The sequence below is a fragment of the Gordionus sp. m RMFG-2023 genome, chromosome 2 (assembly GCF_954871325.1).
Source record: "Gordionus sp. m RMFG-2023 chromosome 2, tfGorSpeb1-WG-v2, whole genome shotgun sequence".
In the NCBI taxonomy this organism is placed as follows: domain Eukaryota; kingdom Metazoa; phylum Nematomorpha; class Gordioida; order Chordodea; family Parachordodidae; genus Gordionus; species Gordionus sp. m RMFG-2023.
Genome location: NC_088776.1, coordinates 54,343,408 through 54,415,496, shown reverse-complemented (window position 1 = coordinate 54,415,496; position 72,089 = coordinate 54,343,408). Strand labels below are relative to the sequence as shown.

The window sequence follows — 72,089 nt, the reverse complement described above, 5'->3', positions numbered from 1 at the left end:
TATGTTTTATATATTTATATTACAAAGAAACGTGCCCAGATGCTTGTCCCGAAAATTATACCTTCTTCCAGCCTACGCTTATATGCATAAAAATGACGGATTGGAAAGATTATAGTGATAGTGTACGTTTATGCATGCAAGATGGTGCCAAAATTTATGAGATTTCTCACCTCTACGAATTCGTAAATTAAGCCTTATATTTATAAACCTATCATTTGGGTCTTTCTCCTATTCAGAGTTTTTTTTTAAAAAAAAATCCCCAAAAAATTTTTTAGCAATTTTTGATTTCGTCTTGAAAAATTTATAAAAATTGGTAAAAGATTTTGAAAATTTATATGTAATATTTGATCAACTTTATAATTAAAAATCTTCAAAAATTTTAAGTTTTTTTTCATTCTCTGCTCCAATAACTGTCCCAACTTGATTGTTCCATATCTATTTTTTTTTACCGATAAAATTTTTGGATCGTAAAAAAAAAGCTAATGAAAGCTTCTTACGCCTAATTTATAGAAAGTTCGATTTGTTCAAGTGCTGCGAAATTATTCGTTGCTTAATTTACAAAAAGCAAGCCAATATTAGGCATAATTTTTAAATACGGAGAGAAATGCACGACAGATGTTTACGTTAAATATCTAAGAGTATTATAGCTGAGACGAATCAGCTGGAATTTCGCTAACGATTAATTTTGCGTAGCTTGAGAAAATCGCGCTTACGTAACTGCAGCGTTAGACCACTTCTAGGCAAGTCGTTTGTTTTAAAACGGTTTTATAGGCGCATCTGCCACATTTGTACTTTTATTTATATATTTCCACACATATTATTAATATGTGTATTGATATTTATTAGAAAATTAAACTGTGACCAAATATAGGACAAAAAAACGACTTAATTCGACAAATCATTATCCGTCATTTTTAGAAATAAAAAGAAAATTTGTCAGTTTGCCGAAACGGCTTCAAAAAAAACGATTTGTTTGCAAGTGGCCTTAGGATGGAGTTCTAGATATACTTAAATACTTATTTTTATTAACTCCAATCATTATCGTTCTAGATCGAATTTGTTATTTTATAAAATTTAAATATATATATCCAGGAATATATATCAGGGACCTGCAGAGGTACCATCTGCACGGCCTGGCACATGAGGAAAAATATTTTTGACCCCGGACCGGATTTTATTTTAAAATTTTTTCGGCCAGACCCCGTCCGGGTTTTATATTTTCAAGCCCGGCCTGGATTTTTTTAACTAAAATTTTCCATCCTGATTAATTTAAAAGAAAAAATTCGGTCATGGTTTATAAAAATTTTTTAAGCCTTTGCTTAAAAAAGCATTAAAATGTACCTATTCGACATTTTACGAAATTTCAAGAGAATATGATATTCATATATTATAATTTTTCAAATTATCTCATCTCCCATTTGCTGTAGAAGGAATAAGTTTGAATCATCACACTTTTAATTTGACGGATAGCTACTGATTCCTTTATTTACCTTTCCTCTTGTAATTCAATAGTCTTTTATATAAGTACCAGTCATTTTACGCTCTCTCCCTGATTTTGGGGAGAGAAAAGAAAAATAAATTTTTCCCTTAAGAAGTGTATTGTAATTTTAAATATTGATCTTTGTTTCTTTTGATTTGATTGAGTATCACCTAAAATAATGATTAGTTGAATAATTAATTGGAAAAATATTTTTTTAAAGATCGAAATAATGGAAATATGAAATATGATAAGTGAATGAATGCGATATATTGTTCTAAGATACACAATTTTTAAATATATATTTTTTTTATTTTTATATTTTAAAGAAAACATTTGGCGATTTAAAATATTTGGATTTAAAATAACCGGCCCGGCCTTAATATTAAAAAAATATATTTTTTGGCCCTGCCAGTTTGCAGATATATTAAAAAAAATTATATAATATAGTATAAAATCAAGAAGTTTAGACGTTACATAAAGGATAAAATCATGAAACAACTATTTTTGAAAATATCTTTCATATTTTTTTAAGGAATACATGCAGACCCTTCTAGGCAGCGATAAAGGGTGGATAGGATTGGACGATATAAATAGAGAAGGTTATTTTCTTTCATCTTCCACAAATAAAGTATTGTCGGATCCCAATTATAAAGCCGATTTCTTGTAATCTACTAAATATTTAAAATTTTAAAATATCCATGAAATTGGTTCATTCAGCCAAAATTTTACATAAATTTTTTTATTAAAACGTTTATCGCAATTAGATTTTATAGCGAAATCTTTATCTCAAAATGCACATTGGCGAAAATAATTTCGCGAATCCATATATCGAATATATTATTCTCGAATTTTATTGTGAAGACAATATCGCGAAATTTATTACTCCATAAAACAAATGGCGTGAATGCAATATCGCGAAGGATATTATTTTCGATAATTGCTAATAGTGACTATTTAATTTTGAAATATTTATTTTTTAGCCTGATTAATTAAATGAGTTTTAAAGAACATAGATTTTAATATTTTTTAACCATACAACGATTATCGAGCTTAGAAATGGTTTATAAGCTATAATTCGTACAAATACATTGGCTCTAAAGTTTTCGCGGTTCGGGTTTTTCTCGGAAATAAGTTTGCAATAGTGTCTTTGCTGTAAAAATTTCGTAAAAAGAATTGGCATAATTAGTTTCGCTATTATTACCTCCATTCTAAAATTTCTTCGCGATGAGCGACATTCGCGCTTAAAAAAACTTGCGAAAAATTGTTTCGCGATAAAAAAAAAATTCTATAAATTGACATGCATGAAATATCACATTGTATAAAATATAAAATTAATAAATACAAATTTTTTATGTTTTTTATTATATTAATACTAAATTAGCTTAATAATATCGTAACAATATTATATTAGTATGATCATTATATAACATGAATTGTGAATCTTCCTTTCGGACGGTCTTAGTTTTTATATAATTATTGTTTTGATGTTTAGTGCGTAGCATAGTGCCTTATCGCGTTTTAGTGACATTTAATTGTTATTTAGCACGTTTTCATTAAAATTCGTTGTTTAGCAAATGGTATAACGGGGAGTTTCACTAGTTGTTTATCAAAATGTTAAAAACCTAAATATTTAAAAAAATAGAAAATGGAAAGATGGAGAACCTTCTGGAACTCATGATCACGACTGTGTAACTATGGATAAGATTGGCATTGCGGCAGAACTATGCACTAACAGGAACCTGAGAATTTGCTCAAAACCAATGCAAAATCCAGAATGTTGTAAGAGAAAAATGTTTTCAAGAACATTTTATTAAGAAATTTGACCGATTATTTAGTTGTTCATATAATTTAATTGAAATTATTTTTATATAACTTTCTTTCTTTCTTTCTTTCTTTCTTTATTTCTTGAGGTTAATCAAAAAATATTTAAAATTTTATATCTAAAAAAATCTAATATTTATTTTTTTCTTCTTCATACAACAAATCTCATTTTTAGCCTATTGTGATATAAAGTGCCCGGATAAGGGTATGCGAACTAGCTCCAACAGGGAATATTGCGTTATCTCTCTTATGGGCACCACGGTGGCTGGTCAGGAGGCCAACAAAGAATGTGCAAGAAGGGGATACGAAATATGGTCTCCCAAAACAGCTGATGAACTTGTATACTATATGTTATACGTTATATTATTAACTAATTATAATTCTTCTATCATAGCGTCTTATTTTGGAGATTATAGCCTTATCTATTATGAAGATTTTCAAAAAAATAACAAATTGAATATATAATTTTTTTATTATTCCCATAAAAAAAATAAGATGTCCTAAAATAAATGGTAAGAGAAAATATATAAATGGTAGAAAATTTCCATCATTTTAAGAGTGAAATTTTATATATAAACTTTACCACCGTCTTTTGCTCAAACCTCCTGATTTGTACGTTGACTATTAATGAATCAAGAACTCTAAAATAATCCGATTTTTGATTTCAATTTTATATTTCTTCTTTGGGTTGGGAACCCCCATAGATGACAATAATATATTTATAATATTCGTAAAAGTATCTGATCTTCTTTGGGTTGGGAACCCCCATAGATGACAATAATATATTTATAATATTCGTAAAAGTATCTGATCTTCTTTGGGTTGGGAACCCCCATAGATGACAATAATATATTTATAATATTCGTAAAAGTATCTGATCTTCTTTGGGTTGGGAACCCCCATAGATGACAATAATATATTTATAATATTCGTAAAAGTATCTGATCTTCTTTGGGTTGGGAACCCCCATAGATGACAATATTTATATTATTCTCAAAAGTATCTGAATGCGGATGCAAAAATTACATTTATACAAAGTTGCACCTCTGACATTCTTTTTATTAATAAAACTGATAAAAGATTTTTTGGACGGATAACATCGAAAATTCTAAGCACAATATAGAATGGCGAATAGGATACAGGTTCAAAGACGGAAAATTCTATTACGACAACGGACTCCCGGGGAGAATTGACTTTTTGTGAGTTATACTCAAACATTTTCTTTCTTACTTACACCTCGTTTTTCCTTGTTGAACCATTTTCTTGGCTCTTCATTTAAAAGTCCGAGCATGTAACACCCGGTTGATTTTCTCAAAAAAAGATACAACCAATATTCCTATTGAATTCAAATAAGTGGACAGAATTATTATTGTGAATAGTTCAAAATATAAATAAACTCCCCCCACCTTGAAACAAAGAAAGAAACGAACGAAAGAAAGAAAGAAAGAAAGAAAGAAAGAAAGAAAGAAAGAAAGAAAGAAAGTACAATAGAAAGATACTGACAAAACAATCAAAGTGATCACTATTTATATAATTTTAAAAAGAAATAAGTGAGTTCTAAAATATCTATCGTCAAGTAAATTCGTTTGAGCAAATGCATGTGTATCTCAACTAAAAAAAACAACTTTTTACAAAAACATACTGAAATACAAATTTTTATTTTTTCCAACCCCAAATTTAACTTTCTCCTTGTTTTCTTAATTTTCAGGGAAAATCGAAATTTCAAGATTGATAAAGCAGACAAAGAGTGCCTTTTCATCAAAAAAGAGAATGATATAAGGTTCATCTTGCGAAAATCTTGCGACACTGTGGCGAATTACATTTGTACAAAAAAAAGTAATGGGAGGAATTCATGATTGCTTTAAAGCCTGTCATGATTTTATTTGTAAATATTTTATTTTAAATTTTATTCAAAACTTTTCTTATTTTTTAGATTAGAATGGAATTTACTTATTATAAAAATAGGGTTACATACATGGAAACTAAGAAAATTTAAATTTTTAGGAAACCAAAAATTTGACGTTTTTTGAATATTCAAATCCAACCATAAATATATTATTTACATAAAATAGATAGTGTTAATCTCCTTTATTCCTAAAGAGAAAAGGTAAAGCAAAATGTTTTGATAGTGGAACAGTTTTACCAAACCGGTGGTTTTGAAATAAATAGAGCCAATTTTCTTCACTTCACGAGGGAAAATAAATTTAAAAAAACTAGTTTTGAACCCGATATAAAGTTTTGGGCAGTTGGATACCTTTGGGAGTAACTTTAAATAAATTGTTCAAATTTTCGTTTCTCCAAATAGGAAAAAATTTTAAATAATTTATAAGATTTTCAATTTTCTTCCCTCGTGAAAAAATAAAATTTGTCCAAACTTTTTTTAATTACTCATCTACCGTAATTTTCAATTTCATGACAAGATTTAACAGCTGAGCAATTTTAAAAATCTATCTTTTAAAGATCAATTTTTCTTTATTAAAATCAATATTGTTCTATCATTATAATGAATAAAATTAAGATAAGTAAAAAATAATTGATCTCTTAATCGAATTTTAAGAATCGATCAGCTGAATCGTGTCGGATCTCACTAGGAATTCCACCTAAATTTTTGATCATTCAAAGATAGAAGTTTTTACATATCTTCATCATTTTCTCAAAATCTATAAGAACATGAGCAGTCTACCTATATTATTAATCTATGTATCAATCAAAAAGGTTTCTAAACCAAGTTATTAGAAGGAAGAATCAAATTTATTGGTTTATAATATTTTTTTAAATCAATTTATTTTGTCTTTAAGTTTATTAAAACAAAAAAAAAGCTTAAATAATTAAAACTCAGTTTTTTTTAAATTTCAGACCTATTAATAAGTGTATAATTTGGCGTATAAGTCGTAGCGAGATATGGAATCTATGGTTAATTCGGAATTTCTTAATTTGAAATTTTTAAGGACAACCGGGGATATTATGAGCCTGGTACTCTTGTTCAATTCATATAATTTCATTTTAATATTCATGAAAAATACTATTCGAATAAATATAATTCTAACCCATTTTTTTTCCTTGTAAAATTTTGTAGTTTCTAGTTAAATTGTTATTCTTAAATTTACCACCATATAAGGTTTTGAGAATTAAATTTCCAAAATTGTTTATTTTTAATGTTTTTTAAGGGTTTCAAATAAAATCGAACTTCAAAAACCATTTTATAGATAATAAGGGATATGGGGCCATTTTTAAAAGGTTCATACGAAATTTTTACTACCTATTTCGAAATTTATAATAATAACTAAAATTATTATTTACAAAAACTAATCTTTAATAAAAAAAAATATATAATTTTTTATAAAATTATATCTTTTTTGGTTCTCACAACAACCCCATACTCAACTTTCTCCTGGTATATCTGATCTTTTCTTGAATTTTTATTTTCCGAAAAATTACTATTGTAATAAAAAAATTTTTATATAAGGTAAAAGTAAATAGGGGAACAAAAGAGAAGATACTATTTATTTATAATTATCAAGGTAATTTTGATTTTACTATCGGTTCGTCTTTTTAGGGACACTTGATCCCAGGACTCCTCTCAATTTTTAAAATTGTAATATATGATCTTATCGAATTTTTCCACATTTATTGTAAATTTTAGAGAACTTTGCTATAAACTTTCTATTTTACAATTAATTTATTATTATAGATTTGTCGTATAAAATTTAACGAATACACATATCAAGTTCACTGCAAAATTGTTCATAATGTGGGTACTCTTTTTGAATTCTGAAATATATTTTCGACAAAATTATAATTTTTTAAAAAAAATCAAAAAGTCGCTCAAAGTAAAGAAATTAAAATAGGGAGATATCAATACACCCTACGGATTCCATGTCCCATTACAATAAATTTTTTTTTTTGTTTTTTATTTTCACCTCTATAAATTTATTAAATAAGGGTTACTTATATACGGTTATATTGTTATTTACTTAGATCTATTTGTAGATGAAGATTGTAAGAATAATGACGATTGCTGGATAGGGGGTAACATGATTTGCAAGAATAAAAGATGTCAATGCATAGATAATAACACTCCTGCTGTTTCGGCTTGCAAGCTTAAAAATCAGAGATATTGTCTTACAAGTTAGAAACAATTTGACAATGCGTTATAATTTAAGCATTTAATAATTTAATATATATAATCGTATATAGAGTGAACGTCATAAAATATGCAAAGATAACGTTAACGATATAACAATTTGTTAAACAACACGTTTTAAAAAATATCCAAGCATATTCTACCACAAGGGGGGGTGGGGTATAATTATTTCTCAATAAATACCTCTGATGTCTGAAATGATTTTTTTTTGTATTTACGGCTAATTTATATCGTTATCTAATTTTTATAGAAATACATAAAATATTAAAAATGTTCTACATCATTACTCTCAAAAATGACTGTTTAATGGAATGCCTTGTTAAACTTCTATTTATAAGTTTCACAATTGACTTACCCCCTCCTCCTCCCCATTACCACTGAGGATAAAAAAGCTAAAACGTTTAAGGATATGGGGAAGTGCCACTAAGCTTTTGTGAAATGGTAGTTTGCATCCAAGAGAGGATGAAAATTTGATATTTAAAATAATTTAAAATAGATTTGAGAATATTTTTTTTAAAATCAACTTCAAGGTCGATAATATTTCAGGGGGCATAAAAATTAACGATGACCATAAGGCATGTAAAATTTTAAGAATTAATATAAAAAATATTTATGTAAATTTTAAAATATTTTTCATTCTATTGAAAATTTAAAAGAATTTTACACCTTTCCTTTTTCATTTTCACTCCTTTTGTTTGATTTATAAATATCATATTCCTATAAATTTTCTTATAAGCTCGTTATGGCAAGCAAACCTGCCAGCCTGACCAGTGCGGGAAGGGCTTGAATTGTTCCTTATACAATGAGAACCACAATGGTACTTGCGTATGCTTACCGAATTTTATTCAAGATCCGGATAGGGATAAAGATTTCATTTGTTACGAACGTAAAAATATATATTTTTGAAAATAGTTTCGAAAACTTCTAAAATATATTTGATTTTTTTTAAATTTTGTTTTGTTTTAAAAAGCCATTAAGCTGGGGAAACCGTGCGATGATTCCAAAGAATGTAGAGTATCCGATCCTCTTAGCCGTTGCGTCGAAATAAGCTTTAAAGGCATTTGCAAGTGCGTTGAAGAATCCTATTTTTTGAACGATAAATGTGTAAACAGTACGATAATATCGATATATATTTATTTATTTTTTACACCCGATTGGCAATAAATTTTGCTATTTTATGTTTAAGATGCATACTAAATTGTTAGATGTGCTCGAACCCTTTCCAGAATAATTAAAATCATTATTTTTTTTATTATCGCATACCTTATATAGGTAGCGCATATGGTAGCCCTTGTACTACAACCGAACACTGCCAAAAGCCTAGCCTGAAATGTGTCTCAGGAAAATGTGAATGTAATGACGGTTATTACCATAAAGAAAACATTTGCTTGAAAGGTAAATTAAATGAACCCCACCCCGTACCCATTTTTTGTTATTCTATTTATCTATTATTATATATAATACGTATATATGCTACTAATTAGATTAGCGATGCATTTTTTAAAGTGTGCAACATAGGAATCAGCTGTAAGAGACCCTTTTGCTACACTTCGACTAATTGTCTTATCGATCATTATATTAATGGTCATTTAATCAACGTGCAAACCATAAAATGGTGCTACAACTAATATATGTGTACCCTTTTAAATACATTTAATGCATTAATTAGAAACGAGTTGCATGTTATTCAAAAAAAAGTAGCGCTTCAAAATTTTGATAGTGTTCAACATGCTAGGGGCAAATTTAGTTTCATTCCACGAAACATGCAACTCTTTTTTTTATGAAATAAATTTCAATATAAATTCACATTTCTTGAATATTCAATATTAATTTTTTTTATAGTTTATTGGATCGAACCCTTACAATGTGGCTGGGTAATTTTTTAGATACAACTCTACAAAAATGTCTTCTTACCCTTAATTACCAAAATCCTACTCAAGCCACCTTTTCTTTCCTTGAAGATAATCAACTCTCTCAAAATAAATTAGGCGGACATGAGGGGTTGGAAACTTTGCCTAATAAAAACTTATGAAATCCCTTAACTAATGAACAACTAAGAGTTATTCTAAGTCATATGATTCGGCTGCTTTATAGTTCACCCTCATAGTTGGGTTAAATTGTGCCCATTCACTATTAAATAAACTACTCGGCCTATTCCTAAGCTCGAATCTCTAATGTTTTAAACCTCGTATAATTTTATCGGATGATGGCCTTAGACCTAATGGTCTCACAACTATCTCATGAGTTATGGGTAAGTCTCTCATCTGAGATTATACCAATGTTACCACTTTCCCCACAAAGGCTGAAACAAAAAAGATAAACAATTAAACATTGAAGACTTTTACTCCAACTGCCATTATGACCAGTAGACATGTTACCTTTAACCCCTTCCTTTTTTAAAAAATTTTGGCCCATAAAATGCTAATGAATCCTTTTTCTTAAGACAAAAAATACAAATTAAAGAATATTTAAATATAATTAATTTAGGGACTCAATTATGTTTTTCATAATCATGCTCCACCCCCCTCCCCCCCCCCCCCCACTAAAATAAATTTGGATTCTCTATCGTTTTTTTATATATTATATATGTCAAATAAGTATATTAGAATAAATAGTCTAATATAAATTCAATATTAATTGGATAATCAATCTTGATTCTAAAAAATTTAACAAAAAATGTAATATATAAAATAATAATGAAGAACCTCAGGGGTTATGTTAGACGGTGCCAAAAGAATAATGTCTTAAAAATCTGCTTGTATCTATCACCAATATCATATATGGTTATATATCAATAAAATAATGAAGTGAAAATGTCGCTGGCCAGATCGGAAAATGCGTATATCACTTAACTCCTAGATTCGAATTTAATGGTTCAGTAAGAATTGAGTTATTATTTTCTGAAACTAACTAGATGGTTGTACACTACGGGGTATAAACATATAGTAGCCCGGAAACGAGCGCATATGATTTCATCTGTTAATATATATATTAAAAATGGGTCTTCTGTCGTTTTTTTAAAGTAAATTACTATATGTTAATGGCACCGTTTAGCGTGACTATATTTTGGGGCGTATCTGAATTAAAAACTCGGCTAAAATTTTATATAAAAATAAAAAAATTTGCGTTACCATTACTTAAAAAAAACACGCGTTACCCTTTTCTTTTCTTTTTTTAAATCCTTTCTTTTCTAAAAATAAATATCGCATCAGGCAAGGCGTTCAATGAAACATGCGACAGCAATGATGAATGTTCCGCAACGCACGTATTATACCATTGTTCAAGCAAACCCACCTTTATTCCTACCCAAATCTTCCGCTCGCGTAATATAAAGAATTACATTAAATACCGCTCGTCTTCCATTCAGCGTAAGTGGAGAATATCGCGTGCGACTTGGACTTCGAAGAAATGTCAATGCATTCCAACGGCCACTTACAAATTCGGCACGTGTGTCTTAGGTAAAATGTGATTGGTTGAGCTATTTTAATCTGAAAAAAGCATATGAATAACATTTTTGAAATAGGTTTATTGAAGAACAGATGTGTTCATGAGCTTAAGTATTTTTTTTATATTTATTAAATCAAATCCCATATGTGATAATAAGTGAAATGGAATTTCATATCAACTTGCTTTTTTCCATTTATGCTATGCAAGCCTCTAAGAATCACACTTGCGAAACAGATGCTGACTGCCAAACGAGTTTCACGCTTCATTCCGTATGTACTACACATAATATTTGCATGTGCGCTAAAGGTTTTATTCTCAGGGACAACAGCGAAGGCTGCTATAGAGGTTGTGATATGCTATTAAATATTTAATCTTTTTAAAATATAAAATAAAGCCAATTACTTTTACCAGGAATTAGTGCTCCCATTAGTATTGCAGGGCCCTAGTCGATATAATTTTGGTTCAAAACCATCATATATCCTAAAATAATTCGTATAAGAATTTTTCTGAAAATACATTAGCTGCCTCAATATCCTTAATATTAATGTTTTATTAATTTTATAATAATATATAATGTAATTAAAAATATCAAGTAAACTATGCATAAAATATAATATAAAAATTTTGATCGGAGATTTAGCCACTTTCCTAAATGAACAGTTTAATAATGCTAAAGATATTCAGATAGGTAACATACCCGGCCTACTTATTTAATATCAATAAATAATTATTTAACCGAAAAAATATTTTGCTTATAACATTTGCAGTAAAAGAAATCGTTGTATAGGTTTGCAGTATTATATAAAGAATTAGCAATAAAAGTTTTAAGGTTAGGTATAAAAGTTTTTCTATAATAAATTGGCTCTAAAATAGGGTTGATATATTTGTCTTCCCTAAAGAATTAACCCAAAAAAAAAATTCGCATAGCGAAATTTTGCTCTAAAATAAAAATAGTTATATCCCATTATTTTCGTTATTGCCTATATTGCGAGTATATTATCGCCAAAGACTTGCAGTGGTATCATTTTCATGGCCCGGCCTGTAATTTTTGAAAAAAAATTTGGCCATGATTTTAAATTTTCAGGCCCGGCTTGGATTATTTTAAAAATATTATATTTGTTTTAATTTTTGTAACTAATAATGGCGATTTAAAATATTTGGTTTTAAAATATAGCCCTGCCCAAGGTATTTTTTTTAAAAAAAAAATTTAAACTCTGCCCGGGTATCTTTAAAAAAATTAAAAACGGCCCTGCCGGGCTTAGGGCGGAGTCTGCAGGTCTCTGATCATCACTAAGTGTATTAAGGCAAGACATTACTTTGTTACAATGAAAACATTTCCCAAATATATGCAGAAAATATATTAAACTGAGCCACAGAAGGATCACCCCGAGTGTATTTAGGTAAATGCATTGCCCCAAAAATATTAGTCCAAATTTATAATCGCAAATTTTACATTGCAAATATATTACAGCAAAAATATCACCTGAAAAAACTTACCAAATTAAGATTGATATGAAGGTTTTGAATAATGTTAAAAATACAATTTCTTAAGAAACTAGATATGCTTATTAAGTTTAGTTTATATCTATTATTTCTAATTTTATCGAAATTAGGCCAGGGCTATGACCTGACAGCTGCCGGTCTGTAATCATTTCATAGATGACAATTCGGTCAATTGATCTGTCATCAAATTTGATCAATCGACAGGTCAATTGAACCAAAGGAGTTGGAATGGCTAAAATTTCAAGGGAATATATGACTCTGACTCACTCACTTAAAAATCAAATTGTTTAATTTAGTAACGTACACGTTAGCCAATGTGTTTTTCCAGCAATGTGATTTTTTCAACTTTAAATCATATTTTAAACGTGTTTTTTTTATAATTTAAAAATCTGATTTTACCGGAAATATGTTACATCATGTTTGGAATACCTATCTAATGAATTGTAGGCTATTTTGCTGTTAACCTTCGAGTCAATAATTTATATAAAAAATATATGGAAAATTTAATCATATTAAGTTCAAGAGTTCATGACAAAGTTTTTCTGAAATTCATAGGCTAGGTATTTTAAACGTGATGGAATACATTTCTGGTAAAATCAAATTTTTAAATTTAAAAAAACGCTCTCAAAAAATAATTTAGAGTTAAAAAATAACACATTGACGCTAACATATATAATTTAATCGTGCAATGAATCCTATATTTTTAATTGGCGGCAGAGAATACATAAAACAAATACCAGAGTTTGAAATGCTCTTCAAAATATTAAATAATTACGATCTCTTTTAAAAAAGAAGATTTTTTGAGAAAAGTCAAACAAGTTTTCTAATCTTGTTATCCTCTAAGTTTATTTTTCTCAAATTATTTGGCACTCTTTAATTGCAATGACAATCTTGTATAATACCCTCACCCCCCCCCCCTCCTTTTTATAATAAAAGTGTTTAGTTAGTCATAAAATTATTCAGGTTTCCTTATAGCTAGCCCACCACTAGAATAAAATAATTAATTATGGCTGCTTTTCGCTGTAGTATATTCGGTATAACGTATTCGCGATAATGTTTGTTTTTTTAGAAATGAATTTACGGAAATGCGTCAGCGCAATAATTTCATGGTAATATATCCACGATAATACATAACCAAAAATATCTTTCGCTACTTAACAGTTGTAATGCACTCATTGCAACGATGTAACGATGTAGGAAAAAATTTTCCCGGCACACCCAATCTTTGACAATTAATTAATTTGGTGTTTTTTTTTAAAAAAAATAAAAAAAAGGAATTGCATTTAATGGTAAATGTATTTCTGACTCCGAATGTGATTATGAGGGTGGTGCTTGCTACAATAAAAAATGCGTTTGCGGCCCTTCATTTTTCTCGAAAGATGGAATATGCCATAAAAGTAACTAAATTTTTAACTTATTAAATATAGATATAAGTAAAAAATATGAAAGAAAAAATATAGAAGGTGTCGAAATTAATTAAGACGATTTAATTTATAATATTATGAAGAGGAAGTATAAAAAAATGTTCCTAATTCTTTGTAGTGAACAAAAAAGAAGACCTCTGCTTCATAAATTAGTTCCTTGATTGGTGGCACAATAAACTTTTTTTTACTCAGATCTTATTCTCGCAAGCTTTATATTAATTAATTAATTGTATGTAAGGAATCTCATTCCGTGACCCGTGTATAAAGGACGCGGATTGTCAATACATGGCCAGCGATACTAAATGCGTCGAAGAAAAATGCAAATGTATTACGGGATACTATGATGAAAGATACAGAGAATGTCGTCCAGGTTAGAAAAAAAAATGTTACAAAATGTTACATTTTAATTTATAATTTTATCATTCGAGAATATTTTAATATCCGTTCCGTAAATTTATTTATAATTATACTATATATTATTTCATGTTTTTTATCCGAAGTTAGGAATTTTGGAGCGTATTGCGATCATAAGGAACAATGCGGCGGAAATATTGGAACCGGGGTTACATGCCTATATGCTACTTGTGATTGTGATTTAGGGATGTACAGAGATAATGATAAATGTGTAATGGGTAATTTTTATTCGTATTTTATTATGTGAATTTATAAATTTTACAAACCTACCAAAGCTTATAATTTACGTTTGCTTTCTCTCACAATTGATGATAGATTGATGGATATAATATTTTGTTCCAATAAGTTTTTATAAAAAAAATTACGCTTGATTGAATATCTAATCTACCATAACGCAAATATTTTGGTTAGGGATGGGGGGTGGGGGGAATATATTACTGACCCTATCAGATTATTCAAAATTTTTAAATAAAAACGCCGTTATATATACATAATTAATATTTAGTATTAGCGGCATTTTTTTAATTTGAGAAATCTGATCATGACGAAAATGTATTACAATGATCATGAAATTTTCATTCATTTTTTTATTTTATATATACTAATAAATGTCAAATGCGATAATTGACTATGATATTATTATTAATAATCAGTCCGCGGTTTGGATACGTGAATTAACGAAAATTGACTGTAAATATACAACATAGGGTGTTATTCATATAGAAAAATATTTTAGGCATAAATTTCAAATTTAGATGTAGAATATTTATTACTCTATGAATTTTGGACAATTTGAAAGACATTTAGCACATATTGACGGACAATACGCGTAATATACGGTTATGCAAATTCACGAATATACTAACACATATAATACTATTTTTTAAAAATAGATTTCTAGGTAAAGGAGTTTCTTCGTTTAAAATTTGAAATGACCTCCATTCTACGCACGATTTTAAAATTGGAGATATAGATATCATATTTATTTATTTTCAAATTAAAAGGTAAAAAATTGGGTACTCCCTGTACAGATAAAAATCGATGCAACAGAATGGTTTACACATCTGGTTGCATAGGTTCAATATGCAGGTGCGAACATAACGAGATAAACGATACTTTATATACTTGCCTGCCGGGTAAAACAGTTTTTTATTTTTCTTTTTAACCGCCAAGGGAAAATTGTAAAAATTCGTAGTTTACTTATTTTTATAGCATAATATAAAATGTACTCTTTTAAGTGGTTTTAAAAAAAATTTGAGAATTAAATTTATTTTTGTTTAGGGGGTTTGGAACCGATAATATTTTTAATTTTTTTCTAACGCTTCCGTTTAGTGTTAAAATATCGATTTAACCCAATATTTCACATATTATATTTGACAATAAGTAGCTATTAATTAAAAATAGAGGGAGATAATTGGTTAAAATGTATATTTACTGGTTAATTGTTAGAAAGATGGTTAATTCAAATTTTAGCCAATAATATTACCTAAGCCTTAAGATTTGACATAAAGATAGCAGAATGATTGGCTCTCTTATGACATAATCTCAGTTAATATTTTTAGTTAAAATCTTTTAGCCGTTAGAGTATTTCCTGATAGGAGAGACTCGGGCTAGTTGAAATGTGAAGCATGGGAAACTACTTGATCCCATTATTAAACTAAAAATGCTTAGATATTAAAATTTGGTCATAAATAATTTAGTGAAAAATATTTTGAAATAATTGACTATTAAAAATTTATAGGAGAAATAAAATTTTGATGTTAAAATTCTTTCAAGACAAATTAATTTCTTTAAATTAATGGATTATTTACATTAAATTATATGAGATTTTATAAAAAAAATGCAAAGAACAAATACTTTACATACATGTCCCAAATATATATTTCGATTATGTTTTAAATTTTTATAAAAAATTGGCCAAATTTTATTGTATAATTATAATTTAAAACATTTAAAATCAAAATTAAATAAATATCAGTCAAATAGTTAGGAAACACCACAAGATGGCTTGCCTAACCCACGATTTGGGATTTTTGGGCAAAATCACTAGTTTTACAAAAAAGTGTGAAACTCAAATAAAATTATAAATTTATTAGTAAACTGTGATCTTATTCACTTTCTTATATCTATCGATCAGTATACTTTTCGAAATATAAAAAAGTACGGAAGGTATAGATGATTTTAAGTAATGTATTTTGTCTAACCCCAATCTTCCCTTCTATATTTTTCCGTTTTATTATATTTCCGAAATTCTTAAAAATCTATAAATAGGGACACGAATCAATTATGTAAATAGGTCCTTCTTTTTTAGAAATGAAATTTAGGAATTTTGAATGAAGTAAATATCAATTTTTTTTTACATGCATATATTCGTGAAGCCGATGACTCTTACGATTGTGCCATTAATATAAAATTTGAGATAGAACCGCCATTAGATTTCGTGGATGAATTGGTGAGGATAAAATATGTCGAAACACTGGTAACCTATTTATAAGAAAATTTTATAATCAAATTTATTTTTAGTTTATTAAAAAATTTCTCCTGGTTTTTGGTGATATGTTTGTGAGAGTAAATATGGCCCATGGAAGGTTATTGTTTTTTATTTTTTATTTTTTATTTTTTATTTTGAATTTAATTTTAATTTTAAATAATCACAATAGTGTGCGAAGATTTTTAGAAACGGCTAATTGAATATTTTAGCCCAAAAAAAATATTGCCTAAGTTTCAAAATTTTGCGAATAGATATCAAAATTGTTGTGTCATCTATGGCCAAATTCTTGCTTGCGTAATATGTTTTCTTGGATAAAATATAAAAATGGTACATTAAAAAAATAAGCATATCTCAAGATTTTTTATCTAAGGTATAAATTATCTATGGGATCTCCAGTGATCATTATTGGCATTTTGCTTATAGTTTTAAAAAGAGAGTGGCTTCTTCGCCGGAGTTTCTAATATGGTAGTTAGTAACGAATGAGAGTACATTCGATTTTGCAAACACATATATACAGGTATGATCCCTACCAAAGATTAGCCTTCCAACCAAAACATAATAGTGCTCTCAAATTGAGCATTTACGTTTTGCCGTAATTTTTTAATAAAAAAATAATAACGCGTCCCTTGTTTAGATCGAGGTTGTCTTTTTATTAATATCGTCTATTCAAAATTTTAAATAAGTTCTGAAAAAGCATTTGTCTTTGAAAATTATATTATCGTCTGCGTTATTATTTCTTTAATTTCTAAATTTCCCTTTTCAAGATAGTAAGTTATTTTTATTAAATTTTTTATAATATTACAAAGTGAAGAATAAAAAACGTAACGAAAAAGCAAACCTATTTGCGTTTTATTAATTGGTTGTTAACGCCAAACGGTAATTTTAGCAATTTGCACGAGGCCAATTGAAATGCTTTATTTGTGATTGCAACGCAGCGTTTTAAATGCTCAATTTATTTTCACTACAAGAGATACACCGTCTGGTCTTATATTGTAAATATTTATTTCAACTGGTTCTAAGGTGGAAGGAATGTTTACATAATAAAACTCAGAAATCACTTTATCAATAGTAAATAGGTTCAAATTTTTAAAAAAACTTATTTTTTTGAAAATACTTTGGAAATACTAGGCAAGGTAGGACGTTAACTAATATCATCTAATAAGAGTTTGGGAAGAATATAAATGTATATTTTTTTTTCGTTTTGAAAAAAAAAACGCTTCATCATTACAAGATCGAAAATATAAAAAAAAATTTTATAAATCCTGAAATGTCACTCAAATAAATAATATAATTTTTTAAATTATTCAAACATAAGATTTTTAAACGAAAATTCACCTAACCCGTTTTGGAACGGGATTTTAAAAGTTTCTTTCAAAGCTACGTTCAAGTTCGGGTTCTGAAAATAATTCAAAATCCCGGGGTCGCTAATCCTGTTACGTAATAACAATTTTAAAATCACTATCCCTTGCATTAACGGTTAGCGTGAATTAACGGCTAAGTATACAAAATATGATATAAATACAATAATTTTACCTTTACTTTTTATACTTCGCCGCATGTGAATGCAGGGTAAGTTGTATACTCCAACAAGTGAAACCGGATTTAATTCGTGATATTCACGGTTTTCATTCATATATATATTTTTAGGGATTCGCATTACCAAATTTCGATGATAATATACTTGAATAATTCGTTTGGCATTAGAGTGGTTGATTTGATAACCATCCAAACTACAAATAATTCCAATAATGTTTTGGCAAATGGTGATGTAATTTTGATCAAGGCTGAAACATTCCAACCTTCCCCTGTCAAAGGTATATATATATAAATTTAATTACAATATATAAAATCTTTCAAATTAATTATATTAACAGGGGAGTGCTTCCATTTTGCTACAGGAATGGTACCGAAAACGGGGTCGAACACTATTTTAATCATCGCTTTATCTATCCTTATACTCCTCATCTTTTTGTCCTTGTTAATAATTTTTGCCATAACATATCAGGAATACGGTTTTTTTTTAAAAATATATATTTCATAAATATGTAATATATATTTTCAGGCTATATTATATATGATTTACGTTATTTAAGATCCAAATGTTGATTACCCATGGAAGCATAACAGTGGATTACCGGGCCCTTTCATTCCTACACAAGAAAATATGATAATGTGTCTGGAAAAGGCCAAAAGACTACCAATATCAATCACAACCGGGAAAGTAGACATGAACTATTTGACGAGGATATACATGAACTATTTTTACAGAGATTATTACGACTACGATTATTACTACAACTACGACCTTGACTATAAATATGTTCCAAATATGGACCCTGGAATAGAAACACTAGTGATCGAAGTGTATGCTCAAGATGAGATCAAGTATTATCCCATAAAGCCTGGAGATATTCTAGAAGAAGTTGGAGAATTACTGTTTAGAAAGAATAGTCACGATATATATCAGGATTATGATGAAGGGAATTATACCAATTACGTGCCTGTTGAATATGATAAGTTGTCGGATTATGAATATCAATGAAGAATTTTATTTATTTATAAATTGCGTAAAAACTAATTAAAACGAATAAATCTCACATTGTGTAGGAAATTATAATATTAAGAATTAATATGCTAGAAAATAAAAATATTGGTTATGTAAAAAGAAAAATGATATTAAAAAAGGAAATAAATATAATAGAGTGGGATATGGTAATAACCCGTTCAGAAACATGTGGCAAAATCTCGATCCCCGACAAAGTAAATTATTATTATAAGCTCCGATGATTGAAGCCTCTTAAGTAAAAAAGGGATAGGTTATATATAAAATTAAAACGCATGTATCCACTGGCCATTTCTATTTTTTTTATCTTTCCTTCTATAATTTGAACTTGTTAAGGTGGATTCTGAATATTTTTAAATCCTATGATTTCTTATAGATATTAGTTCTTTGTCTTTCTATTTATTTAATAAATTTCTATTAATCATCTTAATAAATGATATAGGAACCTTCTATTTTGAGGCGATATTTTCTAACATTTGATAAGAAACTGAAATTAAACTTTTAAGGCACTACTTAAACAGCATAAGCTAACATATAATTCAATTGGTGTATATCTTGGTTTAGGGCTTCAATGTGTTCTGTAGAACTTTAAAAAAGTTATTGTAAAATATAAAAAAAATTCAAAATCTTAAATTTGTCGAATCGCGTCATCTTAACTCGTGATATGTTTGTTGGGAACCTTTGAAAATCGATTGAAAGAGTGTCAATCTCAAATTATATTACGTTAAAACAAGCGTAAGAATTAACCTGCCAGAAGGAAATAGATACAGACGATGTTATGTGAATACGAAATATCTTATGTGATTTAAAAGGCATGCGGGGAAGGGGGACTAGCTTAATAGGAGTGAATTTTTATAAATGGAGGAAATCCGGGAGAGTGAAAATTAAAGTATTACAGCCTATGAACAAATTTAATTTAAGCCAAATATGCAGACCTAGTGTTGTTAATTTACAAAACATAGTCAATTGGGTAAAATATTGACCCCATACGACTCGAGTTCTAAACTAAGTTGTGGCTTAATCTACTTGCGACTACAGATTTTAGTCGGAGTTGAAAACTCTATTTACAACACTATAGACCTATGTTATCTATTTGACTTAAATAAGAAAGTTTTACGTTTTTAAAAGTTAAATAAAATATTTTTTAAAAAACTCATAAAAAAAACTTGTTAACACAAATAATTTCTTAAATATCAAATTATCAAAATATCTGCCATCGATACAATTGCTTCTGTTAATTTTAAATAACGCAGTCAACTTATAGCAATTTACTAAACAACAACCAAATTTACTAAGCAAGGATCAATTCCTTTAAAAAGGCAATAAGACCCATATGTATATGAGAGGGAATCATAAATTTGTACTCTATATACAATCCCCTCCCCTCCTCCAAAGGAGGGAACCACTGGCTTCCTTAAAAAACTAGATTGGAACCCAGAAGCTAGGCGCATTTTATTAAATATTTTCTTCAAAATTCCTTTATTTGCTTTATTTACTTAAACTGTGAATAAGTTTAAGACTAAATTAAATTGACAGCTAAACCAAAGTTAGAATATAGAAGTAAAAATATATTCTTCGTTCTCAAAGATATAATAAGACAGAAAAGAATCTTCTTAGTCATAAATTTTTTTTTAAATTTTCTTTACATAAATTAATCGCTTGTGTGTAAAATAAGGTTTAAATCGGTTTTCAAAAGTTAAATTCGAACCGATATTATTATTTTTTAAGAACTGAATCTGAACCCTTAATTCTATACGAACTTTTGAACCGAACCCTTGCCAAGGTTTGTATCATTAGAAATAATTATTTTCAAATAATTTTTCTTCTTCCTTTCGTGTTATTTAAATTGTGTCTTCTCTATTACTTCAAACTTGGAGGGATTCTTAAAAATAAATATCAATTTTAATCTAAAGTGAATTTTCTTCAACACATGTTGGCAGATTGAGCCTAATTAGCCTATTATAGACATTAACTACGCTGCTCGGAAAAAGTAGAGAAGTATTAGTAATAAACAACTTTCATCAAATTATACATTTAATCTAATGAAAATAAAAAGGTTAGTATTAAAATATATTTCTAGAACTTATTTAAATTTATCCATTATTTTTTTACAAAAAAAATATTTTAAAAAAAAATTTAAAAATACAATTATGAATAATAGTACTAATAATAATAATATCCTTATAAATCTTTGCTATAATCGTATCATATTCATAACCAAGGTATACAAAAATCTGTATATAAAAAAATTGTACCGATGATGATAATAATAATAGGAATTGACAGTATTCCTCAACAATGTGACATGAAGACACGTGTAAATATCTCAATTCGCTATGAGCTCGATTAACTTGTCAATTTTACTGCATTATTATCACATGACTTTTATCATATATATTGGTTTTCAGGAAACTCGTGCCGGTTTTATCTTCTTTATTTTTTTGATATTATATTAACATTTTGAATGACTAAGGGCGAATTATAATAATCTCGTTATGTTCAGGCGGTGCATTATTTTACCTTGCGTTATTTATAAAATCAAGCCAATAAATAAGTATAATTTATAAATATGGAGCGTTAATATGATACCGCTATGATAAAATTGGAAAAACATGATATGCGATACGATTATAAAATTAATAGCGAATTGGATAAAAAGGTATATGATTTTTTAAAAATATGTATTATATAAATAATTATCTCTATTTTAGCATTATCTATTAAATGATAGTTGTGAAAAATTAGCTGTATAGCGTTAAATAATGCAAGCTTGAACATAACGGGTTTAATAAATTCGCCTTAAAGATGGGAATTTTATTCAATTTCTTTATAAAATTGTGATTTGATTTCTTATACTTAAGTTATTTTCGAAGGAGGTAAGAGAATTAAAATTATGGAGAAATATATTATTATAAATAAACTCTGAGGAAAAAAATCCCCTGGGAAAATAAAATAGAAGATACCTTAAATAATCTAACTGACAGAAAATATACTCGAAAATATAACATTTGTCTTACCATTAGTACACTTCTACTCTCTCAATGTAAGAAAATTTTCTTCTTTAACAAGAATAAAAACATACCAAAGTAGTTTTGATAAATGGCTTGATTTGAGCCGATTTTTAAGACTGGCTAACTCAATATTTAAGCCAGAAAAATATTGCCTGAGCTTTGAGATTTTGCTAACAGATATTCAAAGCCATTTATAAAATTTTCAGGCTTGCATAATATTTTTCTGTATAAAATATTGAGTTGATGTTTTGGCTCAAATAGAGCCGTTTAACACTACCGAGTACTACCTCTGAAAAAAAATGGGACCCTTATTAATATTCATAGCCAAATACGGATGAAATCTTTGAAATATGATAAATTTATAATTCACGTCTAAATTAAATTTTTTCCCATTTTTATTATACATCTCATAGTTTTTTTCACTAGTATTTTTTGTGCTTAATCTACCTTTTTTTTAAAATATAATTTGAATTTATATATCAAATGCTTTAGATTTATATTTTATTTATAGTTCTTTTTCGAGTTATTTCATTGTGATTCATAACGCCGATTCATTTAATATTTTACCATTAATTTATTTTAATTTGTGTACTAGAAATTGTCAATATTTTATAATCACTAGTCCTTATACATTTCTGATATCTAAGATATCCTTAAATAGTTCCTAGAATAATTCTTTAAAAAGATTGATTACCCCTAAAGCGGATTCCAGCGTAGTTGGCCTGCATGACTTGAAAAGAATTGTTATATTTTAATCCGATCTATCCTATCTATAATATACTCAACCCAAAATGGTTTTGTAAAAAAATCATTAAATAATTAAAATTTTAATATGTTTTAAATCTGTTTTTCATGTATGAAGAAATATGCCCAGATGTTTGTCCCGCAGCTTATACCTTCTTCCCGCCTACCCTAACATGCTTAAAAATTTCGGATGAAAAAATGTCCTATAATGATAGCAAAACTTTGTGCACAAATCTTGATGACCAAATTTATGAGATTTCCCACCTTTATGAATTTGTAAATTATGAATTATAATCACATAATAGGGGAGACATTGGTATATCGAGTAAGATTTTGAAAAACCTTAATGAAAGTGGTGAATATTAACTAAAAATATTGGCTAATATTTCTAAATGTAGCTCACTAAATTTCCCATCTAACATATAACATATTAATTTATTAAATTATAGCTTTTTATATAATTTTTCAACGCAAATTTGGGTAAGTTGGAAAAAAAAAGATTACATTTAAATTTAATAATAAAATATCCTTTTATTAATAAAGACTATAGGAAAACACTAAAAATTTTGTTAATAAAAAAATATTTCTTAAAAGGTTATATTAATAATATGATGGGTACACATATCTCTAATTGGAGTGCCTAACTTTCTCATCAGGGGCATCTAAAAGGATAAAAGGTGCTAAAATTTTTTAAGGTGTCTATATATTTTATTTATTTATATTTATATCAAATTTATAAGAGGCTTAGCCCCTCAAACCCTTCTTTGGCTAGCCTTACCACCGCCTGTCCTTGTCGGGTTTATATATCTTAATTCTAATATACATGTATTCTTTAATCAAAATAATATTTAACACATATGTAAAGTCTAACTCAAATGCTTTACCGACCAATAACAAATTCTTAAGTAACTACCATTCTAAAACTTTTATTTTTTAAATTTTCTTATCAAAAATATTTAAAAAAATATTTTTGCCAAGTTGGTCCTATGATTTATATTTCTTTTTAAAATTAAAATGGAACTAATTCATAATTGAACATTAAATTAATTGGAAAATAAGCCCAATTTTTGTAGATTCAAAAATCAGCGCAAAAATGAATGTATTTATTAAAATTTTTAACATAATATATTTTAATTTTCACTATATTTTGTTTATGCTAGGCGAAAAGAATAAGATTTAATAAAATATGCCCTAAAATATTAATGTATACTTTATGGGTGCTAATTTATAAAAATAGGATGCTAATGTATTTTTTAAAATTAATATTAATTTTAAAAAAAGGGTTGTTTTAACACCCCAAAACACCTAACCACGTGATGCCTTGTCGCTTACCATAAAAGATTATATAAAATAATACTAAAGTTAATCTTATATAAATATGATAAAATAGGGATTAAACATTGATTTGATATATTATTTAAAGATAAATAGGTGAAAAAAAGGCTAAAATAAATTTAATTATTTTTAGGGTGTAAGAACACATTTTCTTTGCAATCAAATTGTAATGCGTAAGGAAAATAATTTATTTCTATGAGTGTATTATTATTTATAGGAGCTTGACTTATATTCCCCTTGACTCGATGTACCCCAGTCTCCCCTAAATATTGAAAGCAAAATTAGGAAAACATTATTTCTGAAAATAACTTTTATATTTTAAGGAATATTTACAGAAACTTCTAGGCAATGATAATAAAGGGTGGATAGGATTGGACGATATAGAAAATGAAGGTTCTTTTGTTTCCTCTTCGACTAAAAAAGTTTTGTCAGATGTCGAATATACCGCCGATTTCTTGTAATCTATTAAATATTTTAATTAAGAATAAAATTGGTTTTGTTTTAAAACGAATGAATACTTATTTAATAAAACCAAATTGCTTATTTTAACATCATAATTGGAATAGGACCAATGTAAAATGCAGAGTCGGTGTGCCAATTGGCTAAACTTATATTCTTAACATCTAAATACCAATTGATTAAAACCTTCATATTTTAAAAACAGAAAATGGAAGATCCCCAGTACTAATAACGCCGATAACGACTGTGTAATTATGGATAAAGATGGCTTAACGGTTGAACCCTGCAGCAACACAAACCTGAAAATTTGCTCAAAACCATTGGATAAACAAGGCTGCTGTAAAAAGAATGTTTTTTTTATATGGATTTCTGACCAAAATATTTAGTATTCCTATACTTACATGAAACTAATTTACTCTAAAAGTAGATGTTCCGATACTCCAATGAGCCTCTGATAAGCAAAATACCCCCCCCCCCGAGAAAATAGCCCTATGAAAAAGTAGCCGCATCATTAGTTTTTCTTCTGAGACCAGATGACTTGGTGTCATATCTTGGTCTTTAGGTAAATCCATGATTTGAGATTTTACATGTGCCTATTTCTTTTCTTAATTATGATATTATACCGAGCATTATCTCTTCCCTTTTTTTAGCCCAAATCCATTATACTCACACTCTGTTTTAGGGGAGATTAGCACTCGTGAGTTTCAGGTATACCATTTTTAAGGTAAAATCACATATCTGCATAGATCAAGCAGTTTTTTAAACAGAACATTGGTGCAATTGTCCAGAATCAAATCTTGGCATGCTTTTATAGCAATAAGGTTATAAAGTTAGATTATTTGTGATTAGGGGCAATATCGAAGCCTGATAAATATTGATATCGTAGTTTGGCATAGTCGCTTCATGGGCTTAAATGATTTAATAATAAAAAAAATAGGATAGCACGGGTTCTGCAAAAAAAGTATTTTTTTGACCTTTCTTAAATAAAAAAAAAATTGAAGAAAATAAATATTTATTTTAATAAAAATATTCCCCTTTTCAAAATGTCATTTCGAATGAGTGTTAATTTTAGTAATTTTATGGTCTGACCCGGACTGCTAAAATTTTGTTATTTTAAATAATTTTCCTGCTTTTTTTAAAGTTTTAAAGGGAAATTATTAAAAACTGACCACCCCATCACCTTCACTAGATTGTTGTCCTAGAGAAAGCAAATATTATTTTTAATAAAAATAATTAATCTTGAAAATTATGACCAAATACAGCTTCATAAATTGTCTCGTGAGAAACGCTCAACTCAACCACCATATATTTTTTGAATTTCTGAAATCTAACAAGATCACCTACTTTTAACAGTTAAGTGTGTAACAAATATGTTATACGAAAATCTACGATAAATTTAATAATTTCGACCTTGTCAATCCCGATTTATATAATAAATTTATACAAGTTTAATAAATTCGGGAAAGCTAGAAGTAATAGTTATGGCCAAATAAATGAATAATTTTTCCAATCTTAATAAAAAATCAACATGGTTAGAAGCTAAATGATATATTTTACATTATAATAATTCCTATTAAATAAACTTACAATTCTCCGAGACGCAAAAGTCTTTTGATTCTTTAATTATAGGTCATCTAAATTTATTTATTTATTTTCTTCTTTTTTTTAAATTTTATTTTATTTTCTTTTCTTTTCTTTCCTTCTTTTCAAGAGAAAAAAATTGTTTCTTTGTCATAAAATATTTTGACTATAACTAAATCTAAATCTGTTTTCAAATAAATCTTTCCTAATTTTTTTTTTCCGATATGATGAATCCATTTGTCTTGTCTCTTAAGATGCGATAATTAAAAACACATTTTTTATTATTTTTTTTCAATAGAGGATCACTATCAGAAGAAGGTACAAAATTTATAAATTTAAACGGTTTTAAATGTATTTACATCCTTAAAATTTAATAAAACATTTGCCTCGTGCCACTACCCCACCCCCTTCATCTCTGGGGAGCACTGACAATTATATCTATTATGTTTAAAATGTTAAAATCTTTTTTAAAAAAACATTACTCAACATATGGCACTTTCAGCCTATTGTAATATAGACTGCCCGGATAATGGTATGCGAACTCTTGGCAACAGGGAATATTGCGTTATCTCTCTGCCAGGTATTACGGTCGCTGGTAAAGAGGCCAACGATGAATGCCTTAAAAGGGGATACCGACTTTGGTCTCCCAAAGCAGCTGACGATCTTGTATGAAAATACTTATACTATATACTATACGTTTTATCATATATTAAATTACATTGCTTTACGCCTATTATGGAGGATACAGCATATTATGATGACTTTTTTTTAAACAAGTTTCCTTCCTATGGTAAATGAGATAATCGAATTTAAAGTTTGATATCAACAGAATACAATTATGAAACATAATAGATCTATAATTGGCAAAACTCAATTAAATGAATCTTTTATTTTATTAATTTTACAAATATTCATTGGTTAATATTTTTATTAGGATCTTTTTAAGGATGTTAATGTAGGTAGAAGATTTTTATTTAGACATTATAAATTTATTCCGATGCAATGTTAAAATAATATTCAAGTAAGCTATCTGAAAAATTACAAAATAAATTTTTTTTATTAACAAATCAATATAATAAAATTAAGAAGATAACTAGAACTCTAATAAGGAAAAAATAAATAGAAATTATTTTGTATCCTAATAGTTGGGGAGAGGGGGGGATCATCAAAACCATTATAGGTTTCGAAATTCATGAGAATATGTAGGCCTTTCTATTTTAACTCACTTCTCGAAAGACATGTTGAAATTTAAAAAAACCTGATATTACCGGAAATAATAATTTGTGTAGATTAATAACCTTATAAACAGATTTTTTTCAAATTTAAAAATCGCTCTTAGTAGATTATTTTAAAACTGGGAGATTATGAATCCTAACCAAATGTCATACAACACACAATATTTTAGTACTATTATAATATTCATAAAAGTATTTAACAAGATTAGTATCCTTTTTATAAACTAAATTTTTACAACACCCCCCCCCCCCTTTATTCTTAAATTGATAACAGATTTTTTGGGCCAAACACATCGAAGAAACGAAACACGGAATAGTATGGCGAATAGGGTTCAGGTTAAAAGGTGGAAAATACTATTACGAAGACAAGCGACAGGGAAGATTCGACTTTTCGTAAGTACATATACATTTTTTTTTATTCCACTTTGCTTTTTCCTTGTGGAGCCATTTCCTTGGCTATTCATTTTAAAAGTTTGAGTCTAATTACACCCGATTTTTAAACAAGAAGCGAATAATATTACAAATGAATCTTGGCCTAATTATTATTATTTTGAATAATTCAAAAGGAGTTAAATCTCGATAACAGGTTTTAAAAAAAATTGGCATAAGGATATTTACAATAGAACTGATCCTTAAATAATTTTAGAAAATCAAGCCAAAACGATACAGTTAATTCGGTCAGTGTCTTCTATCCCATCAGAGTCAATAGCACTGAGACTCCTCATGGGGGTGGGGGGTGGGGGGGGGGTAGCCTATGAAGTAGGTAACTTCCCCTCTTTATGCACCGTGATGAAGGGCACTGGACACATTTGAAACCTGAATACAAACAATAATTTCTGTAAATATAAACTTTTAAAATAAATAATTTTACTTGTTTTAGGCAGGATAGTCGTTTTACCCTTGAGGATAACAAGGAATGCCTTTTCCTCAAAAGAGACAAAAATATAAACTACATCTTGCAAAAATCTTGCGACACGATAGCAAATTACATTTGTGCAAAAAAAAGTAATGGGAGGAATTCATGATTTTATTTGTAAATATTTAATTAAATTTTCATCTAACTTAAATTCCTACCTTTTTTAAAAAAAAGTTAAAAATGGTATCTATAATTTGTTCAAAAAAACAAAAGGTTTTTATCCATAAATAATGAAGTGTTTAATTGATATTTTTGTTTATTTTTTTAAAAATCATATTTCAAGGACCTATTAATAAGTATATGGATATGGAATTCTTAGGCATCGGAATCTCGATTTTAAATAATTTAATCAGGGTGATTTTTAAAAATCCCTTTAACCAGAAATGCATTCCATCATGTGTAGAGTACCTAACCTATTAATTTCCCACAATTTTAGCCATACACTTTTTTTATAAAACACCTCTATTTGCTGCTTTCCGCAGATGAGGTGAGATTTGCTATTGGATTACCACTCAACTGCAAAATTATATTACCTTACCAATAAAAATGTGTTGTGAAACCAGCGTAGATAGCATGGGTGGGCAATTCATTACTACTTTTGACGAGACCATTTCCCGTGGCATACCAAATGTAACTACATCATTTTGTGTGAACTTAAATCCATATATGCATTCTCTCTAGATGTGAAACAATCCGCATATTTAGAACCGACAGGAAACGTTTGGATTGAATGTTCTTAATTCCTTAGTAAGGGGTCAACTTCTTATTTTGGAACAACACAACGTCGATGCTCTCGCTCTGCAGAAATTCAAAAAATCATCAAATACAGCTCCATCGATTCTTCTTACACATTCATACTCATTGCCTGCTCTATTCTTATAACTTTTGGCAAAAAAGCCCAATGTTTTTTAAAGATTAATAAGACGGATTTGCGAAAAGACTGATCATCCTTTTGTTATGACAAAAAGGCTTGCTACCGTGATTATTCGTTCTAACTACCAAAATTTTATTTCTCTTCCATCGAATAATCTTCCATGCCTCCTTATACTTTCTTTCCTCCTTACAAGTTTCTCTTTACTATCTTCATTTTTAGACACCTTTCCTTTTAATCTTTATCTATTTTTTCCTTACTTTATTAATTTTGTCTTAGAAAAAAAAATAGTTTTATCCTTTACTTTTTTCTATAATATATTTATATTAGTTATATATTTACTTAAATAAAGAAACAATTGAACAGGGGAAAAAAATATTTCTACAAAAAATCCATATAAAAAAAACAATATATATTAATAATGGTTATAAAATGTTTGAACAGTGTGGGCTACACTATAAAACCTGAAATACATTTCCGGTCTAAATCAGCTGTATCCCATTATTACATATATACACTCTTTATATTTTAACATCTGTAAATTTGATAATTATTATTAGTTTTTTTAAAAAAAATAAAAAAGGATATACAAATAAACGGTTATAATGCTATTTATTCCCTCTAGGCCTTTTTATATATGCTGATTGTACGAATAATTCCGATTGTTGGAAAGGAGGCAACATGGTTTGCAAAAATAAAAAATGCCAATGCGAGAAGAATAGCACTCCTGCGGTATGGGCTTGCAAATCTAAGAATCAGAGTTATTGCCTCCCAAGTTAAAATAATTAATGACAACGTTTTTACAATTCAATTATTCGACTAATAATTTTATCATAAATAATTATGATATTACTATCATAATGACTTGATAAAATGGCGGGTTATTGGATTATTGTTGATAAACGGCTCGATTTTGAAAACGGCTAACTCAATAGTTTATCCAGGAAAACATTACTCACGCCTAAAGATTAAAAGTTTAGACAACTATTACCGAAATCTCAAGGCATATACGATATTTTTCTGACCAAAATATTGAGTTACTCGTTTTTAAAACTCTGCTCGAATCGTTAAAAAAATTAAATTGGATAGCCTTGTACAGCTATATTCATTATATTTATAAAAGTTTTAGGAGAATATTTATTGCTAAAGGTATTGTGATTTCGTAAGAATATTTTTATTGGGATTTCTATATTTTTATAAAATTATTAATTCACCCCATATTAAAAAAAAATCCTTGCTTTTAAAATTTTTTGAATTATAAGCCCCGATAAACTTATTCATTTTTTTTGTTAAAAATTTCACTCTTTTTTAATTGATTAACAATCGTATTCCTATAAATGTTTTTATAGCTCGTTATGGCGATCAGCCGTGTCAGCCTAACCAATGCGGAAGGGGCTTGAATTGTTCAGTTCTCAGAGAGAACCACAATGGTACTTGCAAATGCTTACCGAATTTTATCAAAGATCCTGATAAGGATAAAGATTTCATTTGTTACGAACGTAAAAAAAAAAAATCTTTTTTTTGGAGGATATTTATGAAAAAAAAATTTTATCGTATTAAATCTTCCTTTTTTTCTTCTTTTTTTCTGGAAAAAGCCATTAAGTTGGGGAAACCGTGTGAGTGTACCAAGGAATGCAAAATACACGATCCTCTTAGTTATTGCGCTGAAATAAGCCTCAAATATTTTTGCAAGTGCATTAAGGAATCATATTATTTGAACGGAAAATGCCATAAAAGTAAACGATATTTGTCTAATTTTTTTTAAAAAATAAATATTATTCCCCCCCCCCTTTCAAATAGACAAGATATCTTGTTTGTTATTAACATTTCCTAAGAATAAAGCATTTATTTTGTCTATTATACTTGTATATCTTATAAAGGAAGTGAGCTATATGGAATTTGTTCTTCAATTGATCATTGCCAAAATCCTAACCTGAAATGTCTCTCTGGAAAATGTGTATGTAATGACGGTTATTACCTTAAAGAAAAGGTTTGCCTAAAAAGTAAGTTAAGTGAACCTTCGTTATTTTTGATTTATTTATCCGTATAATAATTATGTGGTGAATAATTATGTTGTTGTTAAAGGGCTCGATTTTTGTCAATTTTAAATTCAGATTTTAGCTAAAATAATATTAAGCAGGTTTAAGATATTATTAATTGAATGTCCAAACCTTTCTGTCATCTACGAGTTAAATCTCCAAGCTTGCAATATTTTTAGGCTAAAATATTGGGTTAGCCGTTTTTCAAAATCGAGCCACTAAAGGTGAATTTTACAACAAAATCAAACGAGAAAAAGATGGATTTCTGTTCAAATCTTTAGAAATGAAATTGTTTATAGGGCGATTTTTGATTAATCTTAAAATCTTATTATGCCAAAATCGGATTCTAGCATGTATAGAGTCCCTACCTTGTGAATATCAGGACAATTTTACCTTGAAGTTTTAAACATCTTTATTTAAATACGAATCGGTTATATACAGTTATAACCCTGTACAGTCTGTCAGCTCGGGTTTATTAAAAAAAGCCCTCAAAAATTACGCCTTAAATAAATTCTGGAAAACTTTTTGGCAGATTCCTAGTTTTGTATAGTTTCCCGTGCCGATTAAATGCTAGTTTCTGTTTCTTTCTTTCTTTAGTCATAAAAAAATTTTATATAGGCAAGGCGTATAACGAACCATGCGACAGTAACGAAGAATGTTTCGCTACACACCCACTATACCATTGTTCCAGCAGATCTACCTATATTCCAACCCAAATCGTGGGCTTGCAAAAAATAAAGAAATTCGTTAACTACCACTCGTCTTCCTTTCGGCATTCGCGCCAGGGCGTGTCTTCGAAAAAATGCCAATGCATTCCAACGGCCACTTACAAATTTGAAAAGTGTATCTCAGGTAAAATATTATTAGCTGAGCTATATATATATTTATTTTTTGTAAATAGCATTATCACTTGGATTCATTTTGAGAGCGCTATCGATGGATGTTCATCCGTTTATGCCTTTTTATATTTGATATTTATAAAATATGTGAAATCCTACTCTTTAAACAAAACAAACAATAAAGTATAGAATAAAATTGAATATTCTTAATTTTATTTTCTTTTATACTATGCAAGCCTCAATAAATACGTCTTGTGATTCGGATTCAGATTGTCATGCCCCCTTTTCGCCATTTTCGGAATGTACGACAGATAGTATTTGCATGTGCAAAAAAGGGTATGTTCTCAGGAGCCCAGGCTGCCACACAGGTTTTGATTAAATATTTTATAATTATTTAGCCCCATTAATTGAATTTAATTTTAAAAAAAAATCCCTTTATTATCTTTTAACAGAATTTAGTTCCTTCATTGGTGATAGTGTTATTCGCTTTATAATCAATTACAAATTTTTTTTTATAAAATAAAATAGGAGAAGCTAATTTTTATCAACGACGTTAGTAAACTTAAACCATATGCTTAGAGATATATTGGGGTTGAAAGGGGAAGGGGGTTACTAGGGACGTTCTCCCTTTCGGAAATTTGCCTATTTAAACAATAATTCAAAAAAAAAAATATGAAAAAGTTATATAATTTTTTTAGAATAACACGACTATAAATACAATTTTGTCGGAAAAAGTTAAATAAAAAAATTAATGAAAACTCAAAATAATGTTTTTATTCTCCTTAGAATATAATCTGATCGCATAAAATTTATGGTCCCCTTAAAAAATTTTTTGGCTAAGAATATGTTAAACCCCACGAATAATTAAGTTTTGTGGCCAATTTTTTTTTAAAAAAAATAAAATTAGGTAGTAGTTTTAATTTTTCATGATGTATATGACGCATTATTTAATTCTAAAGCTATTTATTAACAAATAAAAAGGAACTGTATTTGGCGCTGACTGTTCCTCTGACAGTGATTGTGATTATCAGGGCGCTGCTTGTCACAATAAACAGTGTTTTTGCAGCCCGTCATATTTTCCCAAAAATTCGATATGCCATAAAAGTAAATAAGTTTTTCAATTTTTAAATATCGAGAAAATAAAAAGGATTAGAAAAAAGGTAGCATATAATGTAGAAGGTATTGTTGTTAAATGGCTACATTTTTTAAAAAACAGTTAACCCGATATTTTAGTCATAAATATTATGCAAGCCTGGAGTAGTGTTATTAAACGGCTCGTTTTGTGCGGATTTTAAAAAACGGCCAACTATATATTTTAGCCAGAAAAATATTGCTAAACCTCAAATTTTTGCTAATAGATGTCTAGACCTTTGTGCCATCTATGAACAAAATTTTCAGGCTTGAGTAATATTTTTCTGGACCAAATATTGAGCTAGCTGTTTTTAAAAATCAGCTCAAAACGAGCCGTTTAACAACACTAATAGAAGGCAACACGATCCTGCCAAATTTATTTAGGACAACTTTATTTACGATATAAGAATTAAATATTTTAAATTTACGATTTCTGCTTTCATAAATCTAATTCATTTTTTTGATGAGTAGCACAACGTTATACCTCTTTACTCTCAGTTGTTATTCTAGCGAGTATATTGATTGCTTAATTAATTTAAGGAATCTCGTTCCAAAATCCATGTACAAAGGAGGAAGATTGTCAACACCTGGCAGACAACAGTAATTGCATCCAGGAGAAATGTAAATGCAATCATGGATACTATGACGAAAGGTACAAAGAATGCCGTCCAGGTAAGTGAAAAGATTTACAAAATGTTAGATTTTAAAAAGAATATAGGAATTTTTTTAAAACTTATTTTCCAAAATATTATCATTTCTAGGTTTAATAAATATTATTTTACGTTTTTATCTTGAAGATAAGCATTTTGGTGATTATTGCGACTATAAGGAAGAATGCAAAAGTATTAAAGAAGGAGTCACTTGTCTATACACCACTTGTGATTGTGATTTAGGGATGTATAGAGATAAAGAAAAATGCGTGATGGGTAATTTTTTCACGTTTTTTAAAAAAGGAATTAGATAGATTTTTCGAAAATCGTTATAAATTTTAATATTTCTAACCAAACTGCCCCTAACGCCTGCAATAGACCTAATTATAATCTTTTGCTATAAAAAGAAATAGATGATTGATAGGGGGCCTTACCCATATGCAAATATCTTAATTTCAAAATAGTTTTTATGACTTCTTATCCTTACATATTATTATGATGAAATCAATATCTATAATCCGCCTCCATTTGAACATTTTTTTAAAAAACAGCTATTTCAGTATTTTATTTGGAAAAATATTACGCAATCTTAAAGATTTTGCTCAGAGATGGCACAAAGGTTTGGACATCTATTAGAGAAATCTCGATGCTTAGGCAATATTTTTCTGTCTAATATATTGAGTTAGCCGTCTTTTAAAAATCCAAAGAGCGATTTTTCATCACTCTATACAAGTTCGATGGATATTAATATCTTACAAAATTGTTCGAAATTTATAGGATAAGATTTTTTTCACACACACTTGAATATATTTTAGGTAAAATTCGATTATTCAAATTTTTTTAAAAAAATCGCATTGCAATGTGTGATTTGAAGTTGGTAAATAGCAATGACATTAATAATACCTAAACTGCCGATGCATTTATAATAATGCATTTGAACGTTGTTAAATGATCAGCTGGATCCGCCTTGGTAACCAATATAATATGTTAATATATACTATTAAATTGATAACTTGCTTCCTTACTATCTCGATTATCAGGCGATTCTTTGATAAAGTTTGCGTCAGACAATAAATTGGCCTCTCGTTTAAAATTATGGGTAACCAAAATGTACCCAGCTATTTTTCATTGATGTACACTTTTAATGAATACATCGTCAATTTAGGTATTATTATATGTCATTGGTAAATAGCAATCAATTATTTAGGGACAATTTTTTTTTAATTTGAAAAATTTTGATTTTGTCTAAAAATGTGTTGCGATATGTCGCGTTTTCTTCATAGTGGTATAAATTTTCTGAAAAAGAATTGTTCTAATTTAAAAAAACGCCATCTATAATAAAAAATTAATTCCTACTCTATGCAATAAATTTCAGACAATTTATAAAAATTTTACCAATATCGATAGACAATTTGAGTAATGAAAAATGTAAAAAATAATTACGAGAATTTGTTAACATAACAATAATTATAAAAACTGATTGTTTTTCTAGGTAGGAAGCCAGCCCCGTAAATATAAACACTGTCATCGTTTTAAAATTTAATTTTAAAAAATATTAGAGAGAGACCTCGGGAAGATAATTATTGCATATATTATCCTATTCATTTTAATTTTTTAAATAAAAGGTAAACATTTGGGTACCGCCTGTGATAATATAAATCAATGCAACAAGATGGTCCAAGTTTCTGGTTGTATAGGTTCGAAATGCACCTGCGAAAATAGCGAAAAAAACGATACTTTGTACACTTGCTTACCCGGTATAATACAGTTTATTCTCCAGTTTTAATCATTAATAATAATAATTTCTTTATTTATTCGAATAATAACCATAAAATATTAAATATCTCTGCTAAAATATTATTCTTGGTCATTTTAAAAAAAAAAAAATTATTTGAGCTAAAAAAATTTTGTTTAGGGTATAATTGGGAGCTTAAATTCTTCCGTTGTTAATTTACATTTTTAAAAATTCTAGAACTTTCATTACCAACAAAATGTGAATAATTCGGGTAAAATCTTAGGTTCTTGAGATAATTTTATGCTTTTGAACCTGACCTATAGAGTTTAATAACTTTGAATGAAATATAATATCTCATTTTTACGTGCCTATATTCATAAAGCGTTTGACTCTTACGATTGCGCCATTAACATAAAATTTGACATAGAACCTCCGATAGATTTGATGAGTGAATTCGTGAGGATAAAATATGTCGAAACGCGGGTAACATAATTTTTTTTTCTCTTTTTCGTTTTATAATCCAAATTTTATTTCCTTTTTTTAGTTCCTTGGAATTTATCGCATAGCTTTTGGTACTCTGGTTCTAAGATTGAATTTGGCTTACAAGAAGTTAAATGTTTTTATAAATAGTGTTATATTTTATTATTCAAATTCCCACTCATTATCGTTGTTATAAATTTAATATTTTCTTAATTCCTTACAATAGTAAGATAACTATGGTTAGGTGAAAAGGGGGGGGGGGCTCGAGTTTTCTGAAAAATGAAGAGCTCCCTCAAAATTTTCAATTATTTTTTTATGCCAAGCGTAATTTTGAAAATGTTAGCTAAAAAAAGGTAATGAGCCCCCTGAGTGTAAAGGTTAGTGACGCCCTGCTTATAATTTTTATGTTAATTTTTTCCACCAAGATTATAAACCTAATACTGCTTAATAAAAATTAAACTAATATAATAAACGATTTCTCCATTTTATGTAGATTTAAAATTTTATAATTTTTTTGGACACCGAACTCTGAACCCACATAAATCTGAATTTGGTTCGGAGATTTTTCACAGAACTCAACCCCGAACCTGAAATGAAAAACATTTTGATAATAGCTCAACCTAAGGAATGTTCAACTGATTAAAAAAAATTTTCATAGGATAAGATGTATTTAAAGTTAAACAAGTATATGAAGTAAGAAATTGGATTAAAGGTTAGGGCGATATCGGTTAGGACTAATTTAAAGGTTTGAGAGATATGGGTTGAGGTTAAAATAAATTAAAAAATGGGTTTTAATAAAACTTATTCAACTTTATTAATAACTTGTCAAATATTATAAGCTATGTGATTTTAAAAAGACGAATAGAACTTTAAATAAATCAGCTGTTTAACGGCAATTTCCTTGAGTTGGACCATAACCAAAATTTTATTGCCCTTAGATAAAAATTAATTATTTACACATTTTTATTTTTTATATAATACATAATAAAAAAGTATAATAAATCTATTCATTTATTTGTAGAATAATTCATTTATGAATAAAGGGATTTTATAATTAAAAAAAATATTTCAAAGGTTTTCATAAAATTTTAAATGTAAATTTAATGGAAAATCAAAATAGTGTTACCAGCTCATTTGTGAATGATACACAACACATTTAAATAAATTTAAAAAATGAACTATGCAGTTAAAAAAAATCTACATATTTATTATAAACGTATAAATATTATAAACGGTTCTATATTTTATTATGTCCTATATACTATTTTAAAATTAGTGTTGTTGGCTCAATTTTAAAACAGCTAACCTAATAATTTAGACAAGAATATTAGACAAGCCTGGAGATTTTTCTCATAATACATTTTAATTTTGTTTATATAATAATTTTTTCTGTTTGAAATTAAATTCGCAATTAAAAAATTTGTCAATATATCTGAGTACGATTTATTTTATTACGAAAATTCATTCTTATTAATATAATTAGGAATAATTCTAATAATTCGAATTGATCGATTTTGTTATTCGTACGAATACGAATAGTAAATTATTCGATTCGTTAACAAATCGAATACGGATAATGTACTATTAGATTCGAATTCGTTGAATATGCATGCCTATTCAACGCTTAAGTAGTGTTATAAAAGTATATAAAAACAATAAGAGTTTGAAAGAAAACGAAGTTTTTTTAAAATATTTTTTTGCCAAAAATTTCTAGCAAAAAATCTTTTGTAATGATCATAAAATTAAAGATTTTTTCTAAAGAAGACCAAAATTTTATTTTAAAAAATAAATTTGCGATTTTAATCTTGAACGATTTTTTATGCATCTAAATTATGTAAAATATTTACGAAGATTTATAAAATTTAGGTTAAATTTGATCAAAGATCTTGTTTGAGCATTCTCAAAAAATCTTATTTTTTAAAAAAATCTTCATTTTAAAAAATATCCGATATTTGAAGAGCGTTTCAAACTCTGATTAAAATTTCGCACTCTCATAACATAAGTTAAAACATAGTATGTAGTTATTAATAAGCTATTTCAGAATTACATCATTTATGAAGCCATCTGAGTTTTTTCCGGATTTCATAATATCAAAAACAACTATAGATCAATATAAATATTTTGTATTTTCTAAGACTTTAAAGTGAAATTGTGTCATCAAAAATTTTTAGTGATTTGGACGATTATTTAAGAAGGTGGTAAAAAATAACAGTCATTGTAAAATTCATAGTTTCAAAAAAAAAATTATTTTGTTACCTTGGGACATATACAAACTTCTTTTATATTGAATAATATAAATTTATAAGTAAAAATTAATTATCATTATTTTGATGTTCGTTTAAAATGGACTTTGTTTCAAAAAAACGATAAAAAATAGGGGTATTTTTAATTTTTTTTCTATCAATTTTATTTACAAATTTTTTTTTGCTTTCATAATGTGAGTTTCTGTTCAAAAACAATTTTAACAAAAACTCCTGGTATAACTGTTGTCCCTACATCAAGATTAACCAAAAAGAGATTACCTAAGCCTCAAAATTTCGCATATAAATGGCAAAAATACTTGGGTCTCCCAGATTAAGATTTTAGCCAAAATGATATGCAAGCCTGGAGAATTTGCTCATAAATGACAGAAATGCTTGAATCTCTATCCAAATCTCGAGAATAGACTCGAATCGCGTTTTTTTTAAACACTCTTAGACTTAGATAATATTCCGTCCATCTTTTAAAAAAAAATGTCTATACGACCTTCAAGATTATCCAAAAAGATTACCTGAACCTGAAGATTTTTAATGTAGATAGCTAAAAAGGTTTGGCACTTTTTTGACCATATCTCGGGGCTTAGATAATATTTAAGATTTCTCCCATTTTTTTAAAAAAACAATAATTTGAGCAAAAATCTTTGAAGAAATTTATTTTTTCATTTAAGATTTATTCTTGAAAGATTTTTTACGCGTGAAAAAGTTTTAAAAAAAATCTTCAAATTTTTGCTCAAAAATTATTTTGAATATTTTTTTTTCAAATTCAATGAGATAACTATACAAATACATTTTATAAAAAAAAAATATATAGATAATAATTTATATGCTTACTAATATAATTTTTTAAATGTAAATACTACAAGAATAAGCATGTGGCAATGGCAAGCGTAACATGTATTGAATTAATATCTATATATATAATCACCGTAATCAAGAAATGAATGTTTTCGTATAATCTTAATGTTAATTTTTATTTTTTCTATCAACTTTCCTATCTTCTTAATGTTAAATAATTCGATGGAGACTATATATCTCTAATGTTAAATTTTAAGAAAATTTTTGTACATCACGGGATTCCAACCCATGACTTAACGTTTAAAGGCAAACGTTATTCCCACTCAGCCACCTTCTATATTAAATTTTGTAATATAAGCTTTCTTATATATGTTATTAATTTATTATTTCGATTAATTTATATAGATCTTATTGTGTTATATTAAAAAGAATACTAACCTCACCTCAAATTATGATAAGAATGAATATTATTAAAGTTAAAATGGCAAATTATATTATATTTAGCCAATTGAAAAATAAACTTTTATCTCATATTAATTTTAGCGTAAGTATTTATACTCAATCAAAGTAAAATTTATTAATTTTTATCTCAACCACAATATGGAAGCTCTGCAAATAGTATAAAATACCTATTTATCAATATCTTCTCATGCCAGAAAATTAATCTCCCTCACTAATCCTAAATACTAATTATAATTTAGATTTAACAAATAAATTTAAATTATGTTTAGCCTAATACATTTATCTCATACTACCACCCCAAAATATGCCAGTATAAAAATTTTATCTCAACAACAATATTTGAACTCTGGAAATGACATACAATACCAATTTATCAATATCTACACTATATTTTTGATTACAATTTCACGTTTTTACGCTAAATTTATTAAAATGAATAAATAATCACTAAAATTTGTCATTTATTTTATATAAAAAATGTATTTAAAAAAAATTCATATAATAGTTCAAGATTTTATTATTGACGGGTAATCAACTAGTTTAAAATATTAGTAAAAATTAATTTTCATACCATTTTATTTTATAATTATTATATATTTTTTTAGCGATTCGCATTATCGCATTTCGATGATATTATATTTGAATAATTCGTTGGGTATCAACGTGGTTGAGTTGACAACTACGCACACGAAAAATTATACCAATCATGTTTTAGCTAACGGGGATGTAACTTCGATCAAAACTGAAACATTCCAACTTTTACCAGTCAAAGGTATAAACAAAAGATTTAATTTAAAAATGTTATATTTTTTTAATTCTTTTCAAACAGGGGAATGTTTACAATCGGCGGTAGCACTTGTACCGAAAATGGGTTCGAACAATATTTTAATCGTCATCGCGTCAATCCTTTTTCTCCTGGTCCTTTTGGCCCTGTTACTCATTTTCGCCTTAAAATATTTGAAATACAGTTTTGATAAAAATACATTTAATAAATATAATATATTTTTTATTCGGTCACATAAAAATTACAATAAACGTTATTTTAGATGCAAAAACAGATTACCCATGGAAGTATAAAAGTGGGTTACCGCCTCCCTTCATTCCTCCACAAGGAGACATGTTATCGTGTTTGGAAAAGGCCAGAAGGTTACCCATGTCGATCACAACCGGGAAAATAAACATGAACGCGTTGGCGAAGATTTATATGACCTACTTTTACCAAGATTATTATGACTTTAATTATAACTTCTATTACGACCTTGCCCATAAATATCTTCCAGTTACGGATCCTGAAATAGAAACAATGGTAATTGAACTATATGCTCAAGACGAGGAAAAGTATTATCCCTTGATGCCAGGAGATATTCCTGATGATATCGACGATTTACTGTTCGGTAAAAAGTCGAGTGGTAAAATGCAGGAATATGATAAAGGGAGTTTTGGCAATTATGAAGCGTCTTACGAATACGAAAAGGCTTTATCGGAGTATGAATATCAATATCAATGAGGAATTTATTTACAAAAAAATTATTTTATATGGTGTGATAATTGATTAAAATGACAATCATTATTACAAGAAAAAAAATTATAACGTTATAAGATATGCCAAATAAAAGTATTCATTTCGTAGAGAAAAAAACATATTAAAATACAATGGGGTGTCACTCCTTTTTTTCTTCAACAACAAATATTTCATGTCAGTTTTTCATACAAAAAATAAATAAAACACTAAAATAAATTTAAATGTTACCGAAATACATGGTTTCCCATTTCGGAGAAATAAGTTTAAATCAAAAAAGAAAAAGTTTCAATCAAAATGGAGAGATTCAATAGGAGAAAATTTTTTTTGAAAAATTAAAATCTTCAATCTAAATAAAGGGAAATGCTTCTCGCTCATATTAGGGAACGGTTTTTATATACTGAAAAATTTGGTTTAAAAAAAAAATCTTGTACTTATTCTAATATTTTTTTTAAAAAAAAACCAAAAAAAATAGTTTTTTGAAATTTATCTTTCTTTATTCTTCTTCCATTTTTTCCCCCTCATATTTCTTTAATTTTCTTCATTCTACTATGTTCATTTAGAGAGAGTAAAATATATTTTCATTCCCCTAATTTTTTATTTCTTAATTTAATTGATTATTTTTTTTTCCTTCTCTCGACTTATAAAAATAAAAATTTTATGTCATTTTCTCTTTTATTTTTATGAAATTAAGGTTAAAGACTATAATAATAATAATGACAATATAATTAATGATCTGCAAGACCCGGCCCGATCCACCCCATGGGGTACGAATTTACTTTGGTCTTATGTGAGCCAAAATTTGGAAAATAATTTTAGTTCGGGCTATGACAACAAATATTTATAAAATTTTGGGCCGGGCTTTTTCGGTGGGCCTAATGATATTTGGGCTCGATATGGTTCTCTAATGACAACCTCAGTCTGAATTCATAGTTAGCGTAAATTAGCGGCGAAGTATACAAAATATTTTTGAAATTCGCGCAAACTGTAAATTCAGAGTTAGAACTATTCTTTTTAGAGCGATATTCTACTTTGAAAAGAAAAAAACTCTTTTTAGCTCACAAAATAAAATCGCAACAAGGGAATCCCTCTTCCTCGGATAGAACACAAATCATTTTTTTACTTTTTATATATTATATATGATAGTTATATATTTGAACCTAAGATTTAAAAATGGAATCATATCATAGATAACTTTATACTAAAAACTAAAGACACCATATTTGGATTCATCAATATTTTTTGACGTATAATATAAAATTGTAGACCTCATACAAATTTCAAAAATGAAATGACTATGAAATAAATATAATTCAAATAATCAATCATTTAAAATATTTATATTTAATTTATAAATATATCATTTAAATTTAAAAAAATATTATTTAAATATTTCAAATATTTTTGGAAGATGGGCGTCCTGAGCAACAATTTCCTACACACTCGAAAAAAATTTACAAATAAAATATTTTTTAGAAATCCGAATTTTTAATAAATTAATTAAATATTTTTTTTGTCATTATACATATGATATGATTATTCGTTGACTGCATGAATTTATAAATATTTTCGACATGGAAAATTTTAATTATTTTTTTTTATAGTAATAGAAAAAAAACTAATTAAAAGTAATTATTCTCAAACACAAAATCAGACTTATGAAAAAGTATTATCAAAATTCAAAAATATTGAATTTTAATTTTTTTTTTAACTGGTCATCGGATTTTTTATTTGAATAGTAGCAGATGTAAGATATTATCAAAAGGTAATGGCATAAAATTAATTTTTTCTAAGATAAAATTAATAAAGTTGAAAAATATAAAAATAGAATTTAGGAAAAAAATAAGGGATTTAAATAACAAATAAAAACTAGGAAGGAAAGGAATTTTAATGGGACATCGATGATTATTATATGGAAAAGATAAAACTGAGAAAGAATGGCGATAGCTGGTCTTTACCTTATGAAAAGGGATTCCTTAGGCTGATAGTTATTTGTATTGAACCTTTACAATACCTAAAAATTTTTATGAATTCCTTTCACTCAGAATTGTTCTTCATAAACCTCTGAGCAAGAAAAACATAATTAACAGGGATTACTATTATTAGCTTCATAAGCGTATCCAGGATTTTGCTAAGTAGAAGGGGGGGGGGGGTATATCGCTATAAATTCCTTTGGAGGTTTTTAGGTTTGCTTATTGTAGGCCTTTTATTAGATTTTTATAAAAAAAATTGAGTTTTCAGTTATTTTTATAAAATTGCTTTTTTTCTAAAAATTTTGAATTATATCCGTTATTTTAGAAGGTAAACTTCTGTAAAGATGTATTACATTTTTTTGGAAGAGGAGTGTGTAACAGTGTTGTTAAAAAGCCCGATTTAGGTAGATTTTTAAAACGGGCCAACTAAGATTTTAGTTAAAATAATATTATGTATGAGATTTGGCAAATATCCAAGCATCTCTACCTTATACGGCAAAATCTTTAGGCTTGCAAAATGTTATTTTGGTTATAATCATAATCGGATCGTTTTTTAAAATAGTCGGGAATCGGGCTTTCAGGGCGAAATTTTTTATTAGCTTAAAATGATTTTTACGAAAACAGGTAAATTTGTGCTTGATCATTCTCTATAATATGAAATAACATTGAAAAATATTACAGAAATTATGAGTTTTATAATACTTAGAACTCAACCCATTTTTTGCAGTTCTTTATTTTTTTAAAAAATATTTTTCAGGTTATTTTTAAAATGTAATACTGCTTATTTATGTAAATGAAAAAATCATTTTTTCTACAAAACGATATTTAATTAAATATATATCAAAGAATAAAACATGCTTTGAATATTTTTTAATTAACTTACATTACACACTATTTTAATAAAGCTTAAGAAATTAAAAATCTACAAAAAACAGTGGACTCCCCCAAGTTCCCATGAAATTTTTTAACTAATAATTGTATTATAATTTTAGTAAGAACTCATTTTAAAATTTGTTTAACAGATTAAGTTTATATTTAAATAAATTGATATTCTCTTTTTAAAAAAATCATTGAATTTTGTATCCAAGACCAATAAACGTCTTGAGATTTATGAGATTGATTTGGAAAAAAAAAATTCTTGACTAGGTTACCTAATGAGATATTTAGATTGCCTTATCTTTTATTATTATAATTTATAAATTATATTTTTCATGTGGATATGATTTTCAAATTTAAAAAATGTAAACTCAGTTATTTTTTGAGATCTTATAATAATGGATTTAGCTGCAAATGGCTAGAATATGATAAATATGGAGATCCTTTAACAATTCTAGAATTGAAAAGTCATGATTATTCATCAGATGATATTAATAAAGAAATCATAGAAAAAAATATTTTGGTAAAGATACTTGCATCTCCTATCAACCCAGCTGACATAAATAAAATTAATGGAACATATGGATATAAATCAAAAGGCTTCCCAACAATCGCAGGGACAGAGGGTGTGGCTCAAGTTATAAATACTTACAATGACTGTGATTTGAAGAAAGGTGATAAAGTTATTTTTATAGGTGATCATTATATGGGAACTTGGAGAGAATTTGGATTTTTTAAAAGAGAACATTTATATAAAATCCCTGCTATTCATACAATGGCAGCAGCAATGTTGTTAGTAAATCCTTGTACTGCATATTCACTATTAAAAAAGTTTATACATTTAACACCAGGAGATGTAATTATACAAAATGGTGCTAACAGTGGTGTTGGGCAGTTTGTTATACAACTTGCTCATATTTTTGGTATTAATACAATAAACATAGTAAGAAATAGAGAAAACATTGATCAATTAATTGGAAATTTACAAATGTTAGGAGCTAATTGTGTATTTACTGATGATAGTTTAAAGAGTGATACTGTAAAAAATGTTATAAATAAAGTAGGATTACCAAAGTTAGCCTTAAATTGTGTAGGGGGACAAAATTGTTTAGATATGATTTCACATTTACAAAAAGATGCAACATTAATAACTTATGGAGGAATGTCAAAAAAACCAGTTATTATTCCTACAAAATATTTTATATTTAATAATCTTAAAGCATTAGGATTTATGCTAAATCACGATAAATCCACAATAACTCATGAAATCACAGAATTATGTAGTTATTTTAATAATAATTATTTATCCTTACCATCTTATAAAACTTTTAAATTGAATGAATATAAAGATGCAATTCATCATTCACAAACACCATATAATACAAGTAAAAGTATGTTTGTAAATTAAATAAGTTATGTAAAATTTTGATCATATAAATTATCGAAATAATATATTTATTTATTTTATGAATTATAATTATTTGCTAATAAAAAAATTTAAGTGTAAACATCTCTTTTGATAGTTTGATAACTTGGTATATCATTATATAAATCAATTTCCAAATGATTTGGTGATTGAAAATTACTTGGCTCATTTTGTTGAGTAATATTATATGTGTTTGATAAACCTTGAATAGTTTGAAAGGAAGGAATATTTTCTTGTTCATAGCTCAAAACAGTTTTTTTGATATGTAAATCACTAATGATTTCTTTCACACTATCACCATCCACAATTTCATCATTTATGGCATCTGTTAGTTTGTAACATTTTAGGTCAAATGAGTTGTTTATATTTTCTTCTAAATATTCACCATCTTTATTTGCAATGTTTAATAATAAGTCCTCAAATTTTGCTAGCAATTGAATCAATGAAGTATGGCTTTGAAGGTTGTAAGATTCAGTTGTACCATTTTCAATACAATCAGTATTATTTTCTGACTCATTATCATTTGAAAAATTTTTTGGTGTTAATACAGTGCTCAATAATTGGCAAATTTGGTGTATGTTATTAGGAAAAGCATTTATTTTAAATTTTTGAGCAAATTCTTTTTTGGATAAATTAAAGTGAGTTGGTGTTTTCGTTATCCTAATAATGTTAGGCTTGAAAGGGGGCAATGCTCTCAAAATTCCGAGGTTATCATGCAGTTGGCTCAATTCCATGTTTTTGGTGCTGTTACCACTATTCCAGATTGGTGTTAAAAACTCCCTAAAACGGGCAAAGATATCCTTCCTCCACAGTGTTCCACTTTTGGTATATGACTTGTAATCGATACTCAAGAATAAGTATTTTTTTATTGGGGAAGAGTTACTATAATTATTAATAATATGATTTGAGTGGACCAATTCTGAAGAGAGTATCCTTAAACAAGGCTGTAACAAATCGGGCCAGGGCTTGCGATTTTTATTTTTATGATTAGGTTCGATTAAAAATGGTGTTCTGGAACTTTGTTCTAAATCTGAAAAGATCACTATGATAAGGTCCGATGTTTTCATCTTGTTTTCAAGCCATAATAAAGGATTCTGGGGACGTCTCTGATAAAAAAATTATATTTTATAAATAATAAACAATTAAAAAAAATAAGAATGGCATGTTAGAGCTATCTGAAGGTGGCCGGAAAGCCAGAAGTTGGGCTTAAAAATTTTTTATTAAATATTTTTATCATCTGCAATAAAGAAATTCAAAGCAATTTAATGATTAATTTTGCGTTAAATTAATACTTTTTAATTTAAAAATTTGGGGACAGACTTGGGCCAAAAATAATTGAATTTTTTTTTAATTAGCATTATATATGTCGTATTGGGATATGGAATCTCGTGGGATTCGGAATCCCAACTTGGGGATTCGAGATCTTGAATCCCCACGTTTTTTGGAATCTTTTTTTTAAATTAAAAAAAATATATTTTTTTTAAATTATTAAATTATATTTTTTATTAAATATTTTAGCTTTATATAAAAATTTTAATATTTGGAGAATTTAAGAATTTAATAAAATCTTTCTTTTCTTTCTTTCTTATTACTTTAAGTGATCTTTCTTTTCTTTCTTTCATTACTTTCCTAAAATTTTTTATTTTAATATTTGGAGAATTTCTTATGAATTTAATAATCATCTGTATATATTTTAATACAATATTTCAATTTAATGAATAAAATTGACTCGTTTATTACTATATTTCGATATTTTTATTTTGTATAAATTTCAATAATATATTTCGAATTAACCCTTCCCAACAAAGGTTAAAAAAATCACTTAAACTTTAAAAATGGGGTCTATTTTACCCCTAATAAATACAAAATTTAAGATTTTATGCTAATTTTCCTAAAATTGCTTAGATTTTAAGACTTAATACTATATTTCGATATAATAAAAATATGTTACATTATTTTAAAAAATTATCACCAAATAATACTATATTAATTTAAAATAACATAAAAAAAATAATATACCCGACTTAAGCATAACCAATATTTTAATTTTTCTTTCTTTCTTATTACTTTCCTAAAATTTTTGAAAAAAATATTCACAAAAACAACAAAAAAAAATTGAAAAAACGAAAAAAAACAACACCAATTTTTTTTTAAATCTAGCTATTTTTTTTATATAATAAAAAATAAACTTAAACTCTATTCATTTCTCCCTTTAACCCCCTTTTATCTTTAATAATTTATTTTATCATATAAATGGAATTTCATCAAAACTCATTTTTTTTTAAAAAAAATCCCCGAGCACAAATTCGTGATTCAGACCCATATATTTTAAGTAATTTCTTATTGAACTTATTATAGATATAAATATATGGTTATTAGTTATCAATCGATAATTAAGACATATTGAATAGGCAACAAGCCAAGCGATACCTTTCGATGGAGAAGCTATTATTGGGGGGGGGGGGGGTCAGGACTAATTTTATGTATCAAATACGCCTAATTCTACTTTAATATGGTGTATAAATATATTTTTATTTATTAAAAAAAATTTTTAATTTAATCTTAATTTTCTTTCTCCTGTTTTTATAAGTCAAACCCTTATTCGAAATATATATTTTTCTATTAAATTTGTTTTTATTTCTAAAATAAAATAATATACTTTTTTGTCAATTTTTGCCGTCTAGTTTTTATTTTCTTTATTTGTTATATAATAAACTAATTAATATAAATTTTCAAAAAGGATAAAAATCATAAATATTTTCGCATGAATATATATTAAAAAAAAACAACAATTATTTAATGATACATGACATTTAGTTGAACATTTAAGATTGTTCTTGTAACATTCGCATCTTTTGTTCATGCAACCCATTTTGCAATTACATAACGACGTTTTCCCATAGTTTGTAACACTCCGGGAGGCTCCTAAATATTGTTAGCAGTTTAAATAAATAATTAATATATTTTATATATAGATGAATTTGAGGAGTATGTTACTATAATAAAAAAAGCTTAAATTACCTATGATTGATATATCTTTGTTGAGAACTTCAAAATCATTTAATTTTATCGTTTTATACAGACTAGAGGCAATAAACGGTGTTGAAATTCTTCCAGCACACGTACCTACCCATATTTTATTTTATTTTTTTCTTTTTAATATTTTCCCTACTAAATTTTTAGGACAGATATTAGTTCTATCTGTCCTATGGATAGGTAATAATACGTGATCACCTAAGATTAGGTTATTTTCTCCAATTATTTGAGAGTAAATTATGATTTGACGCCCTCGATCATTTAAATATGAAATAAAAGAAGGGGCCCTTTTTAAAATATTAGAAATACTATTCCCAATATTATTGATAGCACAACTATTTTTCCATATAATTTTGTTGCCAACATTTTTTGAATAAGGACTACTAGTAATATTATGGACAATTTTATAGTCTAGTGTAGATGACATATCAATTAAATCTATTTCCACCCGCCCCCAGACGGAATAGCTTACTAAAGGTTTTTCAACTGGCGCCTTTGGAAGATTTTTTTTATAGAGCAGATTGGACAATTTTGGATATATTTTATAACGAATTTTTGAAAAATTGAAGCATATACGGATTCTATATTTTTAATTGTTGTGTTGACACCGGGATGATTATTGTCATTATGGTGGACTTTTAATATGGATTGAATATTGGATATGATAATAATGGGGGTTTTTTTTTACAAAATAAAGACTCATTTTCTAAATAAAAATAAGAAAAAACTTTTAATTTTAATTTTGCCGGTATATTTAGAATAGATTTATATTTTGGAGTTTTTAATATCGTTTTAAAAATATTATAATCATTATCAGTTTTAGGTAAAAAAATATTAGGCATTAAAAAAAATTTTAAACTAAAATTATATATAATTATTTTATTTTTAGAAAAATGAAAATAAATTTGAAAATGTAAAAAATAAAAGAAAATAAAATATCTCGAAATATATAAAATAAAAGTTATTTAATTATAAATCAATCAAATTTTTCAAAATTTTTCTTTAGTATTAACTTGTTAAGGCCAAAATTTATATTTATACAATTTCATGAAAATAATAAATAAAAAAAAAGACATAAAATATATAATTTTTTAGCTAACTATGAATATGTATTTTTTTTATAAAAAAGTATATTTAAATTTATGATATGTACCTTATCTAAGTTCATTTTTTCAGAGCAATCCAATAAAAAAATATTTTAAATAAACTATTTTTAGTACCTCTTTCTAGAAAAATCACTTTACACATTTTTATGTTTGGTGAAAAAATTACTAATTTAGATTACTGATATTTTATATAAATATTATCCATAAGCATTTAGCATTATTCACACAAAAAATTAGAGCTTAAGTTTTATTTAATAGATATATAAAGGTGATGAATATGGCCATGTATTGACCACACATTATATAGATCAACAATTTTTTATTAATCATATTCTTTAAATAAAATTTTTTATAAAAAATTCTCTATAAAATCCATCTCTGTAAACATTCTCTGTAAAATCATTCCCTATAAAAAAATTATCTAACGACGTTCTCTATAATTGATTTCTCTGTAAAAGTTTCTCTGTAAAATACATTCTCTATGAATAAATTATCATAAAGGTTACTCTGTAATGGAAAATGTATATTATATTTTTATTTAACGATTAGGGAAAGAGGAGATATTAAATAAAAAATTTTAAGCCGTCACTTTTTTTATTGTTTGCCGATGAGCAATTATGTGAACGCTGAATACATTTGCTACTAAAATAGCAAAGGTTTCAAACAAAGATTCGTGTTTTCAAATTGTCCATAATATTACTAGTAGTCCTTATTCAAAAAATGTTGGCAACAAAATTATATGGAAAAATAGTTGTGCTATCAATAATATTGGGAATAGTATTTCTACTATTTTAAAAAGGGCCCCTTCTTTTATTTCATATTTAAATGATCGAGGGCGTCAAAACATAATTTACTTTCAAATAATTGGAGAAAATAACCTAATCTTAGGTGATCACGTATTATTACCTATCCATAGGACAGATAGAACTAATATCTGTCCTAAAAATTTAGTAGGGAAAATATTAAAAAGAAATAAAATAAAATATGGGTAGGTACGTGTGCTGGAAGAATTTCAACACCGTTTATTGCCTCTAGTCTGTATAAAACGATAAAATTAAATGATTTTGAAGTTCTCAACAAAGATATATCAATCATAGGTAATTTAAGCTTTTTTTATTATAGTAACATACTCCTCAAATTCATCTATATATAAAATATATTAATTATTTATTTAAACTGCTAACAATATTTAGGAGCCTCCCGGAGTGTTACAAACTATGGGAAAACGTCGTTATGTAATTGCAAAATGGGTTGCATGAACAAAAGATGCGAATGTTACAAGAACAATCTTAAATGTTCAACTAAATGTCATGTATCATTAAATAATTGTTGTTTTTTTTAAATATATATTCATGCGAAAATATTTATGATTTTTATCCTTTTTGAAAATTTATATTAATTAGTTTATTATATAACAAATAAAGAAAATAAAAACTAGACGGCAAAAATTGACAAAAAAGTATATTATTTTATTTTAGAAATAAAAACAAATTTAATAGAAAAATATATATTTCGAATAAGGGTTTGACTTATAAAAACAGGAGAAAGAAAATTAAGATTAAATTAAAAAAAATTTTTAATAAATAAAAATATATTTATACACCATATTAAAGTAGAATTAGGCGTATTTGATACATAAAATTAGTCCTGACCCCCCCCCCCCCCAATAATAGCTTCTCCATCGAAAGGTATCGCTTGGCTTGTTGCCTATTCAATATGTCTTAATTATCGATTGATAACTAATAACCATATATTTATATCTATAATAAGTTCAATAAGAAATTACTTAAAATATATGGGTCTGAACCACGAATTTGTGCTCGGGGATTTTTTTTTAAAAAAATGAGTTTTGATGAAATTCCATTTATATGATAAAATAAATTATTAAAGATAAAAGGGGGTTAAAGGGAGAAATGAATAGAGTTTAAGTTTATTTTTATTATATAAAAAAAATAGCTAGATTTAAAAAAAAATTGGTGTTGTTTTTTTTCGTTTTTTCAATTTTTTTTTGTCGTTTTTGTGAATATTTTTTTCAAAAATTTTAGGAAAATAATAAGAAAGAAAAATTAAAATATTGGTTATGCTTAAGTCGGGTATATTATTTTTTTTGTTATTTTTTTTATGTTATTTTAAATTAATATAGGGGAAACCGGGGTAAAACGATAGGCATTTTGCATATTTACCATAAAAATTTTAAACAAGAGTCAAACACAACAAATTATAGATCAATGTGTAGCCCCATCCCTCTTCTACAAGATAAAAAAAAGTGTAGCCCTTTATCTATAATATTTTAGGAGCTATGATTAGTTATGTAAAACTACTCATTTTCGCCATTTTACCCTGGGTACAGGGTAAAATGGATAAGCACTAGGGTAAAGTGGTTAAAATAATATTTGACACATATTTATTGTTTTATTTAACAAATATTACAAATTTAAGATTTATTTATGATTTTTATTTAAAAACTAATCGATACAATAAGGACATTAAAAATAATTATCATAATTAGCACATTTAGAATGTGCCCATTCAAGGCACATTGTACATTTTAGCCATTCATCGCCCTCGCGACTATTTTTATAGTTTTTATTACAAATAACACATAAACAATTATTTTTTGATATCTTTTTTTTTCTCTGAATTAATAATTTTTTTTATAAGGTGTAGATGTTAATATTTCTGAATTCTTTTTTTTAGATATTTTATCCGATGAAATATTGAATAATTTTGGAATAGGTATTATAGATGAAGGATTGAATACTTTATTATAATTTTTTGAGCATGATGGTAACATATCATGATAAGGTTCATCAATATCATCTGGAACATTTTCGTTCAATAATATAGATAAATCACTATCATTATTTTGAGTCACTGTAAGATTTTGAGTCACTGTAATATTTTCATCATTATTTTCAAATTCAATATTTGAGCTAGCATTTGAATTATTACAGCAGATATAATCTTGTTCTGTAAATATATTTGGGTTTAAAAGAAATATGCCACATGCTAACAACCCATTTAATATATTATTTGGTGTCACTGCCCTTGGTATTTCATTTTTTAACACTCCTGGAATATCATAAATCTGAAATTGTTGCCCACATGATTTCTCATCCATGTGTCAATAGCTCCATTATAAAACTTTTTCAATGGCCCATAAACTGCTTTGTCTAATGGTTGGAGTTTATGCGAGCAATGTGGTGGAAGTGTTAGAATAACAATCCCATTGGACCGACAATAGTTTATAACGGAAATTGAACAATGAGAGCTATGGTTATCTAAGATTAATAAGACATTTTTCTCATTGGATGCACTAGAATATTTTTTAAAGTGTTCCAAAAAAGATAAAAATTCCTCCTCTTGCATCCAACCCGATGCGTTTCCCACACCCTTAGATCCAATAGGCCCATCACGAATAAAGTGATCTTTGTATCGTTTTCTTGGAAAAATAAAAAATGGTGGAATGCTATGGCCTATAGCATTGATGGCTAAACATATTGTAACTAACGTTCCTCTTTCTCCTGACGTTATAGAGCCGACTTGTTTGGCACCCTTCTGTGCTATAATTTTTGCAGGAGTTTGAACGGTGGTGAAACCACTTTTATCTGCATTTCATATATTATGTGGTTCAAAGTTATAAGAATTATATAGCTTAATTAAATTTTCAAAAAATTTATTGACATTTGTGGGATTGAAGCCATATGCTCTTGCTAGACTAGTAGCTTCAGGGGTACGAATCGAAAGTTGGGAATGTCGTTTTCTAAACCCCATAAACCAGTCCTCTCCAGCCATACCATTAGTTGTCCAGCTTTCTGGGAAAGATTTGCCATATTCTTTAGCAAGCTGATATGCAAATCCTCTTATCTTGTTTATTTATAAAATAAAACAATTTCATTTTAATAATTAACAATACCAGTTCCATAGAGTTAAAATGATATATAATTAATTAAATAAATTGAATTAATATCATAATTTTAATAATGCTCAATTGGTAACTTTAATATTAAATATCAATATTTATTTGATTATAATAAATGAATGAATGAAAAATTTAATGTGAATAATTTTATATTTTAACCGTTTTACCCATAACAGCTTTACCCCTAGGTGACATATATTATATATATCGTTATTGCGTAACTTCTAATATAGCTAAAGATGTCAGATAAATTTTATTTTATAGTTAGTACATTAAGGAACATGTGTGCCAAATTTTGAATCCTGAGGATATGTAAATTTTACTAAAAGCAAAATATACTAGAGATTGATTTTTATATTTTTTGGGTAAAAAACAGTTTTTTGACAAAATATATAAAACCAGGTAAGTTTTTTAAAAGATGAACATAGGTAAGAAATTAGATATAAAAATACATCTTCACACCAAATTTAAGGTCTTTATACTCAATGGTTAAAAAGTTATTCGCGTTAACATTGTTACCCCGTCAATCGCTTTACCCCGGTCTCCCCTAGTATTATTTGGTGATAATTTTTTAAAATAATGTAACATATTTTTATTATATCGAAATATAGTATTATAAAATCTAAGCAATTTTAGGAAAATTAGCATAAAATCTTAAATTTTGTATTTATTAGGGGTAAAATAGACCCCATCTTTAAAGTTTAAGTGATTTTTTTAACCTTTGTTGGGAAGGGTTAATTCGAAATATATTATTGAAATTTATACAAAATAAAAATATCGAAATATAGTAATAAACGAGTCAATTTTATTCATTAAATTGAAATATTGTATTAAAATGTATACAGATGATTATTAAATTCATAAGAAATTCTCCAAATATTAAAATAAAAAATTTTAGGAAAGTAATGAAAGAAAGAAAAGAAAGATCACTTAAAGTAATAAGAAAGAAAGAAAAGAAAGATTTTATTAAATTCTTAAATTCTCCAAATATTAAAATTTTTATATAAAGCTAAAATATTTAATAAAAAATATAATTTAATAATTTATTTTTAAATTAAAAAAAAGATTCCAAAAAAACGTGGGGATTCAAGATCTCGAATCCCCACGTTGGGATTCCGACACGATTCCATATCCCAATACGACATATACATTCTTTCGTTTTTTTAGCATGCGTTCCTTTTGAATTTTCAATCACATAGATATAAGAATTTTGTCCTATTTTTTTATTAATAAAATTATTTAATTGAAAATAAGTTTAATAATTTGAGGTAACATTTATTTCTTGTAAAAGGTGGTAATAATATTTATAATTCCAAGCCAATAAGGCAAGGAGTTTTTCTTAATGTTTCTTTCTTATAAGACATGTGATTTGACAAACTGAGAAAAGCCTTTCACAGTAATTGAGGTATACCTTATAATCACATCACCTGTCAGAATATTCAATATAAATGTTTAAATTTCAAAAAAATGTATAGGCTGTGTGGTCTTAATTAGACTTAATTTTAATACTTATTTCTTTAAATTACCCTTACTTTTTAGTCGAAACAGTATAGTCGGCTGAGGTAAGCCAGGACATGGCTTCAAAAATTATTCGGAATATTTTGAGCCAAATAATTCGATTCTAAAACGAATTATTCGTCGAATATATGTATTACTAGTTTTATTCAAATATGAATAATTTACTATTCGATTCGAAATGAATATTTGATTCGTTTTCGAATAGGCATATAATTAACGTGTTATTTATTTTATCATAATTCTTGGAATGCATGCATGATTTTAAAACATGTGTCACTTAAAGGGGTAATTCCATGAAAATGGACCAGTGATTCGGATGGCAATTTCAAAAATGGAAGAAACTTGGTGTTAAATAGGTTGTATATTTTATATAAATCTAAATTTTAATGCCCTAGCTCAAATATACCCCAAGTAATGGAATGGGCCTTAAAAGTTAGATGAGAGCCGTTTCCTCTTTTAACGAATCTCAAGTCATTTTTGGTCTAAAGTAACAAATTATATATCATTTTGTAGCCCTTAAAATTTCCCTTAAGAAAATATTATATTTTAATATTTAAGTAAAAATATTAATGGAGAAAATATGAATATAAATTTTATTTTGTTTTTTATAATTTAGGAATAAAATAAAAGAATTATCATCAAATACGTTTATTATCAATATATTTAAGTAAAAAACGGAAAAAATGAGAATTTAAATTTTATTTAGTTTTTATATAGGAAAAAAAATCAATTATAGAGGACGATATCGATAAGTATGATTATAATATACTTTCTTTTTATTGGGACAAAAATGTATTTTTTCAAAAAATTTCTAGTATATATATATATATATATAATATTTCCTAGAAATAATAATGGTTATTTATGATATAAAATGCATGTTTTTATTTTAAAATTTTAATAATGTCTTTAAAAATAGCGCCTTCTATAATTAATTTATTTATAAAAAACTAAATTTTTTTATTCTCCATTAATATTTTTACTTAAATATATTGGTAATAAACATATTTCATGAGTTTTTGAAGCGCTTTTCAAAATAATTTTTTTTTGTTTTGCCAAAAAAATACAAGGACACTGAAGATATTTTAAAATAATTTACATTTTCACAAGGAGAATTTTAAGATTGCAAAATGACATATAATTTGTCAAGACCAAATATTTTTTGAGTAATTTGAGATTCGTTAAAAGAGAAAAAACCTCTCATCAAACTTTGAAGGTCCATAACTCGAGATATATTTGAGCTAGAACATTAAAATTTTGATTTGTATAAAATATAAAATCTATTTAACCTTCATGCCAAATTACATCCATTTTAAAAAATATCATCCGAAAATCATGTTATTTTGGTCGATTTGACATGTAATTACCTAAACTCTATGTTCCAGAACTTAAAAGAAAGTTTAAAAAAATGAGATTATTAAATCGAAAAACAAAAACATGTTACATAATATATTTCTAGAGTATTTCAAAAATTTAACATAAGATTTGGTTAAAATTTTATGAAAGTTATTTTCCAAAAAATAAATCGTAAGTTTTTTATAAAACATCAAAAAGGAGCAAAAGATTACTTTGATATTATTACAGCCAACAAGGCCACAAAACTCTACTTTCTTTTTTTTAGAAAGAAAAATGATGTAGAAAAATTATTATTCTCTTGCAAATAAAGTCGAATTATATAATTTTGTAAAGGTAATGTAAACTAAAATGAGTTAAAAGGACTTTTAAAAGACAAGGAATCTTAGATTGAAAAGGAATTCGAGGGTTATTGCGCTCCTCCAGAACCTTGCTTTATTACTCAAGTGGTAGCCCTTGCTAGCCCCATCCCTAATTTACGAGACACATTTAAACCCTCTAAAACCTATAGAGAGCTACTGTTAAAAGATAGAAATAAAAAACTAGGGTGACATCGATAATATGGTAATAAGCTTAAAGAAGGGAAAAAAATTGGGCAAGAAATAGGTAAAAACAATTTTGATAAAAATTTGTTGTATTGTTTACCAAAACACCCATAAGTTCCAATTAAAATAGCTGAATACTCATTATTAATAAATCTGTCTTTATTATTTATCACTCATTGATGCTTGTTGGCACTCATTGGAACTTGTTTGCGCTTATTGGCAATCCTTAGGGGAAAAAGCTATAGGCAAAAGGCATCCTAACCCTCATTGGCACTTGTTGACACTCATTGGGGCTTGTTGGCGCTCATTGGTGATCCTTAGGGAAAAAAGCCTTAGGCGAAATGTCTCTATAAGAAAATCACCTCAACCCTCATTGGCACTTATTGGCTCTTCTTGTTCTTCGTTGGTTCTTGTAGGCAATTATTGGGGCTTGTTGGCACTTATAGCGCTCCTTAAACGAATAAGCTATAAGCGATATGTCTTAGGCAAAATTGGCGCTTAATTCATAAATTTTAAATGGAAATCATTTTTAAACGCAAAAACGTCAAATAACAGACCCGTAAAAAATTGTAACTAGTAAAATGTAAACTAACATGTAGTGGTTCGATTTTTAAAAATAGTCAATAGTTAAGCCACATTTTCAAAAGTAATTCGTAATTGAGTCCAAAATAAATTTTTCTCTAACCAATTACATGCTACCTTTAATTTTTTCAAGATTTAAATATATTATTTTGAAAATTACCTAAATTTTCATCTATTTATAAATTGCTTCAAAATATATAAGGTGGAAGAGCTTTATTTTATTATCTTATTGCTAAGTGTCTAACAATTTGAAACGCTTCAAAGGACCGAAATCCGCTGGAATAATTTTAAAAATAATTAAAAGGAAGTTAATAACTTTTTCAATTACCAGATAACAACAGTTTATATAATTCATTAGGTTGATCTCTTAAGTCTATCTTTCCTTAATTATTTTGCAAAAATCCAAAAATTGACATATTTTAGAAAAATATTGTTTCGTTTCCCATTAACAATTTCTGGACAAACTACAAGTGAATAAATGATTTTGAGCAATGAATGTCAATCCTTTGAAAAACTAAAAAAATCCTTATTGGAGTTTGAAATAAATTATTTGCAATATATTTCATGTTCCGTCAAAGTTATGGACTAAATAGACCGCCATATTAGGCACTTAAATCCTGCAGATAGGGCAGGGCTCAGCTGCAGGTCGGGTGCTAAAAGAATCAATAAAATTTAGTTCCTTCCTATTGTTCCCTTTTTGATATTATTTTTAAAAAATTTGAAGGTGAAAAATATTTCATATTTATATCATTATTTGTAGTTTGTAATAAAAGGGAAATAAAATAGACCATCAAAATTATCAGAGTTATTGCCTGAAATATTTTATAAATTAGCGAATAACACTAAAATAGAAAATCAAATAAAATATTTTGACTTTATTTCTTAGCTCCGTTTATATAAAAAGTCGGGAAACAGTAGAGAGAAGGGAATTTAAATTTGCCATCAGGAGTTGGGCTGTATCTGAAAAATGTCGCGGGTATCTAAGTCACACGATCGCACCCATAATTTAAGTTAAAGTAAGAATCACCATAACACAACCTATTTCGTTACTTAATATGCAACACTAAACGGCAGTATTAAGACAATTTAGCGCGTGATCATTGATGATTTAAATTAACTTGTAGTATTTATATATTTAAGATAGAATGTATAAATTTTATAATTTAAAACAAATTCCTATTCCCCAAGATTAAATATTTTAAGAATAAGTGTTTGCAACGTGAGACTATCTTTTACCTGTTTTTTCATGAAATATTCGATAACGTCATGAATTATCCTTATTTTAACAAATAAACCATCACTTTTTGAATGCAGGTGTAGCAAAAGTTAAAGATGTAGACTATATCGCAAAAAGTTATTCCACACAGATTAGACCTCATGCTTGGGACAATTTATCTCACTCAACTCAACGTTCTTGAGCAGGTAGTTTAGGGCAGAGTATAGGTCTAAAAGTTAGAGTTAGATATGGTTTATGGTCAGTATTTTAAAAATAGGTGCATATATATTTTTATGTTAAATTTTTAAAAATTGTTACATCATGAAATCTTCACTATGGAATAAAAATTTGAAAGTTTTGGTTACAAAGTGTTTTATATTTTAACTTTAAACAAATTGTCGTATCATCGAATTTTAGTGTGACGCCATACAGGACAATTTAACTGATAGTTTAATGGAAGCAGTGGTGTAGCTACGGGGGTGGTGGTTGTCGGGTTTGGAGCCCTCCCAGAGCAAAAATTTATTTTTAGATTATACGTTCAAAAGACTTATAAGTGGTGACTTTATATCAAATAAATACCATTAATATTTATATTTTTCTGGTTTTGATGTTTGTGGAAGGATATTATATAACTATCGAAATTATTCTGGATAGTATACATTGAGAATAATCTACTAAATTATAAAACAAATTATTGATGCATTTAAAAAATATATTTATTATATATTATCGAAGATATGGTTATGATTTATAAGATAAACCTATATGTATGGACCCCCTCTAAGGAAAACTCCTTAGCTACGCCACTGAATGGAAAAAATATTATTTTTTAATAAAAAAATTTTAAAATATGTTATATATTTTGTATAATGATTGTCACATCATTACTTAAGCGGAAGAAAGCTTTTATAAAATAAAAAATGGATATAAGGAAAGGTAATTAAACTGTGAATTTTAAATTTTTTTATAATTAATCTACATTTATGAATACGTTTGCCTCCCTGGTTGTTTATGAAGCATACATGTTTTAAAATTGTTTTACCTTATTGAAGAAAAAAATTTATTTTGATAGGGAAGTGCCCTAAGTTTAATTATAACAACTTTTCCCCCATCTTATAAGATCAAATCAAATAAATATTTTACTTCTAAATCCCATACGTCAAGGATGACTTTACAATTGAAAAGTTTTTCGATGATACGGGCTAATGTTTCAACTGCCAAACAATGATTCCTCCCGGATTCGCGCGAATAGATCATTAGAATCGACGGACTATCTGATAACTTATCTATATTTTATTGAGTAATTATTAAATCATATATTTTTTTAAGATAAGATTGTATTCGAAATAATTAATAGTCTAGATAAAATGTTTCAATTTATTTAATCGAATATATCCATAAAAATTATATATTTAATAAATACCCAGTAACTTATCCGTGTTTTCTTTAGGTGGGGCTCGATAACGACGTGAAAAGGAACCCCAGCATTTGTGATGAAGTGATTTGCGTGAACGAATATATCTAAACGTGATAAATAGGGATACCAAAATAATGGACAGAAATCCAAAGCCAACAATAACTCTAATTCGAACTATATCCAGTTGGATCTGTTTCATTGAGGAAGAGAAGTATATCAGTTTTGAAACTAATGCTACGTCTATTCTTTGATTAATATTGTAACTATGTTTCTTATCAAAGAATTGTAAAAAATAGGGCGTAGCTTTAAATCCCATAGACATGGTTGCTTCAAAATCTTGTGCGGTTGAGTTGGATTTAGAATAGCATTGTAAAAAATGGAGCCAGGATGTGATTAAGCCATTTTTCGTGTAATTTTCAGTCAAACATTTGATCTTGTTATAAACAGGTTTGGCGGTAAGGAAAAAAAGAATGTTTGGTTGTAGGATACTTTCCAAAAGGCCTTGTATTTCTAGCGAAGAGCCCAAAGGCGGGGAGAAGAAGGTGGCAAAAAACCGTTGAATTTGGTGCGAATCAAGAGATTGGTCTAAATGGTTCAAGCGATCGTAAAAGGTTTGGGTGAATATATCGGCTAATTCAATAAACAAGGTGTCATTGTCACCCTAGTATTTTTTTAAAAAAAATGAATTCAATAAATAATTAATAATTCATATAATGTGTTAATAAAAAAATTTTTTAAAAAAAGGAGTTGTAAAGCTTAATATTTTACATGAAAAACAGAGGCAGATGTCAAAATTTTTGGTCAGATCCGGTCATGATTACTAGGCAAAAAAAATTATTTCCAAATCCCTGGATTTATTTGGAAATTTTATGGACTGGCTCAGATTTCTTTAAATTTTTGATATTTTATAAAAGTTGCATTCATAGTAGACCGACCCGACATGATTTAGTAGCTTCGATTTTCAAAATCTATTCATTGGTCCAATTTTTCTTTATTAATCAAAATTTCTTAGATTATTTTCATGAATAGAATTAAAGATAAAATTGGTCTCTTAAACAGATTTTAAAAATCGATCAGCTGTTAAATCGTGCGGGATCTGACCCCACTATGAAATCGGCCTAACTTTGGCTGTGTTTTGCATAAATATTAGTGATAAATAAATAATAAACAAGTCATTATTGTCATTTTTTCAACTGATTAATCGGTAAAATTTTAAATTTAATTTTTAAAAATAGACATGCCCCCCAGATTTTTAATTCCGGGCAAGGTTCCGGGCCCGCAGGTCTCTGATAAATAAATAGATACATATTTACCTAATATAGTTTATTCGCCAAAAAAAATTATTAATAATATTTATTAATTATACTTAGTGTCGTTACGCGGCTCTATTTGAGGAGTCTTGAGCCGATTTTTAAAAAGGGCCAACTCAATATTTTATCCAAAAAAATACTAATAGAATGTCCAAAAACCTTTGTGCTATCCATGAATAACATCTTCAGGCTTGATTGAAAAATATTTGGTGTAAAATATTGAGTTTGTCGCTTTTAAAAAATCAGCTCAAATCGAGCTGTTTAACAACACTAGTTTTACTAATTCCACCTCTCTTTATAAAATAAAAGGCTAGTGTAGTTAATTGCCAGTTATTAAATTGTTTATAATGTTAAAAACCCTGAAAATCCTTTTTTGGCTAATTGGAAGTATGTTTGGAACCAATTTTGAACCAGAATTTATGTCATTTAGATTTATATGGTGTTGCTTAAAAATATCGGTATTATCTGTATCATTGTCATCCGTCGTCCTGATCATCCATAATATCACCTCCATTTCTTGAAACAAATTTGGGTAAAGGTTATATAAATTGCTACTAGGAAATTGAAGTTTAACTTCAATCAATTTTTTGGAAAATTCGTTAATAGTAACGTGTTTCTGATTTAAATTTCGATCATCATTGTCATTGAACATATTTAGATATACATTATCATAGAATGGATTATAGGCTAAAGTTGGTTTCCACCGTAAAGGATTATTAATAGGATCTGTTAATTAATACATATTTAATACATTATCTTTCATAGGGTAATTACCAATATTAAAGACCTCGGGGATTACTAAATAAAATCCTTTATAAATATTAACGGGTAGCAGAGTCACTTGAACCCAGTAAACTAATGGCTGGTAAGTATGAACTATCATAAAGAAGCAGTCATAGAAGAAAGTTTTTCTCTATAAATTTGTTTTTTTTAAAATAAAACAGAAAAAAAATAAAATATATTCGATAAGATTATATATTTTTTTAATTAATTTATTATATATAAATTTTATATTAAAAACGCATTATAGAGTAATTCCATGACAAATCGACCAGAATAACGTGATTTTCGGACGCCCATATTTAAGATGGATGAAATTTGGCATGAAGGTTAAATCGATTGTATATTTTATAAAAAAGAAGATTTTAATGTCCTAGTTCAAATATATCCCGAGGCCTTCAAATTTTGATGAGAGCCTTTTCCTCTTTCAGCGAATCTTAAAATACTAGGAATGTATATTTTTTGGGCCAATATTTCATCTATTTTAAAATATCGATTATCGACTAATATTATAAAATTTTTTAATCCAATAATATGGCGTATTAATTAAAAAAAATTACAAATTTGAAAATATATTTGTATTATGTAAATATATTAAATAAATAAGTTATTTATCAATAAAAATATTTTATATACTTTTAGATGGGTTTGACTAAACTGCGAATGCTAAGGTAAACTACGAATGCTTAGTAAAAAATTTTATATATTATCTTTTATTTGTAGTGAGATCCATTTTCCTATGATATAAATAACTTATAACAAATTAAATTTATAGATATTCAAAAAGAAATATACATTAATAGTTAAATTATCTTTTAATATAATTATACTAAAAATATTAATAATTAAATTTTAAATTTCAATAATATTAAATCCGCAAGATGGCGTTTTATTATTTTATAAAAAAATTTTAAATTATTTTTTGTTTTATTATATTCTAATATTGTATTATTACTTAAAAAGTAAGCTAAATTCCATATATTATCTATCATTCGATAAATTGCAAGAACAAATATAGGTTTTTATAAATTACATATGATCACATTTTAATGGTTAAAGTAAGATAAATTAATTCTTTAAAATAATTTTTGCATACTTGATATTAATCTTTTCTATAAATAGCCACTTTGTTTTTATTGCCATTATTACAATTACAATATTACCATACAATAATATCATTCTAATAAATAAGATATCACAGAAAAATTTTATCGAAAAATAATGTTTATAAAAGATTATTTTACACCTAGCATAAAAATGTATATAATGTATAAAGATTTACCATTTTTAGGGGAAATATATAATTTAGATAAGGGATTCCGGTAATTTTATAAATGTCGTTATATTTTATTTGTAAAATGATATATTGGTTTTAAGTTATTTGTTCGAATTTTCAGTAGATTTCGAAAGACTTTGATTTGCTATTCTGATATATAATAACTTGGGGTTTTAACGTCGGCGAATATCTAATGAGAATTGTTGGTGGGTTAAGCGTCCATGTATTTCTTTTTCTACAAATTTTGTTTTGTTAAGTTAATCGTTATAGTAATATAATTTGATTGTTTAAATGACCATGAAAAGGGTCTTTGGATTTTGTAGCGAACTTTTGGTTGAGTGGCCCTAAAAAGGGCCTTTGGGTGTTATGGCCTAAAAAGGGCCTTTGGGTTTTATGGCTCTAATAAGGGCCTTTGGGTGTTATGGCCCTAAAAAGGGCCTTTAGATAAATTAATTCTGAAATAAATTAGTGCCTACTGGTTAATTTTTATGTAGGAACTATAATAACTAGGCTCTAGTTCTATCTGATCTAGATCTTTTAGATTGACACGGTTTTAGATCCTATAGGTTGAATTAATGTCAATCCACCACATGTCGAGGTAATTTTTTTCCATTTATTTGTACTATGTGATTTAAGCACATTTAATATTATTTTTTTACGTTGATCGTCACTTATCTGGTCCCATTCATGACGAATTTTTGTCACATCATACTTTTTTGTTAAAATTTCCCATACCAAGAAGGGCTCTTTCAAAATCTTTTTCTTGTGCTAAACTTAATTCATAAATTTTATTGACCATCATATGCACAGGTGTTGTAGAATCTCGGTTAAACTTTATTTTTAACACATTATTTAAAGATTCGCACGATATCACCTTATTTTTTAAAGGTAAATATACATATAAAAATAAATTATTTTTTAAACTGGCATCTATATGTTTCAATAATTTAATAAACTGTTTATCTCTACAATAATCTGGCAGTTTTTCAACCTTTTCTCCAAAGATTTTATCGCTTAATGTAAATACAAGTCCTTCTTTGCCAAAAATTTTAATTACAATATCTTCCCTTGTCCTTGAATCCATCCCCTCTTTATCCTGTAAAAATAAGTTTAGATTCTTTTTCATATGATAGGTGCATAATATATGTGTAGAATTACTAATATTCTTCCTTAACGAAGTTATTAAACCTATCTCCTCATCGCTGCCGAATATAAGATTTTCAACATTTATTTTATTTTTTTTGAAGACGCCTTCCAAGTGCGAAAAGAAAATGTTAAAAGTTTCATAATCAGAGCTGCCATGCAAAAATATAGGACCAAAGAATATAGGATCCTGTGAATATTTAGACATGAGCCCTTGATTCTTGAAAATGTTGTCGTCACAAACAGGGGCCTAAATTATAAGTTTTATAAACACCTATAATACTAGTAAAATCTTGAGAACAAATATATTTAATATTATCTAACATTAAACTAGTATATAATAATAGCGAACATACTCTGTCTGGGCTTATATCTATTTTTTTTAATACTGGATATTTATGAATATTTTTTAGTAATTCATTTATCTGGTCAGAAAAATTTTTAAAATAACAAGAATCATTTTTATGAAATTCGTTAAATTGTATATTACGAATTTCTTTGATATCCCTGGGAGTAAAATAATTTTCTTCATTTCCTATTAAATCTTGGTACACGTCTTTTGGAGGATGATGCACTACCTTTTCCTTAATTTGTCGCATTATACATACTGGGGTACGACTATAAACCCCTGAGTAGTTTCTGTTGTTTCCATGTGGAAACAACCCTGGATATGTTCCTATGTATTCAACTATAAATATAGATTGAATAAGATGAACTGAGCTTCAATATTTATCTAAATGGCATATTCTTCTTTTATACGTTTTACAATTTTTCAATTTTGTATAATAACGATTTAAAATTACCAAATCATGAGGATTTGGTTATGGTTTTGCTGCAATAAATATATGATTATATCGTTTTGTGGTGGACTTGCCAAATAAGCCATTCTTAATAACCAAAGGACCACTGCTAATTGTATTATCATTGATATTTATACTATAATAATTTTTTTGTTGTACCTGTGGATGTACCAGTCCACGCGCCACAATCATCGCTATACACTAATTTTTTACCCCTTTCTTTCAAAATCATATTCTCTTTATTACTTATTGTAAATATAATATTGTTTTTGATACCGGTTGGTATTGATTCTAGAATATTTATGGAATTCAATAACATATTCATAATAATATCGGTGTCTAGAAAAGGTAAGCTGCTACTAACAATTGATGATAAATTAGTAATAGTTCGAAAATTATTGTTAACTGAAGATGGAAATATGAATGGTGAATCATTAAGGATAGCTGGCATCAAAACGGGTGATAAACAAGCATTACTAGATGGGGAATTGATTAGAGGTTGAAAAATATGTGGAGGATTATTGTCTGCTGATGATGAAGTATGTGATAAATGACTCATACTAGACAGGGATTTGATTGAAGGTGAGATAGGTGGAGAATCATTGTCAACAGAAATTGGAGAATCGAATAGTAAATCATCATCAGATAAAATAGTTGGTAAATAGCTATTAATGATATTCGATTGGAGGTGGAAAAATATGTTGGGAATTATTTTCAACTAATGGAAATATAAATGGTGCTACATCAATTCTAGGTGACAAATGACTAATAATTGGTGGAGGACTCGATGGTAATGATTGTAGGTAATAGAAATGATTTGGTTTAAAATTCGCCAATTTATTGGGGTAATTTAAACTCGACCACATAAAAACTAAGTTAATTGAACTTGTTATTCTTATGGCCCGCCCATATACTGGTGTGGTATAGGCGCTATACATCCCAAGATTAGAAGGTGGACAATAAGATTGAAATGCTTTTCCCATACACTTGATGCATAAAGATGCATCATTTGTGCCCAGCCTCCTACCATCAATGCATTATTTAAAATATTATTGTAATCAGTAGTGGAAATTCTTTCATCACTTATTGTTTTATTACTACTGTAAAATTTATCATCTATATCATAATACTTTCTATTAATTATTATTTCAATTGCTGTCAAGAGTCTCATGTAGAGATGTTCCTCCTCATGACCAAAAATTGCTAGTGACAAGCAACGATAAAAACAATTGCCATCCCCAATAACTTTTCTAGGCGAATAATCTTCTAAAAGATGCCCCTGAAATGATTTTAACAACCTTTGAGAAATAAGGTCTTCCTCCCTAACTAAAAAATTATCATTACATTTTGTTGATAAATTGTAATGTAAACTGATAAGGCTCAATTCATTTACTGCTGAATTAACTGAAAAATTATTCTGTAATCTAAGCAATGAAGAGCATGGCTTCACATCTATCTTCTCCATCATTGCCTTTTTGAAATAAGATTAATAAATAAAATTAAATATATTTATTCTTTCTGATCATTTAAAGATAAAAGTCAACAAAATTAGACTGTTAACACTTTATAATTATTTGTTTTATACTGCTCAATCATTGATCATAATATCAATTGTAATCAGAGTTGTGCAGTACCACAAATATTTGTATCTAAAATACAAGATACAAAATCCTTTTGTATCTTGTAGTACCTTTTGACATTTTTAATAAGATACTAATATCTGTATCTAAGATCCTTTATTCTGAAAAAAAATCTTGCATCTTTTTCATTTTAATTTTCTTGGCAAAAGATACAGATACTTTTTAATATTCATATTTAAAATTTTACATATCACAGCATATATCTTATTTTCTTCAAGAATATTGTATTAATTTCCATATTCTTTTCCGCCATATTTTAAATATATCGAAGACCAAAATTAACTGAAAAATTCAACTTATATTAAGATAAATGGATATAAAATAACCCAAACGAAATTAGTAAAGATTATATTTTATATATAAATGCAGGGATCAAAACTGAATCTGAAGCATTATTTTTAATTGAACCTGAACCTTTATATTTATCCGAACCTTAACCGAACCCTTTTCGGTTTAGATCCCTGTATAAATGTAACTCGACAGAATATCATTACCAATTTTATGTAATATATTTTAATTTGCAGGATGGTAGTGAAGAAGAAGGTTGTGAAATTTAAGTTATGGAAATAAGTTCCCATGAATCAAATCCTAATCTTAAAATTTTAAATGGAAATTTTTTTTAAATAAAAGTTAAAAAGGCTGGATATAAAATCTGTATAAACATTTAAACATAAATTTTGTTACATATTTAAAATATATTATTAATATGTGGCTATAAGGAGCATAGGTTTTCTTAAAAATTCATTCTTAAGATGGTATGGACAAAATTTAAGAAAATATTTTCCAATAATTTGAATATAATGAGGCTTTTTTGATATGAATATCACATCAATATTTTAAGATATGAATTAAAGAATACTTTCAAAATATATTAATAAAAGAAGCCCTAAATGTAGTATCATAGTATATAATCAAAACTACATCAATAGATTTAATATCTAATAAAGAAAATATTTTTTTTGGTGAAACAAGTGTTGCTGAGTTCAATAATACAAATAACATTTTTTTATAAATATAATACTGTAATATCTTCATCAACTTCAATTGAAAGGTTATTTGGTTTTGGTACAATGCTATGTATGCCAAAATGGCAAAGGTCTAATACTAAATTATCTGAAAATTTTGATTATCTTATAAAATAATAAATCTATTTTAAATACTCTTTTACAAATTAATATTTCAACTCCCATTAAAATACTAGTCTCCCTTCCCTATCTATAAGAATAAGCTATTACTGATATTAAAATGCCTGATATATTAAGTCATTATTAAATATTTTATTAATTATTGTAAATATTCATTCTTACTAAATGAATATGTTATGTTCTTCACAAATAAATAGTAAAAACTATATTTTATAAACTATTCTAATTTTATTTTGATATTTTGAAAAAAATACTAGTATCTGTATCTAAGATTAATTTTTACACATCTGTATCTAGATTCATAAGGACCTACCCATGTAATATAAATATTTTCTTACGTGATTATCCATTTCTGATTGAATATATTAAGATATATGACGACTAGAAAAAAATCTATTGTTATTGAGGTAAAAAAAGGTAAATGAATGAATGGCATCATGTGAAATATTTATATAAATAAGATTCTAATTATACAAATATAAATTAATCATTTAATATAATATTTAGATAAATCAAGATAAATAATATTTAAATTATTTTATTTAAATAGTAACTTGGTATTATTGAATATCATTTGACACAAAATAATATTTACTTTACCAGCATGATTTTGTTTTAATTATTATACAAAGCCCTCCACCATGCGTATTATGATAAGTCAGCTTATTAAAATGAATCTTTAATGTTTTAGGAGTAAATTCTGATATATAACATTTTTAAATGATTATATTTTTTTATAATATAATAATACTCGCCAACTTGCGGATTTAATATTATTGGAATTTATAATTTAATTATTAATATCTTTAATATAATTATATTAAAAGATTTAAACGATTTATTATGAGATAAAAGATAATTTAACTATTAATATATATTTCTTTATTTTGAATATATCTAAAAATTTAATTTTTTATAAGTTATTTATATCATAGGAAAATGGATCTCACTACAAATAAAAGATAATATATAAAAAATTTTACCTAAGCATTCACAGTCCTACTCATGGAATGTAAATGTTTTCTTACGTGTTTATTTAAATCTAGAAATTAATTTTTATAATTACTCAAAATAAAAGATATATGTTATATGGCATCTAGTTTCTAAAAATAAAATCAAATATTTTTATTTTATATTAAAAATTCATCAATTGATAAATTTCGATATATTAAAACAAAGCCCATTTTTTAAAAAATATTAAGCCCGACCCAGTCCAAACCCGATATTTTTTTAAAAAATAAAACCGGCCTGGGTACGGGCCGAGTTTACTTTTGCATATCTCTAATTGTCATACGAATGTGTGTTTTTTTCCTATTTTCGTTTGTAAGAAAAAGAGATCGAAAGTCGAAATCAATGCAGCCCGTATAAATGAGTTGAAACATATGGGAAGAATTTATTTTTTTTTTAATAATATTTTCTAATTATTCACAAATCTAAAAAAAAAATATCAGAAAAACAAATTTAATTGAATTATAATTTGGATAAATGAAATGTTAAAAAATAATAAAAAATAAATAAATAAACATGTTATTATAAAAAAAATGATGAATAAATTATTTTGATTGAATAAACGGAGGTGAATGAGATGAAGTATGTTTTATTTATTTATTGTTTCTAATTTAAAAAAAAAAAATTTAGAAGGGAAGTTTTAAGATGGTTGATGATATTATTTATAAGTTTCGCACATTTCGCAAAATTTTAATTATAGCAGATCATTATGATATATTTAAATGACTTATGTTATGGTAGTTAAATTATAGATGTTGGATGTAGTGTAGTGATGCAGAATTGCTTCTTGAGCGGATTTTTAAAAACGGCTAACTCAATATTTTAGGCAAAATTCAATACTTACATTACCAAATAGAATAACACCAAATAATTCAACACTCAATTAATTATAGCACCCAAAACCTAACAATTCATACGAATAAGATATGCTAATGCTAAAAAAAATAGATAAATAATTTATTTATGACCATTGTATTTGGAAAGAACAGTATTCTAACTTGTTACCTTCTTACCTTTATCTCTCTATATACTCATTACTGCTATTACAAAATCTGAAAGGATAAGTTCCACGTACAAGGTTTGTTGGTATCCTTGAGAAAAAATGGGCTTAATTCACTTCATAATAATGTATTAATAAAGGATTGCATATTTAATTTATTTGTACTGTTTAAGCCAATCATTATAAAAGATGAAGGAGCTAATAAATTTGATATTATTTCTTTGTTAGATTATCTGCAACAAGAAAAGGTAATAAAAATATCAAACAAAAGTCACATTCATATTCAGCTAGTATAGGTAAATGACTCGATTGAGCATTTTTAAAGCAACGAATAATTACCTAAGCTTCTATAATTTTCCCACAGATGGCAGAAAGGTTTGGACATGTATTGGCGTCAAGGCTTATGTAATAATATTTTGTTTAACCTTGTTCTAGCTTCACCATATTTTTTAATAAGATAATTAACTTTTAAAAAATATAAAAAAACTTAATAATTTGTTAGTTGGTTATTTTGAATAGAAAAATCATTCTTTTATGACATTAGTTCAAAGATAGATTTAAATAAAAAATCAATTTAAATATTAGATAGTTATTGGTTATCAGACTAATTTTGTATTATTCATAGGAACTTTGATTGAATCAATATAGATTGGCACAGCTCCAAAATATTTATAGTAACATTAAATTAAAAAGGTGCAATAAAATTTAGGTCTGATCCAACCCAAGAAATAAATTATTCAAATCCAACACCCTGAGTGGGATTTGGATCAGCCTTGTCAATCTGTGTAGTGCTCTTGCCAGAAATTGATTATAACATTTAGTAATGTTAACAACTTTGTCATATATTAAAAGCTTTATAAAATTATATATAAACTAACATTTGTTATTGACAAGCTTGGATTAAATTCAAAAATCTTGCATCGATTTCCTTTTTGTTGGTATAAATGATCACCATAAATATTTGATATTTCTATAATCATTGTTGTAATATCTATAAAAATAAAAACAGTTAATTTCTTTTTTATAATAAAATCATTTATAAACTTTGAACATTTTCAATATCCCATGTTACATTTAATGCTGAATATTGACTATTATTTGAAATATGTGTTTGAACTTCCCATTTATATGATATTGGTTTTATAGATATAAATGAGCTACTTGGGGAAAAATACTTATTGCTACTTTTATCACAGCCTAATAGATGTATGTATAAATTTCTTAACATATATATAACTTGTCATGATAGAGAGCCTGCACGAATTAGGTTGTGGCAATGATATCTAAGGATTAGTGGCTATATGACAATGTTTATTTGTTTACTTGAAAAGAACAATCATTTCGTCTACAAAGCTGTTGATTTTCTCTTAGCGCGAATATATGTATAATATAAAAAGTCAAAAACTGAATATACATATGACTTCATGAAATACGCTGAACTTTTTAAGAACAGTGTCAATCATAAAAAGGTAAATATTTTTTCCCAGGTTAAGCATTACGCCATATGATAAGTGAGTTATGAAATTAAAACATGTTGGAAACTCAATTATATTATTTTCAAAAAATATTTTTAAACGATATTAAGCTCCTAACTTTATTATATATGTGTACAATATAGCGGCGCTTAGTTCTTTTAAATGTCCATTAAAATAGGGAAAAATGAAAAGGCG

The 72,089-nt window shown here is 27.0% G+C and overlaps 2 protein-coding genes across 6 annotated transcripts; one reads left to right on the top strand and one right to left on the bottom strand.

Moving 5' to 3' along the window:
- Window positions 1-44,539: 44,539 nt before the first annotated feature.
- Window positions 44,540-45,604, top strand: LOC135924470 (enoyl-[acyl-carrier-protein] reductase, mitochondrial-like). Its single transcript, XM_065459526.1, has one exon. The coding sequence runs from the start codon at window positions 44,540-44,542 to the stop codon at window positions 45,602-45,604; it is 1,065 nt and encodes a 354-aa protein (XP_065315598.1).
- Window positions 45,572-71,857, bottom strand: LOC135923433 (uncharacterized). 5 transcript variants are annotated; one of them, XM_065458170.1, is made up of 10 exons: window positions 71,743-71,857; window positions 71,657-71,702; window positions 71,464-71,616; window positions 71,298-71,410; window positions 62,402-62,540; window positions 61,986-62,353; window positions 60,324-60,978; window positions 60,044-60,186; window positions 53,449-53,631; window positions 52,787-53,372 (listed from the first exon to the last, which is right to left on the bottom strand). In XM_065458170.1, the coding sequence occupies exons 1-10, from the start codon at window positions 71,833-71,835 to the stop codon at window positions 53,328-53,330; spliced, it is 1,938 nt and encodes a 645-aa protein (XP_065314242.1). In that variant the 5' UTR covers window positions 71,836-71,857; the 3' UTR covers window positions 52,787-53,327. The 5 variants fall into 5 exon arrangements, with proteins under 5 accessions (XP_065314240.1, XP_065314243.1, XP_065314241.1 ...); XM_065458168.1 differs by lacking the exons at window positions 52,787-53,372; window positions 53,449-53,631 and adding an exon at window positions 45,572-46,728; XM_065458171.1 differs by lacking the exons at window positions 52,787-53,372; window positions 53,449-53,631 and adding an exon at window positions 48,404-48,547.
- Window positions 71,858-72,089: the final 232 nt, after the last annotated feature.

Bases quoted from the DNA above. Each gene is read 5' to 3' on its own strand.
- LOC135923433 (XM_065458168.1), bottom strand. From the start codon at position 71,835: ATGTATATTCAGTTTTTGACTTTTTATATTATACATATATTCGCGCTA. The intron at 71,703-71,742 runs GTAAACAAATAA...ACTAATCCTTAG, and splicing joins GAAATGATTGTTCTTTTCAA to ATATCATTGCCACAACCTAA. The intron at 46,729-60,043 runs GTAAAATATTTA...TTTTTTTATCAG, and splicing joins TTGACGTATGGGATTTAGAA to AGACGTCCCCAGAATCCTTT.
- LOC135924470 (XM_065459526.1), top strand. From the start codon at position 44,540: ATGATTTTCAAATTTAAAAAATGTAAACTCAGTTATTTTTTGAGATCT.